The sequence below is a fragment of the Manis javanica genome, chromosome 14 (genome assembly GCF_040802235.1).
Source record: "Manis javanica isolate MJ-LG chromosome 14, MJ_LKY, whole genome shotgun sequence".
Taxonomy (NCBI): Eukaryota; Metazoa; Chordata; class Mammalia; order Pholidota; family Manidae; genus Manis; species Manis javanica.
This window is the reverse complement of record NC_133169.1, coordinates 5,202,071-5,274,159: the sequence shown is the minus strand read 5'-3', so window position 1 is coordinate 5,274,159 and position 72,089 is coordinate 5,202,071. Positions and strand designations below refer to the sequence as shown.

The 72,089-nt window shown below is 41.9% G+C and overlaps 1 protein-coding gene across 1 annotated transcript; it reads right to left on the bottom strand.

The window, feature by feature from the left end:
- Positions 1–21,506: 21,506 nt before the first annotated feature.
- On the bottom strand, positions 21,507–67,083 carry RGS5 (regulator of G protein signaling 5). The gene is made up of 5 exons (XM_017659587.3): positions 66,927–67,083; positions 44,045–44,155; positions 37,698–37,759; positions 30,193–30,359; positions 21,507–26,367 (listed from the first exon to the last, which is right to left on the bottom strand). Exons 1-5 carry the CDS (start codon positions 66,968–66,970, stop codon positions 26,206–26,208), a joined length of 546 nt encoding a protein of 181 aa, XP_017515076.1. The 5' UTR covers positions 66,971–67,083; the 3' UTR covers positions 21,507–26,205.
- Between the last annotated feature and the right edge of the window lie 5,006 nt (positions 67,084–72,089).

The window sequence follows — 72,089 nt, the reverse complement described above, 5'->3', positions numbered from 1 at the left end:
CACCAATCCATTGTTCTTACAACAGACCAGTCTTTAATGACTCAGTGAATATGAGGTCATGAAAAGTCAAAGGAAAGTAGAGGGAGAAACCTTGGAAAAAATTTAAAGAAGATGTTATGTCATCCTCTGGGTTCACAGCAAGTGGGCTGACACTTCGCAAGAAAACAGTTCTGACAAATATTTGTGGCATGGGAGGAACATGATTTATCAGCCACTCTGCTAACGTCAACAGACTCTCGGACCTGCGTCTCTAACATAGTCCAGGCTCAGGTGTCTCCTCGCCTTCCCTCTCCTGTGGGACCTTTCTGGGAAGCCGTTCTTTCACTCATGTAGTTCTTTCTATCTGGACTGAACATCCTTTTTTTTTTTTTGCCAGGAAAAGTACTTTTACTTTATTTTTTAAATAATCAAGATCCAGCTTCACTACCACCTTCTCTATGAAGCATCTTTTGATTGAGCCCAGGGCAGAGTTGGCACTTCTTCTCCCTGTTCTCATTGTGTTTCCTTCATATCCTTATTGAAACACCTGACAGCTTTCCCTGTCTCTCCCAGGAGGCTGTGAACTCCTCTGGACATTTGATGCCTCATTCTTACGCACGTCCTCGTCACGTAGTCTAGTGCTTGACAAAAATGTTTGTTGATGGGAGGAAGGGCAAAATGAAGGAGAAAAGGAGGGAAAGAAGAAGGGAGAAAAAAAAGATGGAAAGTTACTTATATCCTTTGTTACATGACTCTGAAACATCTTTTTGAAAGAGGAAAAATATATGAAACTTTGTAAGAGAATGCAAAACCCTTACAAAACAGTAAATGTTAGCGTGCATTTTGGTGATAATGACAAGCAAGGATTATTGTTGGAGACTTAGAAAATTCTAGATAGGGATCACATGTTCTATACGAAGTAACATTTGTTTTGGAAAATCTTAACATTCTTAATTCGCTCTGCCTGAATTTTTGCCAAATTCCCTAAGATGGAAATGACCAGCAGTTCTGCTTGTTTTCTTTAGGATAAGCAGGAGGTCTTTTCCTTGTCCTTGTTCAAATAAAACATTGATTGGAAGGATCTGGTTTTCCTGTGGAGAAAGGGAGCCCTGGTTTATCTCATCATTTGCTGTTCTGGCAAGTGTAATAGAAACAATTTCCAGTGAAGTGCAGTTTTCTATTTTCCAAGATGTTTTGTCTGCTCTGAGCTTTATTTCAACTGACCTAAGCCAAGAGTCTGAAAAGAGCCAGAATATCGCCAATAATAATACAGCTCACATTTAAATAGGCTTCTTTTGGAAGGTGAAAAGATCAGATAGCATTAGCCTGTCATTTTTTAAAAACAAAACAAACCTGGAAACAGGTTCAGAAAGGTTACTCAGTTCGTCTGATATATAGTACGATTCCACTCTGGGACAGCGCGCTCACACGTCTGTGAAGCATTCCTTTGCACCTAAATTTTTCATTGACTTTTAATTGTTAGTTTTGTAGTAATACATCCCTCATTTTAAACCTATATTATCATTAGGCAAAAAAACACATTTATTTATTTCTACATATCAGGCAGGGTTTAAGCTGGTAAGAGGGGAATGATGGTCACAGCCAGATTTTAAGAGATGGTTTGAGCGAAGGAAAAGGTTTGGTCAAAAGGCTCAAGTTTTTAAAAAAAGGAAATAATTCAACAGATGAGAAATTTTACAAGTGGGTGTTAATAATGTGGTAATTTAATAATATAAGACACATGACAGAAATTTCCTAGGAAGGAATGACTGAATCTTAAAAGGTTCCATATGGTGCCATTTACTGTGCCAAATTCAACATAATTTAAGGAGCTTAAACCCTATGTAATAGCTAGAAATCAATAAGATGATAGTATAAAACTAACACTTTATTTTCCCTTCCCCTTCTGGCTTGCTGCCATTCGTAGCCTAACATGGGTCAACCATTTCCCATAGCTTCGTCCTCTGCAAAGAGCTAACTGGAGAGGAAAACATCTTTCCCTTCAGAATATTTACAATTCCCACTAATGTAATTAATATATTATGATTTTTTTTTTAGGACAATCAGCCCTTTTTTGAGCCAAGGGTCATAAAAGCAGAGAAGTGGCATTCAGTAGGGAGCACAAGAGGTCGCGATTTATCGCTTTGTGTTGATAGTAATCCCCGGCAGAGAAAAATGCTACACGAAAGCTAAGAAAGAAATTGTTGGTGATTTAAGTCACTGAAATCCTTAAATGATAAGAGGAGCTGGGATGACTTTAAGCACTGCCTATGTCCCTACAGAAGTGCTAGGAGCTTTGGCAAGTATGGTATCATTTCACTATTGCTTTGTTAATGAGGCTGTTATTACCACCTCTGCTTTGCAGAAAAGCTACATATAGATTGATAATAATATCATTTCATGTGACAGTGAAGGAAAATAGGGCAGAGTAAGTGACTGGGAAGTGACGGTGGTGATCTTTTAGACGGAGCATCAAGATGAACTTGTCTGAGAAAGGTACAGTTGAATAAAAACTTAAGTCGACATGAGGATGGAATCGATGCAAATATCTGGCAGGAAAAAAAAATTTAGATAAAGGAAAAGCAAGCACAGAGATGTAGAAAAAAAGCATGTATGAAATGTTTGAGAAACAGCAAGACAGCAAAGAATGAATCGGAGAAGACTGGTGAGAAGGATCAGGAAAGTGAGCATTGATTGGGTCATGTGGGATCGTGAAAAAGATTTTGGATTTCATCCTAAGTGTGATGCGAAGTCATCAGAGAGTTCTGAGATGATATATGTTTTAAAAGATCACCCTGGGTAAAGTGTGGAGAATAGAATAAGACAGGTTCAGGAAGTGGAGCAAGAATAGGGGCCAATTACAAGGCTATTTCGGGAGCCGAGAAGAAGCCTCCGACAGCTTGGACACAGGATGATAACCGTGGAGGTCACGAAAGGCGGCCAGATTCCGTATATGTTTTGAAGGTGGCACAACAGGATTGTGGAGAAATGGATACAAGGTGTAGATAAAGGAGGAGTAAAAGATTAATCTAAGGTTTTAGTGTATAAATGGGTAAGTTGTAGCATCATTCCTTAAACGGGCAACACTGGAAGAGAGGGGGGCTTGGAAACAAAGTGTCTCACCCTGATTTTGTTTTACTCACTTTAAGACATCAATTTCATAGATGTAAAAGCAGCACACCCAAACAGTAAAAGAAAGTTGCCTATTAAATAATTGGTTTGGGGGTGAATGGACAGCCATTGGGCAAAAAATAAAGTCTATCTCGGACCAGGATAAAATCCAAATGAGTCAGAATGTTAATGGTAAAGAATGAAACCGTAGAAGTATGAGAAGAAATCGTTGGACAGTTAAATCATCATCTTAAATTAGAGAAAATCTTTCTAAATGTGACACATTTTGTTTCTAAATTCCTAACACTGCCACGATCTCTGCTTTGGCAGATGCATTCGTCTTGGCTTCTTGGCCTCTGCCCCAGGCATGAGTAGCATGAGAATCCATCAAGGGCATGGGAGAATTGCATCCAGGATTTTAGGTTCGTTTTTCTGAAGCTTCACTTCCCCCTTAGTAATATTGGCCCTTCAAGTCCTGGTTGCCTTTAATTTTTATTCCTCAGCCCAGTGATACTGTTAAAAGCTCTAGGCTACCACTCTCATTCCAGAATGTATGCTCCCGGCCAGGAATCAGCAAATTCTTTAAGGAGACGGAGGAACAAGCAATGGATGAAGGTAGGACTTACCTCCATACATTTTCCTTCACTCTAGGATTTTATTCAATTTCCGACTGCTTAGGGCGCTCTTGGGTTATTTCATGCAGCTCGATTTGTCGTTTCTCCTACATTTCATAGTTGTTCTCATCAGGAGGGCTAGTATCATACAAACTGCTGTCATGGCTGAACAGCCCTTCTCCAAGTAACTAACTGAGCACACATACAACAAATAAGGAAAGATTTATTTAAATAGCACAATTTAAACATTGGAGCACTTAGAAACTTTGAACATTAAAGCCACAAACTGGAGATGACACATTTTTTTTTCAAGCCATCTTGGAAAACACTCTGTGTGGCAATCATTTACATATCAATATATACATTTGCGTCTATAATATATATACACATGTCAGATCATCCCCTTGAACGCCTTAAACAGACACAATGTTATGTGTGAATTATTGGAAAAATAGTTGTATTCTTATCACAAAATAATAACTAATGATAATGTTAATAATATAATAAAGAGGGCCAGAGGAAACTTTGGGACATCATGGAAGGCATGGTGTACATTTATGTACAAACTCACCAATTTTTATTCACTCAATATGAACATTGTTTTGTATGTCAATCATCCCTCAATAAGTTTGCTTAAAAACACATGTGATTTAGTTAAGTTACTGGTCAAAAACATGAATGACTAGAAAAAATAAGTTTGGAATTTAAAAACACTTCTAAGCAATTCATTAGGCAAAAGCAAAATTATAATGGAAAGCAAAAATCTACTTAGAACTTAATAATTATTAAACTATTTTCATAATATTTCAAAATATTATTTTCATAATATAGCAGAACTTGTGTAATTGAGTTAAAGCAGTACTTAAATTTCTATTTTTTAAATGCTTGCAGTAAAAAGAAAGTCTAAAAAAGTAAGCTAAACACTGAACTTGAGACATTAGAAAAAGAACAGTAGGATAAACCACCAAAAAAAAAAGAAGGAAATTATAAAGAGCATAAACCAATGGAATAGAGAACAATTATGTATTAGAACGTACTGGAAAAGCTGAAAGTTTGATTTTTAAAAAGCTAATAAAATAAAGCAAACTCTTGTATGACTGATTACCAAAGAAAGCAAAAGCCATGTTCAGGAAAAAGTTTGTGTGTATGTGAGTGGGGAAACTACAGAAGGTAGATACTGAAAATAATGATAGATATTTTAAATTAGCACATAATGACATATTTGAAGACTTAAATGGAAAAATATAAACTCCTAAGAAGCATAAAACACAAAACAGACTGATTCATGAAGAACTCATAACTCAAGGAATCAAATAGCCACTTAAAAACGTTTTTCATCTCAGATGATTTTTAATGGTGAATTCTACCAAATATTCCAGGAACAGACAATCTCTATCACAGATCATTTCTTCTGGAAAACAGAGAAAAGGGGAACATTTCTCAACTTACTTTGTAAAGCTATCAAAATTTTGGTACCAATATTGGTCACAAAAATATACAATAATGGAAATTGAAGGCAAAATCCCTCATGCAAATAGGAATAAGAATTCCAAAGAAATAAATTTCACACCCACACAAAGGCTAATACATCAAGACCTATTTAGAGTAATTCCAGAAATTCAAAGAGATTTAACACTATAATATCAGCATAATTCACCACATTAAGATTAAAGATGTTAGATGATAGAGATAGATCAAGGTTAATTTCCAAAATGATATATAGTTAAGTACAAAAAAATGTACCAAGTAGCAAGTTATCATTTATATAAATGGGGAAGGAGAAATATAAGTACTTATTTATAGATGCATAATTATCCCTGGAAGGATATTGTTTAAACATGACGGCACTTAACCGTCCCTAGAGAGGGGGACTAAGGCTTCAGGATAGAAGGGGGAGAAAACTTTGCAGTTAGGAACCATATAAATCTGGTTCAACAAGTTCATGAGAGCAAAATAAAATGTTCATGTCTATAAGTAACTAAATTTTAAAAATATTTTAAAGCTTTCAATGCTTATTACATTATTAAGTGGAGATACTGAGAACTAAGTTGGATGTATGTATCTTGAATGGATCAGTGTTGGAGATAAAATTTGGAGTAGTTGTCCATATATGTGTTGTATTTAATGCCATATGAGTATACACAATCCCGTAGGTAACAGAAAGAAGAAGTCCAAGCACTGTGTCCTAAGACAGTCCTTAGTTTATAAGTCAGGAGGATCAAGATAAGGTCGCTGAGAAGATAGTTGAAAACAATAAATATGGCCTAGAAGCCAAGCAAACATAGTGACCAACTGTGGAATGTTGCTGACTTAGAGTAAGACAATATCCAGGCGTTTACTATTAGATCTGTCAATGCGGTAGGTAAGGGTCATGTTGCTAAGAAAGATTTCAGTGGCATTGTTAGCGTGAAAGCTTGACAGGGGCAGGTTCAAGAGAGAGTGGACATAAATTCATGGAGAACAGAAACCCTTTCAATATAGTAGGTTGTATCTGGAGAAGAATACAGGTTGAAGGAAGATGTTTTAGCTTTTGGTGGTTTTGTTTTGAAAAAAGGGAGATAGGGCATCATATTTGAATGCTGTTGCGCATGATCCAAGATAAACATTGATAATGCAAGAGAGTTGGGGCATCAAAACGTAACAGGGGATTTGCAGTTTACATTATTCTGCAGCAGCAGATATCAGACTTACTTCCCAGTCATAAGCAAATACCAAACTGGACAAAATGTACAAAGCAACTATTTTCAGATCCTGGACCCAAACAGTGATCATGTGATCCTGGAGTGAATGGAAACACATAAATCGAGCCCCACTTCTACCCCAGCTTTGTGCTGAAGGGCATTTTGTTAAGTGCAGTTGAGAAAAGCAGAATCAAGCAGCACACACTGACTTGACTAGACGGAAGATAGAGAGAAAATAGGCTTTGAGACAGCAACAGAGGGTGAGATTTGCTGACAGGACTCAAGAGGTGAGATGACGTTGCTCAAGGAATCTGCAAAGGAATCTCTCCGGATTTTTGGTCAGATTTTAAGTGCAGCATATGCAAGGGGAGACTCCACAGAACTGAAAGAGGAAAGCCACCAGGGAGGTGTGATCTGAGGCAGGACAGGTATTATGATCTCTGCAATATGTTAGGGTACTGGAGCTCTGGACACTTAACAAATCCTAGCTGTATAGCGAGGCCAGAGAAAGGCCATGACCTACAGATACACCTAGTCTAACTCAAAAGTAACAGGTATTTGTTCAGCCCTAACAAAGCCTTACACAAACCTCAACAAAAGAAAGTCAATCCGCCAGCAGATGACAGACCTGCCAGTACAATGTCAGCATGTTTAAAAAGAAGACAGAATAATTCAGACTATCACAAATGTAGCATTCACAATGATGAGTGAATGCCATGGGAAAGTAACTATAAACTAATGATAAAAAGAAAGAAAAGATGATTTGTGTATAGAGAACAAAGACAAGATTGACTGGTGGCTTCTTATAAGAAGCAATTCAAACCAAAAGACAAGGCCAAAAAAATCTCAGTCTCAAGTTCTTTTTCTGAGAAAATATCCATCAGAAATAAAAGCAAAACAAAGACAATTTAAGGCAGAAACTGAAGAGTTATTCTAGAAAATATTCACTAAGAAAATGTAGATATAAGTTCTGCAGATAGCTCATCTAAATAAAATAATGAAGACCACCAAAAATGAGAAATAATGTGTGCAAATATAGAGGTGAACAGAGGAAAAATTACAAAATCTAATCATAAGAAAACTGGAGTGGGTATGATACAAAGGATATTTCAAAAGAAAGAGTATTATTAGAAGTAAAGAAGGGCATTTCATAATAACGAAAGTGTCAATTTTTCAAGAAGACATTTAATGTATACCTAACAACAAAGATTCAAATACATGAAGCAAAGAATGACAGAACAAATGGTAGACAGATATAGTCTAATAGACATCACTCATTAATGAGAATAAGAAGATAAAACTCTGTAAAGATATACAAAATTTGGACAGCACCAAGTAACTTAACCTAATTAACCCTTAATGGAACACTTAACCTGAAGCCATTCCTTTCAAGTACACACAGAACACTCACTAAGATAAATCATATGCTGGGTGAGATTGAAAGTTACAATAAATTTCAAATGATTGATAAGTATAAAGTATGTTCTTTAATCACAGTGGAATTAATTTGGAAATCAGTAACAATAAGATATTTAGGAAATCTCCAAACATTGCAAATTAAGCCATGTGCTTCCAATTTTGATATGGATCAAAGAAGAAAACATAGTGAAATTGGAAAATATTCTGCTCTGGCTGTAAGGTGTCCACACTGTGTTATGCCACTACAGGGCTTAGAAAGAAAGCTATGGTTTAAAATACTTACAGAGGAAAAAAGGAAGACATCAGTTCAATGCTCCATCTTTCCACCCTGAAAAGCTAGGAAAAGAGGAACAAATAAAAACCTGATGTAGAAAAAAGAAAGGAATACAAATAAAAGTATAAATCAATGACATAGAAAACAGACTAACAATAGAGAAAATCAATGAAACAAGAAATTAGTTCTTCAAAAATATTTTTGAAAAATGATATACATCTTGCTATGCAAATCAAGAAAAAGAGAAAGAAAATGTAAATCATCAATATCAGATGTGAAAAAAGAAACATCACTATTTATCCTACAATACCAAATAAATTTTAAAAACAACTTTATGCCAGTAAAATCCACAATTTAGATGAAGTGGAGAAAGCCCTTGAAAATTAAAACTTAAAATTGACATAATATGAAATACAAAAGGTAAATAGCCCTGTATCTGTCAAAGAAAGCTTCAGATGCAGATGATTTCACTTCTATCAAACACTTAAGAAAGAAATAACACCAATCTTATGAAAACCTTTTCAGAAAATAGAGGACCATAAACTTTCCAAGCAATTTATGAGTCCAGAATAACCCTAATGCCAAAATCAGACAAGGGTATTGTGAGGAAAGAAAAGTATAGAATATCCTCAGGAAAATAGTTACAAAATCGTTAACAAAATATTAGCAATTCAAACGTAATGACATATTAAAAAGACAATACACCTGAATCAGATGTATTATACTTTGCCAGAAAAAGACTGATTGAGCATTTTCAACTGAATGTAACTCGTGACATCAACAAAAAAAGCAAAAAAGAAAAAAATCTGACCATCACAATTAATACAGAAAATGTATTTGAGAAAAGGACAAAAGTAAAAACCTCTTTATAGCAAAAACTCTGTAAATGAGGAATAGGAGGGGAAATTCTATTGGACGAGGTAAATCTATACAAATCCTATAGCTGACCTCACTCTTGAAAGATCCCTTTGGCTGGGAACAAGGCAAGGGCGGGTGTTCTCCGGGTTTTTATTCAAAAATGTCCTGTAGGGTTTAGCCAGTGGGATAAATCAAGGAAAGGGAAGAAATGTATAAACCTCAAAAAGGAAAAAGTTAAACTATCTTGATTTGTGATGGTGCCATTTTATGCACATAAGGAATCTCCCAAAACAAAAACAAATATGCAAACTTACAAGATACGAGATCAATGCACAAACCTGCCGTACTTCTAAGTACAGTTGACCCTGGAACAGCATAGGTTTGAACTATATGGACCCACTTACGTGTGGATTTTTTTAAATATATTGAAAATTTTGGGGAGATGTGTGACAACTTGCAAAAATATTTTCTTTACATTAGCTTACTATACTGTAGTAATCCAGCGTATAATACATATACAAAATAAGTGTTAATTGACTATTTTTGTTATCAATAAAGCCTCTACTCAACAGTAGGCTATTAGTAGTTCAGTTCTTGGGGAGTTGTAACTTATACATGGATTTTTGACTATCCAGGACTCAGAAATTTTTAAATTTTTAAACACTTAGGAATAAATGTAATTATATGCCTCCTCATTCTCAATACAAAAAATTACAAAACATTTCTGAGAGAAATTAAAGAATATCGGTATCAATGCTCATGAACTGGAATATTCCCTGTTATTAAGGTGTCATTTTTCTCCAATTGGATACACAGATCCAAAATAATCCCAGTTAAATTATCAGCAGTTTATAAAATAGAAATTGACATATTGATTCTAAAGTTTATATGGAAATTCAAGGGGCTAGTGGTTACCAAGGGGGAAGGGTTGAGGAGGGTGAGGGGGGAAAGGGAATAAAGGGGCACAATAATTCACAATCACACTGTAAATAGGTAAAGTGGGGGGACAGTAGTACAGCATGGAGTATACAGTTAATGATTCTGTAACATCTTACTATGTTGATAGATAGTGACCACACTGGAGGGGGTGAGGATTCAGTGACACGGGTAACTGTTGAACCACTGTGGTGTATAATTGAAACCAACCTTAAACTGTATATCAACGATACTTTAAAAAAATTGTATGGAAATTCAAAAGCCTACAACAGCTAAACCAAGTTAGAGGAATAAGAACAAAATTAGAGGACTTATTTTACCTTCTTTTGGGAATTATTCTTAAACTACAGTAATCCAGGTAGAGCGGTATATTAGCATAGTGACATATGAATTAATAAAATTAGAATCCACAAATATATGTATACATACTTCATTGGCTAATGATTTCTTTTACAAAGGCATCAAAGAAATTCAATGAGAAAAAAAGAGACTTTTCGACAAATGTTTTCGGCTGGCAAGTCCAGTAATAAACACTCATTGTCCTAACAAAGGGGTACATTAACCCTCTAGCCATATGTCATAACCCACCTTCAGGAAGACCTGCTAGACCTTCATGCCACAGGACATGGTGCTCATTCATTGCACGGATGATACTATGCCACCTGGACCTGGTACGCATCAGATCCTCTAGACTAGCGGTCAGCAAACCACGGCACACAGGCTGAATTTCTCCTTCTACACATTTACGTAAATGAAGTTCTATTGGAACAAGACCGGCTTCCCTTGTTTCTGTATTGTTGATAGCTGCTTTCCTGCTTCAACTGCAGAGTTGAGCACCTGTGCTGAAGTTACATGGTCTACAAAGCCTACTATTTAACCCTTTACAGGGAAAGTTTGCCAATTCCTATTTTAGACAAAGTAGTAGGACACTGTGCCCCAGAGGATGCAAAATAAATCCCACAAAAATTCAGGGACCTTCCACTTAGGTGAAATTTCCAGGAGTCCAGTGAACCAGGACATGTCAAGATACCTCTTTCAGGGTGAGGAGCTGTTGCATTCGGTCATCCTGTCCTTAAGAAAAAGGCATTCTGACAAATGAGCCTCTTTGGATTTTGGAGGTGACATATACTTCATTTGGGCATGTTACTTAAATCCTATCACCGAGTCACCACAAAATTTGCCAGCTTTGAATGGTGCCCCGAACAAGAGAAAATCCTGTTTCAGGTCTAGGCTGCTACGAATGCCAGGAGTGAAGGTTTGCAGTCATCCCATCTGGCTAAGAGCCATACCAGCTAAGGTGCTTGTTGTAGGCAAAGGAAATGTGGAGTGGGTAGTGGAAGAATATAGGTACAGATACCAGCTGTAAACATGTGACTAATACGGCTATCCTGGGCTCCTCTTGGATGCTATGACCACAAATATGATGGACTTGAAATGTCCGTGGTAGACACGGATACCCTTGGGGACTTGGTCGGGCCTTGTAGGTTAGTTACAGGAAGACCCTTAGGATTTTGATGCAGAGTCATGCCGTCCTTTCTGAATAACATTTTGGCTCGCTTCTAGGTCTTCTTAGAGAGTGACTGCTTGTTCATGGCCACTCAGCTGCCCATCCTAGGCGAGGAGTCATCTGACCCTCCACGTTTGATGTGCCCAGCAGTGCACGATTACCAGCGGTGCATCTTCTCCTCCTTCGTCCCCGCCCTCACTCTCTTATTGACCATAAGATGCACTAGCGGTAACTAACTTACACCTCAGAATTCGAGTTACAGGATATTAAAGGGGATACAAGAATCAGCTAGGGTAGGAATGAATATCTCTCAAGGACAGAAAGGATCATTGTGTCCTCCTCTAGGGAAAGGGTAGCATGTTTTTGGGTGACATAGGATGGTTGTATAGTTCAAGGCAGAAACATAATTTTGTTACGGTCTTTATTTAGAGGATAATTATGGTTTAAAGAAACGGACATGGGTGCCAAGTTGCCAAGGGGTGAAATGTAGGATTTTGTGATGTTATCTTACCTTGGTCAGGGTGAACTATCTTTCCCAGAATTCCCTTCCTGTACGTCTCTGGTTAGGGAGAGCTTCTGTGTGCAGGTGGATGTGAAGCAGCAGGTTGTCATTTATCTGCTGACCCCCTTCATTGGCCTTAGATGGGGGCGGGGCCTGCAGTTGGTGTCCCGGCCCCTCCATCCTCCTTCAGCTTCTCTCCTACTCCTGAGCCAGGCACGTATGTATATTTACGCTGTGATGAAAGGTCCTGGCTTCTACAAGACTCCCACGCCATCAACGTCAAAAGCAAGGGTTTTGGTCTTTCCCTGTGGACTTTACCTCATGCTGGGCAATCGGCTTGTTCTTGATTATCTCCATTTTACATGCAAGCCTAATTCCTCACAAACAAAGAAAAAAATTCCCAAACTCCATCCTTCACCATATATCTTATCTCATTACATTGAAAAAAAAAAACCTAACAGAATCGGCCAAATAAGGTGCTGATTTCAGGAAGTGATGGATAGAACCTTATTCCCAAATAAGAGGAACATTTATATTCTTTAGAGGAATGTTTTTTACAATGGAATTTGACTTACTCAGTGAAATTGCTTTGACTTTCAAGTACGACTGGGGAAAAATTTGAGATGAAATTAGTAAACAAGGAGAGAAATCCCTGAGCCAGTTGTGTTGGAGTAGCCAGTTGCCAGTTGTGACCTTTCAAAGCCCATGAAGAGGAATACAAATGTCGTCAACCCTTCCTTTAGGGTGACCTTGTGGCAAGAACCGAGAGGTCCGAAGGTATTTCGAGCAGATGCCAGGCAGCCTGTGCTAGAGAAATCCTTTTCACGGAGGGCTGTCCCTCGACAGCCCAGAATTGAGAGCAGCATGTGATTGCTGAATATTTTTCATTGATGAACGTAAAATGCTATGTTCTGGGGACAGGAGACCACAGATAATGAAATCCTGGAACTCAGCTTGATTTTTAGCCCTGACATGACTACGCGTAACTTCAGTCTGTATCTGGTCATGTGCCAGGAATCCGGGAGACACTCCCGCTTTGACAGGCCCCGGGCTGGTGTCCATAAGGAATCAAGATTTATGCATCTACTCCTTTCTGCCTGTGGGATTTGGGCAGATGACAAAATTTCTTCCTCAGCTGTAAAATAGGGATGATTTTATCTGCTTTTTGTCTCCCAAGTTTACTCAGAAGGTCGAGTAAGCATCACTTTTATCTGGCATGCATTTATACATTCATTCCACAAATACCTTTTAAGCACATAATTTATCACAGGCGTCGTCCTGTCTTACATGCTTGGGTTACACAACTGAACACATCTGATGAATATAAGAAACCCTGTGACCTTGTGCCCTTGTGCAAGTTACTAAGCCCCTTTTCTCACTTTCAAAATAGGAATGGTGACAGTTACCTCCTGTGTATATCTTGGGGTTATTGCGATAATGGGCAGAAAGTGCTTGACAAAATGCCTAGCGTACAGTACAAATAATTATTTTATTATGATGATGATGATTTTAAAGAGAGTACTAAACAAAAGGAGTCACTCTTACTTTGGAGGGAAAGTGGCCAGAATAACTCCATTCATAAGTGACCCTCCAGCTAAGTGTGAAAGAAGGCTCGGCTGAGAAAGGTTGGGGGAAAATCAGGCAGGCCAGGAGAAGGTATGGCAGCAGGGAGGGGGGTGGCAGCGGCTGCCTGCTGGGCAGCAGCTGTTGAGTCAAGTGGAAGAGAAAGGATAACACCCATGTAGTATGAACACCTGATCATATTTACCCCCGTGCTGCGCTGCACAAACTGGAGCTCCTTTTAGGATTCCACAGCCATGGTCTCTAGCCCGCCCCTTATCCCCTTCTTTTGGAAGCACGTTTATACAGACAGATCTAGATCCCAACTAGATCCCAAGCCTCTTGGAGAGCAGGGATGAGGTTTAATTCCCGTTTGTATTGCTGACTAGCACAGGGCCTGGCACACAGGAGACTCAGTACATACGTGTGCATTGAACAATTGTAGCGTGTGCTGTAATCAAGTTCAGGACAAGGAGTTCATGGGCGCAGAAGCAGGCAGCCACTGACTTTGCTTAAAGGGCTGCCAAAGGCTTTATAAGCAATATTTTCCAAGGATCAGAGCCAGATCTTTGTGTTTATCTTACTAGGCCACCATTTTCTAAGAGAAAATTTTGCAGGCAGTGTATGACTCGTACCAGCGATCCTTCAGGATCTAGAAAATTCAGTTGTTTGTCCTTGGGAGCTTAGGAATGAATGTTTCCTTAGCTGCTGATTTATTGACATTACTAAGGTTATACAAACCTGGTCTGTCTGGGCGAACCACAGCTTAGTTGGAGTACATGTATTTTCTGAATCCAAAACCAGAACATAAAGTCTGACAAGTGTTCTTTTGGAAACAACAGAACAGGGTGTTTGAAATGGCAACTGCCTTGGAAAAACTGTAACCTCTGGTTATTATTAGTATAGCTTATTATGTCCCTGTGCTTGAGGAATAGGTGAATTCCTCCCTGGGTGGTGGTCTGTGGTTGGTGAGAGAGAACTGGAGGTGGGTAAGCGTCAGTGGGATTCCACGGAGGTGCAGGATATCAGTACAAACTGGATGTGCTGTCGGAAGCAGAAATGGAAGGGCCACTCTGCACATGGGATTGCATGCCTCTGAGAAGTACAGCAAAATCCAGGCTTTTTGGGGGGTCAAATAACCTGGTCTGAAGTTAAAAGAGGGGAAAGGAAATTTAGGAAGGGAAGGAGAAGGAAAACCCTGAGCTCAGTGAACTGATAGTTACTATGAATCCCAACCTGGCCCCTTGCTCGGTACATGACTTTGAACTCATCACTGACTCTCTCGGAGCGTTAGTTTCGCATAAGAAAAAATGGAGTAACAGTTCTTATAACATAAAACCATGTGTGTAGCTACAAGGACATAAGCAAATTAAATTTGGAGTAAGAAGGAAGCTGTATTTTAGAAATTAAAAGAAGCTGTAGAAAGGAGACACAGGAGAGAGAAAAAGAGGAAGTTCAGAAAGAAACAAGAAATAATCCCAAGAATAAAGGGTATGATTCTACCCCCAAAACAGGATCGAGCACCCCCCACGGGCAGAGTAGCTGCAAAACCTCTGAGGCAAGGGAAACGGAGAGTGAGAAGAAACCAGTGCAATCACAGATGCAGAAAGGATCTGAAAATTGAAAGGAACATACAGATGTAAAAAGTCATTAAATACGAAAGCACTATAACCACGTGCAAAATGAGTCAATGCCAGGCGTTCAAAATAGGACATAAAAGTATAACCTCAGATGTCTGTCAAGAGTTCCAGATCTGGAGAAGCGTGCCAGATGGCCCAGCCTGGGATCTGAGATCAAACACTTTTTAAAGCAATGGATCAACCAGGCAGAGGCTTTGTACATTAGCCTGACCCTAGACTAAAGGAAAATCTTCATGTATGCCCTCCGGCATCCTTCTCTTTTCCTTACTCACTTAAATAAACTTAAATATGAGTGTTCACCTCCAAAGGAAAGGATTTAAAAATAAAAATCGTATTTTTCTACCTACTCTTACGCACACATGCATCCATAAATCTTCCATAACAAGCATGCAGACATTATTCAAGGTCATTCACTCTACTATCAACCCTGAAAAAAAATGCTTCAATGCCGCCTTTGTTGGTTTCACACTAAAAAGTCTGGTACAAGGAGCTCCAGAGCTAAAGCCAGAAGATTCATATTCTAGGCTCAACTCTGCTGACATTCACTGTGTGACCTTGTCAAATCCTTTAGATTTTATGAACCTCAGATTTTCCATGTGTAAAGTGAGCATTTGAATCCTATCTACTTTAACCACTTCATAGAGTTATGGTTTTGATCAAGTGAAATAAGGCAGTGAAGAGTGATACAAACAGCAGTTACCAGCAGGTCATCGAGCAGACGGAGGTACTGAAGAGGTCAAAATATCCCAAGCAGATACCTGGTAGACCAGTTAACTGATTGCGATTCTGTGTCAGTTCTGCACTAAATTGTATTCTAGACTCTCAGGACACAATGACACCAAGGAGTGAGTTATGGACCCAGTCTTTATCCAGATCACCGTTTAGGAGCTGGCTTGGGGAAGGGGGCATTGGGTTGGAAATAGGGCATATTGTTGCTCTCTCTAATGTGCCTAGTTTCTCTGATCATGCCTCTGATGATTCTGATGAGTAAGATATCACAGAGAACAAACTGACCTGGCTGAGGACTCAAGAAAAATACCTTATTTCACAGGTTACATAATCTTTTCATACACATTATTCCATTTAGTCCTCATCACCTCTCTGTGGTATAGAATATTCTAGATGGCCCCATCTTTGCTGATAAGCAAGCAGAGGCTCAGGAAGTTACTTACGCTCCCCGAGACAGTATAGAGGAAAAAACTAGCCTACAACTCAGATTTTGTGACTCTGAGTCACATCCACTGAGCCAACTAGACAGAAATGATGGTTTTAACCAGAAAAACCATTTTTTCTAACCCTTAAGCCTTCTATTATCTATACATGATTTTCTGAGGTCTGCACTTAAAAGTTCAAAGAGATACTGATTTTGTTTTTACCAAACTATGGCATCTGTATGTTTGAAAGCTCTCCTAAGTCTGTTGCCTGTCTGGAGGAGCTAGGGTAGGAATAAATACTTTCATTTGGATTTCAAATGCCTTTATCCTCATGATGCAGCATCTTTATAGACAGACAGCTGATAAATAAAATAAAAGATCCTTCACACAAGCTAAAAATATGCACTCTTTTGCTTCTACTTATTCTTAGTCATTCTGAAAGGACTCAGCTGGAAAGATTTGTCAAGATAAGAAGCATGCAATCCCCCAAATGCCATTAAGCATTTTTAGTGGAATAAAGTGCAGTTCAAAGGGGTAAGATTAGCCCCCTGCCCCCGCTCACCTCCTAACATGCAGCAGAAATGGTATTAGAATGAAAAGTCACAATAGTTACCCACCATAAAATAATCAGGAATATTTCACTTTTTCTATTTTTTTTTTTTTAATGGTTAGCAAATTATCTGGGGATGTGCAGGGATAAAGAACCTGAGAGATGTCTGACCTACTGATACAGAAAAGGAGCAAAACCACAGAGCCAAGGAAAGCTGCACAGCTACCTTGACGGGGATGGAGTAAATTCTGGAAGGGCAGAGGTGACGGAGGGAGGTCCAGCCAGACTCCTGTCTGTCTTGATGTCAGCCTTGTCTTCTTGTCTAACTTGGTATTTATCCCATTGGGTAAATAAAAGTGGTGGGATGTGAGAGGGGCGTTGTTTCCCGAGGGCATGATTAAAAGCCACAGTTATTTAGATTTCCTTTCGTGGCCCTTGGGAGGAGAGGTGTATCTGGAAGACTTTACGTCCAGACTTTTTCAGAAGTTCAAATACCAGACCTTGCTTTCCCCTTTCCCAACACTCTTCAAGGAAGAGAATTATTCCCTAAATGTTGCCCACAATTGTCCTATCCAATTGGTAGGAACGTGTCTTTAGTGGAAACATCACAGACTGGAGGAAGGTCACCACTTTAGTGAGGTGGGGTCTGGTGGGTATGGAGGAAGTCTCCCTGAGGGACATGGTGCCTGTGCTCCCATCTTTAAAGGTGGGTAAGGGTTCACTAAGCAAGACTGAGGGGATACAGTGAAACAGACTGCCCGGTGCAGGCGGACAGCAGGGAAGGCGTGGTGCATCTGGGGCCCTACTGGGTGTCTCCTAAGGCTGGCTGCTTTAGAGAAGAACTCTGTTTCAGGCTGAGGATTCAGGATGCTATTCTGTAGGGGGGTGGCAATCAAAATTCTAGAGCAAAAACAGACTGTTAAGATGAAGGGTCATTTTTGAAGGCATCCATCCAGATAAGAGTAGCTGGGATATCATTATACACCAATTTAAAATGCTTGAAATGACAAGCTGATAGAAAGTCAGGAATGTTATCAGGCAAATTCGTATTTTGCTTTTAAAACTTGAGTATTCAAAACCATACATGGACAGGTGAGGTGTTATTTGATTGAATGGGTGGTGAAGGGTGCACAAGGTTCATAAAATCTGTAGAACTTCTTCTCCCTGGGTCAGGAGCCAAAGGAAGGCTAAAGGGCAGGGAAATCCACCGATAGGTTTTAAACAGAGGAACCCCACGATCAGACAAGTCACGAGAGGAGTAACACGATCAGATAAACGCTCAAGCTGTTTTCTCCCGTGTCACTAGAGCTGTTGAAGATTGTGTATGTTCCTCCTTTGAGGAGAATTTTCATTGAAGGGCGGATTTGCGCTTAAATGACGGACAAGACTTCACAACACGGAATCAGTTACAAATGGTAGTTTGCAATTGGTAATCGAGAAATTTAGCCCAAGAACTCTGCGGTTCTTCCCATCCCAGTAAAAAGTAAAGTAATACATATTACTTTCTGTGTACAATACTCTTCTGTGTCCATACATCTCTACTTACTACCTGGTGCTGTCAGGGAATGGGGCCATGTATAACATATATGGATGACCAGTTTAAGAAAAATAAGATTACAACAAACAGACTTCTTTCTCCCTCACTCAAAGCTGTCTTCCTTTCAATCAAAACACCCTTTCTCTCTGTCTTTAGGAAGGTTTTGAGGAACAAGCAATGTGTATCACCCTAATGGATTAATTCATACTAAAGTGAGAATAGCTGAGAACTTTCTAAGAGGATATTTCTCTTCTAGAGGAATAGTTCACTAACCTGAAAGAGTATCTAGCTGGAAAAATTATTGTAGAGCTAGAGGACATGTGTGTATGTTTAAGAAGCACAGTTTTTCTGGGCCAACTCTACATTTCTCTAGTTTCTTATAATTACAAGATATTAACTTTAAGAGAACCTACTATTATAAATATGTACATGAGGCATTACACGGATTTTGTTCCAAAGAAAAAATATCCTAGGCTGGGAAGCAGCTCACCCACAGCAATGTGCTGTTGTCCCGATGTAGAACTTTGGACAAATCATTTTGCCCTTATGGACCTCAGTTTCCTCATCTTTAAAATGAAGAGTAGGGGGAATGATTTTTTAGGAAGGCAGAGTGGTATTTGGTGTGTGACCGCTATTATGGGACTGACCCAGGACATACAGCCAGTCTAACTTGGCCAGGTGAGTGGATGCCACCTTTCAATCAGGACTTCAGGTCTTCTTGGCCCCAGCAGCTGGCATCTCAGCTGAAGAGCATCTTTGCAGAGAGACGAGGATTGGACTTCTGTCCTGGGCACACTGGGGCACGTGCAATGTCAATGCCAGCTCTGACATTTTCAGAATCTGAAATTTTTCCTTTATCACCTCTCTGCTCATTGTCAGTAGACTTGTTAGAGAAACCCAAGTAGATATGTAAGTTATGGCTTTAGTTGTTAACTTCAAGAGCAGTCAAAATAAATCTTCAGTTAAAAGAAATAAGGGAACATCAATCACCATTTTTGTTTATTAAAGCCTCTGGGCTCTGATTTTCTCTTTAAGCGTCTTATATGTTCTCCAAGAATTCTGCTTAGAAGCGAAGAGGCTTCAGGCATTAGCAGCCCTCCGTCTGAGGCAGGCGTCCATCTCTTCCCTGTCACGGTCCCTTCCAGCAGCAGTCCCAAGGTTCCACTTCTTCCAGACACAACTAAACCTTCCAAAGTCACCAGCCAGGAAGCATATCCACCCCTGGCTGCCTGCCACCAAACGCCGCATTGTCCTGAGGTGGGAGGAATTTGTAAACGTGACGTCATTAACAGAGGCCTGGCTGCTAAAGACGGAGCAAAGACTGCCTCCTCATAATCTTGTTTTCTAAGAAAATGTTCATCCACATTTCCTATTGTTTTAACAACTTAAAACACTGAGAAAGTTGCATTTGACTGAAAAGTAGAAAAGCATAGAATTGGGCCAGGAATTAGGCAGATGAGGCCAATTCCAGTGCAGAATGCATGCAGGCATTGGGAAGCCATCGGGAGAGTTAGGATGTTTAGAAAGCGGTGTGTGAGCAAAACCATTTTCAAGATACCGCTGCGTGAGAATGTGCAAAATCAGCAAAATGTTCTCTGGCGGTGACACAGCCCGGAGACCTTGGCCGACATTACTGACAGGATGGAATGGACCCCCACTTGGGCCGTAGTTGATCTTGCTTGTTTTACTCAAACTGGAACATTAGTTTTAATGTTTCTGGGAGATCACCCGTGGTCCCTTTGGTCCGGCGGACCACACAGAAGTGCGAGAGGCAGCACTGTGGCCTCTAAGTTCTGTTCTGCCACTGGTTCTAATAGTGACCTTGGGCATCACTTCTTCTCTGTGGGAGACACAAACGTGTCCATGATCGCTGCTCTGATAATACCTCTTAGTGGGAACTCTCAGAAGTCATCCAAGATGACGCGCATGAAGAGGACAGCTAGTGTGGAAGTGACTGACGCCCGTGGCCTCTACATGAAATACGAAGGCTTCGTGGGGGCTCAGAATGAGACTGAAGAACCTGTCAGAGACCAAGACACACACCCCTTCAGTCTCTCGGGCTCTCTTTCTCCATGGGGTTCTCATCACCGTTTCTCCCTGTAAATCTGCTCCTGTACCAGACAGAACAGCTTGGTCTCTCTGCCTCTGCACCGCAGGTGTCTCCTTTGCCACTTGGACCTTTGGGCCAAAAGAAAGAAGATGGAGAGGGTCTCCTGCTCAGCCCTGCAGCCCTGCACGTCGGCTTGTTAATCGTCAAAAGGAATTGTGTTCATCGTCTGAGATTTCTGCAAATAGCCCCTTATCTGAAGCTTGCCTCCCCTGAGGAGATAGGGGAAAGTGTACGAAAACAATGATAGCCTGTCAAAGATTCACAGGAACACCGTGACCAGACCTGGGTCAGTGGGAGTCAGCTGATTGAGGGCATGGAGTCTCTCGCCTCTCTTCTTTAGACTGTCACAGGCTCCCAGGCGTCTACAGCCTTTGGTCACCCCCTAACCTGCTTCCCCCTCTCTGCCTCCCCTTTCCCTGGCATGAGGAGGCTTGAAATTAACCCTGTTAGGATAGGGCTAATTTAGGGCATCAGTCTGCCATCCTCTTGGTCTGCTGGCTTTCCAAATGAAGTTACTTTCCGTGCCCCAGTACCTTGTCCCCCCATTTCCTGACATGTCTCGCAATGAGTGGCACGAGCTTGGACTCAGCAACACCCTGATTATGCTTATTTCTGCTCCCACCCAGTCCCGGCTCCACTAGTTGCATGGTCTTAGCTCATTCCCTAAAATATCTGAGCACCCAAAGGTCATTGAATCGAGCTGCTTGCAGTGGCACCTGGACCTCAGCTCTTTCACCAAGGCAAGAGAAAGGAGTGGCTAAACTCTCTGAGTCCTGCAGGATCCAGAAAATGGCCTCAGGCAAGTCAAACAGGGAACAACTGGCTCTGTAAGTTGTTGCCACCTGAATCCAGAGGAAAGTAGTCCCTAGAGTGTATGAACCTGGGGCCCATTTTTCCTCCCCTTCTGAGCTTTGTGTGTCTGGCTGTATCACACTTGGTCCTTATCAGGGTAGGGATCATCCCAGCTGATCAAGGGCTCACCTGGAACGTGGAGTATTGAGGACAAGCAAGCCTGCCTCAAGGAAGAGTTTCGGGTCAGGAGTGTTCAGAAGTCAAGAAGGACCCAGAAGAGGCTGCTATGTAGGTATATATTTATTATGATATATGTGATCGTGGTTACAGATACATATTTGGTGCTCTATCAAGAAGTGTGAGTCACATAGTACATGATGAATTGGATACAAAATCAGATGATAAACATAATTGTTCCTAAATGAAAAAAAAAACTTACGGGATAAATGCTGACAAATGCACTTCTAAACCTTTCATTTCTACTCCTCTCTCTGGGCTCTGTCTCCTGAAGCTGAGCTGAAGTTGTAATGTGTTAACAACATTTAGTTCCCACCAATCCCGACACTATATGACATAAAAAGAACTCTTGGCAGACATTATCCTGACTATGTCTCGCCTTTGGAGAATTTCTCAGCATGTCCCATTGTTGTGTCTATGCCTTTAGCCTCAACACTTTCCTAGATAAGAAGTGACATGCTTTTAATGTATTTATTATTACATAATTGGTGGTCAGTCTCAACTATTTTAAATGTTTCCTCTTGCAGGGGTAGAAGAGGAGGGGAGGTATGGGTGTGAGCTGGGGAGGGAAAATACCTCAGATGAGAAAACAAGTAACTTGCAATAAACTGATAGGAATGTTAGGAGTTTGATTTGAAGCTTCTCTACTGGAAAATAAGATTATTAATAAACTGTGAGGTGAGGCTAATAGTCTACAGGCTTTTCCCCTTCCTTCTCTGCTGTGAGTTTGCATTCAAAGCCACAAATAGCTTCTCAGTTGGAAGTTATCTTTTCAGCTAAGTTGATCCTAGGGGAAGCCTTTTTTTGGGTATCTGTTGCTCTGATCTGCCCCCAACCTATTTGGGTGAAAGTTGGTTCACCGCAAGTAGCCGTTGTTAAATTGCTAACTGAAGAATCTTATCCCAAACAAGTGGTCAATACAAATGTGTCTAGAAGGATGGAGAGACTAGAAAACCAGAGAGGTGTAATGACCACTCCGTCAGGCTGTACTGAGATGCGTCAAGACATCACGTCGGGAACCTCCACGGAGCTGTCTGACCCTTGGATCTGGACGCTGGATGGTAGACAGTGATTCTCCGCACTCTGCTTTCTGGCGCATGCAAGTCAAGTGGGGAAAGTAGATCCTCCACAGTTGTCCTTTTCTCTAGTCAAAACTCCCTAGGATTTTAAAATAAAGTCTCTCATCTAGCTGATTGAGAGTCATGACATGCCTTCCTGCAAACCTTGATGAGGACACCAAGCAGCAGTCCGATTTTCCACTAAGCAGAACTGCCCTGAAACGTTTCAGACCGAATGGATTTGCTCATGGGTCTGGGCGCTTCTTTACCACTTACCTTTTCCCAACTTCCTCCCCTTTCTTTCTCATGACCCTTTATTTTCCAAACTTGCTAAATTCTCAGGCTACAGGGAAAATGACCTGCTGGAGGGAATGATTTCAATTTCCCTGAAATACAAGTAGCTTTTTTAATGATTCTCATTATCAAATCTGTGATGGAATTGATAATTTGACAAAGCCCTGGCAGGAAATGCATATTAGTTTATCAATTGAGTTGCTAATGGTCAAGTTTTTATTGAAAATACTGAAGAGCTATAATTATTTGGGAGACTACTAAGAACTCCATCCTCTTGAAATACAGTGTCCACAGGGGACACATCAACCAAGCAAAATCCATTGCTTTTCAGAGAATAAAAAGACAATTCCTCGCACCAAGTTCTTCTCATTATGCACTAAAAACTGAATTACTTAAAGCATAATTTATACCGGACAGAACTGGAGTACATGGGGTACTGGGAGCAGGGCACAAAATGTTGCCATATATTTGATGTTGGCAAAGCAAAGTTACTGAAATGCTTTGGTAAGTTCTGCATTTCAGAGTGTGTCTATCTGGGAGAAGTGTGTGTGTGTGTGTGTGTGTGTGTACGTACACGTGCGTGTGCAGGATAGTGGGTTACTCACTGCTTTCATAGACAAACACGGAACTCAGCCTCCTAGCGTCAATGGTCTGTCTCTTTATTCGGGTCCAGTTTAGTTCCTAATCTGATGCCAACTCCAGCCTGTATCAAACGCAGGCAGAAAAACAGAGGTCATGGGCCATCACCTGGCCCAATGTTAGGTTCCTCTCAAGAATGAGAAGCGTTCGCTCCTGTTCCCACTGACCACAATCTGGTCCCACCAGCTCTGTACATCTCAGATCCACTTACAATGGCAGCTACATTTCACAAGGGTGGAAAATGAGAACCCCACAGGGCTCTTGCTTTAAGTTTCAGTTTCCCAAATTTCCAAGCAATTTACTTAAGGGAAAGTGGAGAGGGAGCGATAAACAGATGCAACACATTTTTTTCCTGGAAAGATCATCTCAGTTTTTTCTAATTTCCCAGAAAGAAAGGAATGTATTTTCTTTGGGTTACCATGGAAACCTCTACTGACAAAGTTTCTTTTTCTTTTGTTTCCCCTCGGTTTAAAAACAGTTTCAAAAGATTTCAAAGAACTTTTCTAGGGCAATGTTGATAATATTGCTTCCTCACTTGGGGCTGTGATATTTGTATTCCTTTTAATGTTATTATTCCATGTTAGAATAGCTTTCAATGTGTGTGTGGACTACTTTAAGTTTAAAATTGTGGAAATCTACCTGCATCTGCCTCCTGGGTTCAGTTTACACATACACGGGGGTATGCAGTCAATTTATGAATACACTTGATCTGAGACTTTGTAATATCATCCATCTGAGTGAGCTCCGTAATATCTGCTTAATTCTCTGGGTCTCTTCAAACATTTGGCTATTTCAAATATTGTGAATAAAATATTTGAATTCCTAATTCAGGTTTTCCTTAAAAACGTTTGGTATTCAAGTACAAACATCGCCATTGTTGGGTTCTTAGCATTTCTAGCTGCATTAGAAAGTTAAGGGGTGAGGGTTTTATACTGATTTGGGGCCAGTGTAGACAGATGCTGAGGAAGGTGGTACCAGGAATTTTTATCTCAGTTGCTTATCACTCCTACATTCATGCACATGGCGAGGACTTCTCTTTCAGGCTAAGTGTCCACCTGGCCTAGCTGTCGACAGCATGGCGATGGAATTTCTTTGAAGTGAGCAATATTGACAGATAGGAGCGAACTCATCCCACACTAGCAAGTGTTGGCAGTGAACCCAGTCACTCCAACCCATTTTCAGAATATGAAGTAAGTATTCAAGAAGGGCATCATTGCCCTTTGAAATAACAATAGGGAAACCCCAACTAATACAGCGTTTGCCAGAGGAACCCACCAATACAGTTGCTTCACTTTCAATATTCTTAGGGAATAACTGAATCGATGGGTGACAGACATGTGAAACCAGGAGTGTGTGGATAAAAAGGGAAAAAAAGAAGGAAATATGAGACTAAACAATGTCATCTTCTACTTACAGAATTTTCAGAATTTTATTAATCCTTCAAAAAATACTTTCTTTTTTTGATTAACTCAGTATCCTCATCTTCAGTACCCTCATACATAGTTTAGTTCCTTATTTCTACTAAATTATGTAAATCACTACTTAATTAAATCTACTAAAGATAAAAAAGTTCTAGCAAGACTTATAATGATGAAATACAGAATTAAAAGTTTTAAACCTACTAAGCAATGCCATGGCCTAGCAGTCAGCTGTGCGTGAGGCACGTTAGTGGTATAAATGTGCACTTTGATGAAATTCGCTAACAGGGAGCAAAATAGGAAGGAAAGACAGGATTGCTCAAACATCACTGGATTTTGCAAAACGCAGGGGATGTTAAAACTCTCTCTTACTTAGAAAGCCTGTACGTGTCGCCAAATTAATTTTTCCAAAGATAATCTGATGTTTTGAAGATAATTACCATTTACTAAATAAAAAAATGGCATTACAGCAAAATTAATCATTTTAAGCCTGACAAAATTATCTCATTTTAGTGCACAGCCCTGTTAATGTGGAGGTGAGAGGCCACTGTTATGCACAGCAATGGTACCATTTTACACAATTGGAGTCGTATTTCAGAATTTTAACATTCACCTGGATTTAAATACTTTCAAAATTGAAACTTTGGGCCTATGAACTAAAGGCAGAGATACACTTACAAAATAGTCCATTGTCAATCTTAGTCATTGATTTAACACAGAATTTGGTAACTTCATGGGGGGTGGTCATGTGGGAGGTATAAGGGAAGAATATGGATTGTGTTTGGCTTAAATTTGTATAAACCAGCATATTCATGGTGGCATGTCTTGTTTATAATATTTAGTTGACAGGAAGATATTCTAAGGGAAAGATCAATATTTTAAATAATGTATTGGCTCAACATATTTAAAAAGTCGGAATTAACAGACAAGATCAATTACTCTCATGTGAAGTTGGTCTTTCCGCATTCATATTCTTTCTCAAATTTAGGTGGTGATCCATTACCGAAACCCAATGGACCCACGTTCAATGGGATCATATCCTTGTCTTCTATTTCCTTGCCTTAGGCAGAACTTTTCTGTAATTCTAATTGGGTTTAACAACCACACACTAAATAGACCTTAATAAAGAATATGCAGGAAGAAGGAATTGGGAGAGGAAGGCATGCAGACGTCTAAAATAATGCTAGCAAAAAGGGTAAGCCCCACTCCACAAAGTTGTCGCTGTTTGAGTATTTGAGCAAAGCTGCTATGGGAAGCTATGTAGGTTGCTGGAAAATGCTGGGTGATTATGGAGCAAATGACTCACAGGATGATTCTTACAGCCCAACTAAATTGCTACTTGATCAATTCCTCATAAAACTCCGAACGCACAAAGCGAGGCAGTGAATCCTTTTCCATCAGGGCACGGATTCTTTTCTGGGCCACATCAAAGCTGCTCAGAGAAGGTTCCACCAGATTTTTCATTGTGATGTCCTTTGTGAAGTGATCAATATTCACCTGTGGGCCAGGAAAGAAGATCACGAGTCAGCCCAGGTTGCAGGATTTGATGAGGGTGTGAAAAGAAGTGGAATTTCTCACCAATAAAACATATAGAAGAGAGTTATAAGTGAGAAATAGCATTTCTATTTTATAGGAAATGGGGTAAGGTAACGATATTCCAGTAAATGCATGACTCAAATTACGATCCAACCAGTGTTGGGCACTTGCAATGTATCAGACCCTCCACCAGCAGCTAACACATGCATACTTCACTTTATAAATAAAAAGAGAGTGTGTGTGTGTGTGTGTGTGTGTGTGTGTGTGTGTGTGTGTGTATGTAAAGTGGCTTCCTCAAGGTCACAGTATGTGTATTTGAATCAGACTCAGAATTTGAATCCAGCTGTCTTAATGCTAATCTTAGTCTTCCTTCCATACTGTCCCGTTTCATGCCTAGTGGAGGGAGAAAAGAGGGAGAAAGAAATTGTGATCCGGGATCCAAGCCCTTTGCATGGCTCCACAGGAGAGGGGAAATGTGGTACTTCCAGGAAACTGGTTCGGACAGAATAATAATAAAAATAGCAGCTAATTATTTTCTAAGCACTTAGTCTGTGCAGGCACTGTGCTGATGAACCCATTTAATCTTCCTTTAATCTACGAGGCAGATACTGACACCCACATTTTACAATTTACCCTGAGAAACAGAAACGTTAAATGATTTTCCCAAGGTCATAAGCGGTGGAGAGGATTCCCAAGCCCAGCAATGCGGCTTTTAACCAGCAGAACGCAGTGTTGCGGGCCCCGTGGCTCCCAGGTCCTGGGGACACCGTTCGTGGCAGGGGCCCCGTGAATGGACCGCAGCGGAGGGGAAGCCTACGGCCTCCCGGGAGGCCTGAGTTGTGCTTTGAGAGCAATCAGCCGCAGGCTTTAAGGACTCCTGAGTGATCTGAGTGTGAAAGAGAAACAGACTCAACCAGTGGATCTGAATTTGAATACTGGGAAGTGCTTCGGGTCTCCCCCGGGGCTGCTGGTGGTCCCCGGTACCGAGAGAAGCTCTTGGGGTTCGGGGAATTACAGAGTGGCTGTCGGTGCGGGTCAGGGACGGAAGCATGATGCGGAGCAGCGGACAGCAGCTGTGATGGAAGGCCCGGGAAGAAGGGGGTCGGGACTGGTACGATTTTTCACAGCTGGGAGGGGCCGGTGAGCTTTAGCAGGCAAAGCGGAGGACAGCGGGTGTCAGAACCAGAGCAGCCTCTGGGGTGATGTGGCCCAATGCCTGCCTGTCCAGGCCAGGCTCCGAGGCCCGGGGAGGTCACGGCACATGCCCACACCCCGCCGGTGAAGGACCGAGGAGAGGCCATAGGAAAGTTTCTCTATTCTCAGTCTAGTCTTCCCGACACACTAAAGCAATGTTTCCTCCCCCTGCATTAAATATCCACTGAGCTGGGTAGAAAGCTGTCCTCAAAACGGTAGAATTTCTAAAAAGATAAAACTATCTCCTAACCTTATTTTTTTAAAGATGTGATGCATTTAAAACTCTCTAACACATTATATTCAGCAGCTCATAGCAGCTATTAATCTTAATTTTATATATATGCATAGACCTCCTCTAATGAATCACTCTGATACATATTTATCTGAGAGGAAAATATTATTTCATTACTTTTAAATGTGGACAAATGACAATTTGCAATGTGCAAATTATCTATTTATTGAACTGCATGTGGCCATTTCTCTTTCTTAAATCTTAATTCCAGTTCTTACCACTGTCTCTCTCCCTCAGTTCCTGGTACTAAAGAGCTGAGGTGAATATTCAGAGAAAGAAATTTAGACTACTATTTGCTCAGTAAATGTATTATATAGGTCAGTCTGCTACTCAGTAAAATGAAGTAGTAAGCTTTTAGGTCAAAATACAAAATTTGGGGAATTTTTTAAGTTTTAAAAGCCACAATTTATTAAGCATACCGTAGGTAAACATACATGTATGTGAGATGTTTACAGTTAAGGGTCTCTGGGATTAGAAAGTTTTAGTTGCAGACTTGCTGGTAGTCACACATCTAAGAAGGTCTGGAGTTGGGATATCTGCATACATTCATTTCACAAATATTTACTGAATGCTTATTATGGGCTGGGAGCAGCATTCGCATTGTCTTCAATGCCCAGCTCAGGGAATGGAAGTGGAGGCTATTTTAATTCAAGCCCACAAATCCTTTTAAGTGGGGGGGGGGGCACCCTTTGTTTGTTCTAGCAACTCAGCTAGGGTTTGATTTGTTTTGAAACTCCATTGTTAATGTCTCATGTTTTCATGATAACCACCAAGGTTTTAATAAGGAACCTTGAGAACAGTGTTTCCCTAGAGCTCAGAGTATCAAGCAATAAATAGTCTGGACCTGGAATGGTCCCCCCCACAACAACCACAATCCCCTCCTTTGAAGGCACTGCAACAGGTCCTGGAATTCTGTGAAGGGGAAGAAGTTGGTAGGAAGGTAGGTTGGAAAACGTGAAGTTAGGAAGTGAGTGTTGAATTTCACACTCAATCTCCTTAATCACATCACAGATAGAGATTCCATGCTGACTGAAGAAAGAATGGCTCAGCACAATGACACGGGAAGAAGGAGAGAGCTAACCTACGTGCCTAGCGTGAGAGACTGGGGTGTAAAAGGAGAGATGTGGAGAAGATTCCAAAGTCAATTTCCAGACTAAGATTAAGTCCAGTTCCCTCCTAGAACCCTAACTTTCCCCACCTTTAACTCATGGTATTTACACTCTCATGCTGCCGACCCCCACATCCTATGTCTTGGAGAAAGCTCCTCCACTGGTGTGACGGCATATAATTTGTCCACCCACTCAAACATATACACCCTTTAAATGGATCAGTGACGAGTAATTCACAGCCAAAGGAATAAATATCAAATGTTGGAACTCCAAGTCTAAAGCACCTGTGAGAGAAAAGGGATAGTGAGGGTTTTTCCTCTTGAATCACCTTCAGTAGATTACTGCCTACCTGCAAGGTTTGCTCAGGTCCCCTCTGTGCTTGACCTCAAATCTTAATGAAACTTTTAATTGGATTAATACGGAGTTTGAGTGACCTAACCGAAACACCATGAACAGGTCTTGCTGAGACCACCCTCGGTTCTACAAAAGGCCTTTCAATGCAGTTTCATAAATAGTAAAGAGCACATAAATTACCCCAAACATCTCGGAAATCCAACACATCTTGTCTTCAGCATCTAATTAATAGTATATATTTTTTCAACATCTATAGCACTGTTATCTCCCGATACTTTGATTTTTGTAAGTAGACACCCTGTTGTCCCAAAAGAGTATAAATGATAAAGGGCTGAGGGACACAAAGGGCTGGAGGTGAGTAGAGAAAAAAGAGAGTTTTCAAGAAAAAGAAAGGGAGGGGAAGGAAGAGGAAGGCATGGAAGATAAGGGGTAAGAGTACTTATTAGGCATCAGTTAATTCAGACACACAGATGCAGGTTTCCACTGCCGCCGCTTCATTTCATCCTCACGGCGCCCCTGCAAAGCAGTCTTCGAGATGCTCACTTTCACAAAGAAACGAAGTTCAGAGAGACTCACTAGCTCATCCAGGTCACACAAGCAGCATTCTTCCCGCTTGAGATCACATGCTGCTGGGGTGAGACCCACACTGTTTTTAGGAAGTGGTGTCCACAGGATTCAAGTTCTCGTCTGCTTGAGCCTCGTGCTGTCTTTGCACTGTCTTCCCTTCCCTCCCCTTGGCGCTTTGCACGGACTGCATGGCAGATGGGAGCCCTTGCAGCAGAGTGGTTGGGCTGACCCTCGCCGACCATGCTCACCCAGCTACCCATCAGGACCAACCTCTTTAGGAGCCTCCGTTTGGATGAATTCTTCATAAATTTTCTTTGCCATCTCAGCCATCTTGGCAGGGGACTTGACCCTCTTGTACTCCTCACAGGCAATCCAGAACTCAAGGTTTTCCTCGCTAAATTCAGACTTCAGGAAACTTTTGAAGCTGGCAAGTCCATCTAGCAAGGAAAAAGGTTGGTTGGAGAAACAGATCTGTCTATCGATCACCTGTTTATCAGTATATCCCAGTGGACCACTTACATAAGAAGCTTACAAATGTTAACATATTTACTCTTCATTTCAAACCTAAGAGGCAGGCCCTATTAACGTCCTGTTTCACAAGAAGTCACAGAAGTTAAGTAACCTGCCCTTAAGTAGCCAGCTAGTGAATGGCAGTGCCAGGATTCAAATCTAGGCAGTCTGTAGTTGGGTGGTGAAGGTTTACCTATAAATAGTATCAAGGAATACTGGCAACACTATTGCCGATCTGGACACTTACCAATTACCAAAAAGGAAAACATGCATAAGTAGTATTAGTGTTAGTTATTGTGCCTAAACTACTTACAATCCAGTTTTTCTTTCTGCAGATGAATTTTGAGCAAATAAAATGTTCCAGGCATGATGAGCGTTCACTATGATGAGTAAAATAGACGTGGATGCTGCCTAGTGGAGCTTAGGTATTCAGGAGGTAGACAGACAATGAAGAAACACAAAACACAGACCTTACAAAACAGGAAACCGGATGAAAGGAACAGAGTCACCTAGCGTCGCGAGAGGTGTAGGGAAGGCCTCGGCCAGGAAGTGGCAGTCAGCTGAGCGGGAAGGGGCCTGATGAGGTTCCTGCGTGCAGTCGTTACTAGGCCCAATAATTACACATAAGTTTTTAAAACATTATTACATCTGCGAAAACTGTAACTACTGTGATTCTGTTTTCAGTGTACTGTTGTTCACGTAGAATAGACTTTAGCTTATAATTTAAATATATTATGGATATACTTTAACATGTAATATGTGGACAGTATAATATATGTATATATTTGTATAATATGTATATTAAAATAATATAATTCTTATACAAAAATACAGCTATACACAAATATATGCATGAGAGATTCCTGGACCTGATCTTACTTTTTTCTTTCCTACCCTTCCAGCTCCAACCTCCAAAATGGTCAGTGGAAGGTAAGGTGAGGATCTAGAAAGGCACTGGAGAGGAATGAAGGAAAAGTCAATCTTTACCTTTAATTTTCCTCCTTTTTAAAGCTAACTATATATATATATTTTTTAAACCAAAATTCTAGCAAATTCTTTTCTATAGAGAGAGAATCCATATCCATATATTATCCTAGGAAACTGGATTTCTAGAGGGAGGGGAGGAAAGAATTCCAGTTTTCCGCAGACTCTATCACAACCACAGGCTGATTCTCAGCTGCATGCCTGGCGTGTTACTTGCCCCCTAGGGCAGAAGGCAGGACTGACTGTCGTCAGGACATTAGGGTCCAGTTTTCCTCTAACTTGGCCGCCATCAAGACGCACTTACGCAATCCATTAGTTCTGCTTAGAGAACATATTCATGTGTTGAATTCATGTCCTTTGACCTACTTTCAATCTATTTGTCTTTCTCTTGAGTATTTCTCCCTACTCGTTTTTTACAGACTGTTTTCATTGATGCATCATTGTCTAAAACATTGATTTCATCCAACATGTATGAAATGCACATGATTACGCCAGGATACATGGTTGCCTTTTCTTAGTTTTTCTTCCACACATTTTTATTGTCGTGACCATCATGTCCCCTGCAGCCACATTCTATTCTAAAGAAACAGAATGGGTGGGTGATAATTAACTTGGATAGGGTCACCAGCGATTTCTGGCTCCAACAAAATACTTTGCATCTTAATCTTTTCTACCTATACTAAGCTAAAAACATTTTTCATTGATCAACACCTAAAAATACATCTAGGAGCCATGGTAGGTATGATACACAATTTTCTCTAGAAACCTTGCTAGTATTACTTTGAAATCATTTGAAAATGTGCACCTTAATAAAGTCAGGTATATTTTCCCTCTCTTCCCGCTTGTATTTCCTACGATATTTCTAACATTATTTGTTATAATTTTAGTGATGCTGGAGTCAGCATATATGCTGGAAGAAGAAAGGAGGCCTTTTTCTCTCTGTCATGGTTCAAGTTTTCACTGTTTCTCAAACAAAAGGTGTCAGGTAGTCTCTGTTGAAACGGAAAACTCCCAGGCACTTTGGAGCTGCCAGGAAATGACAGCGGGAATAAAGTCTTACGAGCTGCCACACAACCTGACGGGTGCCTGTGGAGGAGGCAAGCACTTCACAGAGCAAGTCTGGGCCCGATTTGATCTCATTAGCCCGAGTTCCCACCACCTCTCAGGCGCTCTGAATCACCCATGTCCCAAACACCGTTATTTATGACCTGAGGACGCATACCAGGATTCCACAAGGTTAACGTTTACCACGTATCCAGGGAATGAGCTTGGAAAACAACTTTTCGGTACAGTAAGTCCACTTCCTGGGTACTGGCTTCACCATTCTCGAATTCCCCCCTATTATTTCAAGGCTTTTTGTCAACAGACACACCTTAAACCAAGATGCATAAAGCAGTTTTATGTTCTACTGGTCTGGGAGATGTTTAAAGCTCTTCTTCTCTCATCTGGCTTTTGAGAAGTCTCTGGAGGGTCCCTTACGAGGACCTTCTGGGGTCACTTCCCAGACACTTTCTCTTACGTGGCGTCTGGTTTTCTTATTGTTCCCCTCCTCCGCCATCGCCCCTGAGGAAGTCCTCTTGGGCCAGTCAAATGAACCCCAGGTGAATGTCTCTATTCTTTGCCTCACATCATTCCCCTGACCACCCCATACCCGGGAGAGCCCCCAGCACAAACCCCTAACAAATCCCACCCTTCTCCCCGCGGAGCCCGTTCAGAGCCTTGGGGCACTTCTGATGTTCATCGGTGCCTCTGGTCCTGCCGAAACACTCTGGGTTCGGACCCACATTATAATCCCAGAGCCAGCCTCAAGGGGTGCTGCCGCCTTGGACATCTACACAAAACAGAGCAGCAGCCCCACCAAAGGGTGAGTGAAGCCACCCGGAAACCCACTTTGAAAATACAAGGAGTGTTAGGCAGATCCTAGTTAGTTTGCTGCAGAGGAAAACTGGTGAGAAGTTGCTGATAGTTGGAGTGCCATCCCTTAGCTTCCTGGTTCAAAGCACAGGCTCCAGGGCCGGGACCGTGACGCTGGCACACTCCATTACGCCAGTAGCTCTCTGAGCCTCAGTTGCCTCATCTGTTAAATGGGGATAATACTGGAACCTACCTGGGAGGGTTTGGGGTAAGGATTAAGTAATTCACGTAAGCTCTTATATGGGGTTCAACATAATGGTAGCTCAATACATACTGGTTTTCATCATCATTAGTCATACCCGATTAATCGTCACTCAAACTCCAAATCAAATGCTGCTTTATATTGTGAGATAAACTACCCTCCGCTCTTAAAGATGTTTATAATTGTGAGAGAAGAGCTCACTTCCTAATCTTTCACCGTGAGCGTTTGCTTGTAAGTCTGTCATTTCCAGGAGGTTGTTAATTCTTTGAGTTCAGGTCTGACTTTGGCTTACCTTTGAGACTCTTGCAGCCCACCTCCTGTCTAAATCTGTGCACCTAACATTTAACAGAGGTTTGGATTTTAATTAAATAAGGCCCTCACAGAAAGCACTTCCTCCCAAATCAGAGAACCAAAGAACACAGACTTTAAAGAGAAATACATTTACTGCTTTATATTGCTGTAGTATTTCATCTCATGGGCTGGTTACCTCAGTGCTCTGTGCCTCAGTTTCTTTTTCTAGAACATAGAGATTGCTATCGTACCAAAGTCCTAAAATTATTGCAATCATTAAATAAATTAATATATGCAATGCGATGAGGACAGTGCCTTGTGCATGTGAATAATAAATGCAAGCTATTGCTTTTCTTATTATAATTACCACTTTGCAGGAGCTGGTGCAGCCAGCTAGTAAGATGAGGATAAAGGTGAGCCGGAAAACGGAAGAAGATTGGAAACCAAAGAGACAGAAGCAGAAAGAGGATGCAAAGGTGGGGGGCAGGGGAGGAACTTGGGTTCATGCTTTTCCACTCCCCAAGGGACAGTCCAAATCTCAAGGGTGTCTCAGGGAAATGTTCTGACCCCTTGGAGCTGCTGGGGGGAAAGAATCCACATACAGACTTGGCTGCTACGGGGTTGTGTTTCATTCTTTCCCTGCTCCTAGAGACGATCTGGTGGAGGAATTTGATGTCACTCTCGTATTTGAACTCCCATGTGCAGATGTGTTTCTGCGTTTAAAGAACAATACACTGTCATATGCCCCATGGGCCTACTGAGTGAAGACAGACGGTGTCATCCACAGAACCGAAGGGAGAGCATCTAAGAAACTGACATTCTTTCAAAACAGACTCAAATATGCTGGGTGATTAAAAATGGTTTTTAAAATGAAGAAAGGTCAGAGAAATCTTGCAAGCCAGAAAAGACTGAACAGCAGCTCAATTGTCTTAATGTTTTAGAGGTTAGGTACCAACTGATTTCATTTCCACTCAAGGAAAATGTGGATTTAAAGAATGCCTGGGAACTGTATCACTTGTGAGAGTCAATATCCTACATTAGCAGAAGGGAGTGCCAAACGTTCCTAATAAATTAACAAAGATGCCACCTCCTCCCAAAGTCTAAATGGTTTAGGTTATCAGATCAAACATGCAAGAAGGGAGTGTCAAGTTTGAAATGTGTATATTTCTCAATGTATCTTTCTTCACTACCTATTTTATATCAAGTTGTCTTAGTTACTAAAGCTAAGGTTAGATATTTCTGATTACAGACCGTTCATTTCAGCAGATTCAAGTAAGAACATCTCATAAGAACTGACTTGCCAAAGTTTGGTTTGAAGTCATTTATGATACACAATAGCTGGTGTTTGGGGGAATGAAGTCAAGTATTGCTACTTGAGGTTGACAGAGCCAGGGGAGAATGATTTGGGCATGCCTGTCACGCTGCTAGTCCCTTCTCTAGGAGTGGCCACAAAGAGAGAAGCAGGGACACAGAGGTCGAGATGGAAATATTAAGAGGAAGAGAGAGACAGTAAGAACAGAGAAATAGAGACAGAGCGAGGGAGAGACTGTCTTATTTTCTAATGGCCTCAGCTCCTAGAGGGCATGGCTGTCCTCTAATTCTGTGAGATCTCTATATCCGTACCAAAACCCCTCTTTTTCACTCAAACTAGTTTGGACAGATACCCTTTCAAGAAAGGAATTTTGATTAGAATAGTTATCGAATGCTTTTCCACTTATTACTTGGGAACGTTAATTGCCCAGTCTTAGAAATGTTAATTACTTAAGAAGATAGTTTTGTGGAGTTTAAGATTATATATTACATATGCACACACATTATATACACAGAGACACTGTTTACACACATACATATCCATATATAAATTAAATATATAATTGAATGAAATATTGTGAATATATAATACATATGTATTTACACAAATACATATGTGCATATATTTTTTCCCCTCTAAGTAGAAAGCATTACTGTGGGAACCTGGGGCCTCAAGCTCACACCATAGTCTTCATCTACTGGCGAGCTGAAAGGCTTTAGTACCTCAATGAATTATAAAGTGCTAATGACTGCCTCTGGCTTCACTTCTGTCCCTCTCTGTCTTAATCCCGATAGCTCTCTGTCTCCTAAAAGCCTAAAACCTGGGTATGTGGCCCTGAGGATTAGTATGATTAAAAAGGATTGTATGTGGGAGTAAAAATATATGTCCTTCTCCTTAAAGGGTTTGAAAACAGGGGAATAGTTCTGCTAATTCTCAGGTTCCTTGACAACAGCAATAAATACCTGTACCCAGGATGCTTAGCATTCAGTATGTATCAATATGTCATCTGTCGAGTTGCAATTGTCCTTAGACTTGTGGTGGAAGCCAATAAATAGGTCAATGATGAACATAAATATTTCCCTCTTAATGGACCTCTGGGTCCATTAAATGAACTTCTGGATCCAAGAAGCAAAGTGAATTAATTTGTTCACCCACTGGGTCAATAAACATTTACTGAACACTTTATACGTGTCAGGGCAGCACTCTCTGATTAGCACAAGAAATAAAATGAGAATCAAAAATGGACACGATCGAGAAAGTTCCAAATTACGGGTTCTGGTGTTCTGCCTCTAAATATCAATATTGTTTATATCAGAGGTAAGCAGGAGCTTACTTCACCAAAAACAAGACGTAAAAAAATGCTCATATACAATTCAGCCTATGGGGTGTGTCATCTCCTCTGTACCCATTAATCATGATGGTCCTTTGAGAAATATTTTTTAAATCTTCATTTTTGCAAAGCACCTAACCAAGTTCATATTCCATTTGTGTGGTAAGGATGGAGAAATACGGATTGGATACCGTAAACCAAATCATATTTGTAAAGTGAACTCTTCAACCAATACTTCTTTTCTCCATGCTGGGCACATCCTGTTGTGAAATTATCCAGATAAAAATGACTATGTCCTGGCTGTCAATATATCATAAGAGGGAGACAACTAGGAAGAAGGTACATGGCAGCCAGTCTTAAGTGGCATAAAACAGGTGCAGACAAACGGCTCTGGAAGCTCAGAGGATAAATCCTTCTGAATGGTTAAGACTAAGCATTTAGCATTAGATTAGCTTTCATAGAAGAGGGGGAATTTTATGAATACAAAGCACCCCGGGGAAGGGTCACAGGTGGAAATCCTATATGGAGGGGAGAACACTTCATATGCTGCAGACCAGCCGTATAGTTATGGAAAACCTTAAACATTGGAAATTTGAACGGGATACTACAGGACCTGGGAACCAGCAAGGCTTTTAGATTGAGGGAAAAGCATGCCAGCTCAGGTGTATTGTTTGGTATCAGCTGGGCGGGCAGCTCCTGTGCCATGTCTTGAATGAAGACATAAAAGGCATACGGCCAACAGAGGAAAGCAAGGATGGGGGACATAAAAACCCACGTCAGGTCACGGAAGCAATTAATAGGAGTTTGAACCAGGACATGCTGCCCAATCCACGCCTCATAGTTCAGGGGCCTTTACAGTGACAGAGCCAATCCTCATCAAGCCACGGCGAGACCAAGCTGGAAAAGGTGGCATCTCCATTTTGCTGATGAAAATAGGAAGCAGCCCACAGGTCAAGCCCCTTGCTCCGGCTCACATAGTAAGCAAGACAGATAGCAGCGCAGTGTGCGATCAAGAGAGCTCAGGACACTCCGTTTTCATGTTCGCCCACAGCTCAGAAGACCTGTCTCTTCATGCGAGCTGGATGACCACATGCCCTTGGCACCCTGCCCTTCTGGAGGCCACTTTGATACTGAAGAAATGTCCAGATTGGGGAAGAAGGACACGAGCAATACAAAGGTGCCTTTTGGCTCCATCCCTCCCCTGACCCTCACAAAACGTAATTCAGACTTACAGTTGTTCTGCAGAAGCTTGTCCAGGGAATCACGCCACTGCAGGACCTCATCGGGGCTGGGCCTAAATCAAGAATTGAGGAAGAAAAAGGTGACGACCGTGAGAGGGGAGTTTCCCATACACACCAACAAGGACTTAGACCTGTTTTTCTTAGAAATGATCAACCGATGACCATCCTGAACACAAGTGTGTGGGAGTGGTTTTTTTTCTAACAATGAGCTTTATGAGCTGGGTTTGCTCTCACATATATGGCAGATTTTCATCTCTTTTTGGTCAATTTGGTTAGGACTGTCCCTTTTTTAGGAGTCTGTCTTGATATTCTTATATATCCCTTGACAGAACCTCCAACTGTGGTTGTTTCTTCCAAATGTAACTGAATGAAATCCAATTGTCCCTTTACAGAGATGGAACTCAGGTTCTCTACTTCCTCAATGCTGCACTTTAACCACTGGACTTCACCAGCCAAGGGCATTCGCTTCTACGTCCACATCCCTTCCCAGCAAGGCCGTGAAGAGGGACTGTGTCATGCTGCTTCCTGTTGGGTGTGTGATCAGAGCAAGTCCACAGTTTAAAAAATCTGATTTTTCCTTCCCAGTTAGGAAAGGATCATGATTTTTGAAAGAATTACTTGTCTGAGAAGATGGTTCTACATCGTGACTAGGAATGCTGTGCACAAATACTCTCGATGCTGATTGAAAAGGGAAGGTAATAGCCAATATATAATTTCCTCTTAATCTGTTTTTGCTCTAATACTTGTATATGCATGAACCCTGCAGCTATTTCATTTTAACCACCAAGTTTTGTCTCACAGCAGGACTGGGTCAAGTCAGGCTGGAGCTGGCTGGGAAGGGGGCTCCCTGTGCTCTGGAGGGGTTCCCACACTCAGACTCTTGCATTAAGATGTGAGTTCTTCACTGTCAAGTCAAAACAGGCTAACGAGGCATTTATTAGAATATTAAAGCCGATGAAGGTGTTTCTCCTAGATTGGAATTTCCTTCTCTTTTAACCAGCCTACCTACTCTTTAGACATTTCGGGAAAATTGCTGTTTCTGGTTTTTAAAAAATAATGTCTTTAAAAAAATATCTTAATTATTCAAACTAGCAGCTGAGGTTGATAAGACAACTGCTAATTCCACTTCTCATTTTGCTCTCCAGCCTTGGATACACTTCACTTTATTTATGTAAGAGTCTGAGATAGCAGTAGATATTTTGGCTAAAGTATTGCGAATAATTCCTTTACCTCTGAATTCCTCACTGTAAAACATGTATAGATATTGAATCTTAATTATATGATTTTTCCATAAAGTTTTATGTTTTTACTATCTCAAAGTTAAACATGCCAAAAATGAGAGTACCAAACCTGGTGACATAATGTTGAAAGGTTTCTTTTTTCCTGGCTAAACACCTAGGTGTCATCAATTAAAAACTCAATACTGACTTCTTGAAAAGTTATTTTTAATAAGTGAACTACCTTCCCTCCCTCCATTTTCTTCTGGTTAAAGGTCCACAGGAAGGAGAGAGGACATGAAGAATGGATTACAAATATGTCCCTGTATTTTTCTGCCCCATTTTATTTCTAACTAAAAAAGGATTTGTTTTCCAGAGATCAATAACTCCATTTGGCCCTCATGTATTACCTCATACTGAGAACTTTTCCTATGTATATATTATTTTGTACCTACACTTTTAGCATCAGACCTTACATATCTTAATGTTTTCACTACAGTGGGTTCAATGTTTTGCTTGAAATAGATACCCATCAAGTCTTTCTTGATTGTGGATGGAAAGAGCAGGACATTGCAGGATATTAAATAATTAGAGAGAAGAAATAGCAAGGGGAAGGCCCTGCTCACTCGCTGAATCTCTTCCTGATCTGATAAAGATTCTCATAAAATGAAATGGCCTTCCCTCCGGTCAGTGTAGGGGGGCACAGGAAGAAGAAATGACTCAAGCAGGTGCACCGGACTTATGCATGTTACCAGGTCCAATTTGTCCCCAGTAGTCACGTTAGCACCAGACTAATAGTCAGCCTCAGCAGCTCATCACAGCCACGATTAAGTTCCTGAAAAGGATGTGTGCAGAACCTGCCTGGGGCTTGTAGTCAGCCAAACGGATTCAAGGACACAGTCAAGCGGATCGCGTGCCCTACAGCACAAAGCCCAGCCTTCTGATTACCAGCCGAAGAGGTAACAGGTTCATCCTGTCCTGATTCTCAGACTGTGCCAGCTCCCACTAAGCCTGACTTCTTTGGAAATCAAACACATGTGATCCAAATGACTAATAAGTCTAGGGACCACAGAGCTGACCACAGAGTCTCTGGGCGTGGGTGTGGGGGCAGGCGAGGAAGCCAGCTCCAGTGGAAGGCCAAATAGACACTTAGGGAGGTGATTAACTGCGTGTTTTATAACGCCCAGTGTAAATGCCGCCTGGTCCAGGAAGTGCGCATCTGGGCTGGAAGAGCCGTCTCCCTTTCCACACTCCAACCACACGTACCTGCTGAACGCCTTACATGGCAACACTGTACTCCTGCCCAGACGCACAGCTGGTCAGCCATGGACAGTTTTCCGCATTCCACCCTGTCTACTGGCACATCCGCTGTAACTATAATCTACCCTATTATAAATGCATGTCAAGTTAATGCATAAATTAACAATGGTTCAATTGCCATAGTCTAGTTGACAAGAGCCACAGATAACCCAAAACTTGGATTTCATAAACTGCAGCCCCGTGAACCATTCCTTCAGCTACTGACAAGTCTGACACTTACTAGCTGTAATCATGTGGAAGTATTTTAACTTCTCTAAACACCAGTGGTTTTCTTCCCTGCACTGCTTTTAATTTTAATCTACCCAGTCCCTGGCACATATTTAAACCCTTCTGGTAATGTTCTCACATGCTCTTGCTTTTGACACGGAAAATGAAATTATTTATTGGCCCTTCTAAGTGCCTGCTCTGCTCTCCCTTCCAGCAGTGCAACCTGCTCCTGCCTAGTGTCAAGTCCATGAACATTTATTGAGCCCTTACCCCATGGCCCACAGGAACCTGGGCAGCATGGATGGGGATGCAGATAAAAACACCTGCCACTTTTTAATGTCTATCTGTTGGCCAAACATTGTACACACATCTTCAGTCCTCACTCTGTCGTTTGCCAGATCAGAGATTGCCTACCAGAACCCTTTGTAAGAGTTCTCTCTGTGCACAGGCTAGCATCTCTTTATATGTGGAGGTCATCCTAGAGCTCTAAAGTGGTAAAACAGCAACAAAAATATAGTTAAAAATTAGTGACATTGGCAGGGAGAAGGAACATCTCTAATAAGAGTATCTATGTCAGCTGCTGCACATGTTGCAATTGATTATAAACCATGACAAGACTTACTGGAAACTAAGTTTATGTGGCTTAGCTTATTGTTTATTATGAGGACCTCCACCCAAGCCTTAAGAAATGCTCACATAAAGAGGGTGGGCAAATGCGGGAGCCATCAGGGTGAGACGACGGGGACGATGGGAGGAATTCAGGGTTCGAAGTTACGGAAGGGAGTTTTATGGAGCCCAGCTCATAAGCAGCATCAAATGCTGCCTACACATCACAGGGTGAGGTTCACATCTGGTAAGAAGCTACAGAAGATACTAGAAGCAATGACCTTCTTCTAGAATTATCCAGTGAAAGGAAGAGAAAGGGACAAGAGTTGGGAGAATGTTTTCCGAGTGGAACATGGGTACAGATTTCTTCCCAGTGGAAGAGGGTCCAGAGGGAAAAAGCACAAGTAATACTGAAATGGTAATGAAAGCTGGTTGTCGGGGGGTGGGGATATAGGCAACTATTTTCTTCTTTTTCTCAATGGCTCCATTTTTTTTTCCTAACTAGAAGAATAAAAAATATATTTTAAAAATAGAAAATGCTTAGAAAAAAGATTTTTTTTCTAAAAGATGAGAGTTGTTAAAAATACCTTCGGTCCAGAGATTTATTTTGTTCTCTGAGGTTGATTTTCTTCTCTGTGAGGGGAACATGGGTACAAAACAAAATACAGGGAGATTTTGAGAGGGAAAAGGGAGACCAATCGAGTTCATGCAAACACAAATCTTTTCCTGTTTGTGAAAAGACATGGAAATTCACCGAACAGGGGGTGGAGGAATGAGGTTTAGGGGTTTGGAAGATGGTGGGAAAGCTTTGTCAGGGTCACTGTTAAAACTGCAGTAGAGACGCGCAAATAGTCCCTCGGGATATAAAGGATATTTTTCCATAACAATTCAAACTGCTGGAAGGAAAAAGGGGATGGAAGACAAGAGAAGAAAATAATCCAATAAATGTCAGCCCCACTTCCGAAACTGCTTCTCTCTGAATCCCTGTTAAGCCACCTAGTTCAGGTGTCTGTGTGGTGTATTAAGGCGGAGAATCAAAACAGGGAATGGAGTGCTATATTTTTTTAAAGCTAATTCCAGCAGATCAATAACCACCCCACTGTTTATCTCCAAATAGGCTTTTTGATCTGTTGCTGCTCTGAAATGTGGTTCTTACTCTGCATTACCGTCTGGCTCCTGCCACTCCACACGGAAGAAGCTTCTCCTTTCTAAACGCAGAAAACTCAATTACGCCTCGCTTCCGGTCTGGGATCCCTTTGAAGTCACAAAAGGAGAGTGGAAATAGCCACTTAGGTTGTGGGAAAGGATTAAAAAAGAATAACCCATCTCTGTGTCTCCCAACTAGTGCAGCTCTATCAAGTGGAGGGTATTTGGATGAAGAAAAGATAGGCCAATTTATCCAAATGTTAAGTTTTTAAAAGAAATGGATGCAAAAGGGATTCCTGTATTTTTACCACACTTCAGTGGTCTCCTCAAAGCTTTTAGGTCGTCGAGTAAAGGAGTTTGAGTATATGTGGCTCTTCTTCCCGTTTTCCTTTGATTTTCATGGTTACCTCTGATGTAAAGGGAAGTGTACTTGTTTGGGGCAGTGATGGGCGTGAGGCTTGTGGAACAATAGTAAACAACGTGAGAATGGTGAGTAGTGGTAAGTAATGGTAGAGCCAATGCAGATCATGAGCTGGGTTCACTGCCGTAACATCTGGAATTTTCAAAATTATTGTTCCCATCCATGCCTAAATTATCAGAAGGTCAGGGGGGAAGAGAGGTGGGGAAAAGGGAAGGGGGTATATAGAGTCCAGTCGGGAACACTAATGAATGGACTGGGGGAAATGCTTGCTGTGAGAATTAAACAGCTGGCCAAGGATTCATTCTTCCATCAAGGAAGCTTCTTCTGTTCCTCTGCTGGACCTCAAAGGGAGGTAACTGCACAGGTGGCCCCCTTTTGATGAAGCCCCTGAGACTTAAAGAGAAGCCCAGGTGCCTCAACTCTGACCCAGAGTGTGAGAACTAAACTGCATAATTAGAGATTAAAGAAAATGTGAGACTGTAAACCAAGGTAAAGCAAACTAAACAAAGGACTCTTAGCTCCCCTCAAAGCCATAGATAAACTCTTGACTCATGTATCCTTTCAGTCATTTGCAGGAATTTAGATCCCCACCAGCTGGGCCACCTCCTGATAACAAGCACGTAGACCGCAGACTAGCTGGAGCCAGAAGACTGGACGCTAAGACTCCTGAAACAGCTCCCCCTCCATAACCTCACCACAGACCAGTCAGAAGAAGGGGGACCAGCTGCCCACACACCCAGCAACCCTTTCCCATCATTTTGCCTTGGCCAAGGCACCCCCACGGGGAGTGAGTTCAGGACCTTGCTCATTGGCCACCATTCTCCCTGCTTGACGCCAGCAGTGAATAAACGCCCACTTTCTCTCACTGCACCCCGAGAGCGTGCTTTTGCTGGGCGTCAGGCAAGCAGACCCAGGTTCGTTTGGTTTGGTAACAGGGACGATATCTTGGAGAAGAAACTATTAGGCTTGATCTTAGCCTCTTCATGTGGGAATGTTTCCACCTTACCTTCCTGCTGAGGAGCAGCCTGGGCTGGTTCGCTAGCAGGTGGGCATCATGACCACAATTAATTGGCAGGAATGGTTACCTGCCCCCAGGGCTGCAAGCAAGCAGGTCATTTTTCCCACACATCAGCGTGGCAACTTAATGACGTGGTGGATGCCTTTTGATAAGGTTTGGTCTCCAACAAGGTCCAAGGCAGAGGCTTACCTTTACTTCTTAAGCATCTTGCCAGGATGTGACGTTATTCTCCAGACAGGAGAGTCGAGAAAGAATTGTTTATCTATAAACCAGCTCTCTGAGGGATCTTAGGATCCTCAGTGAGTAATTGCAGGGGGATGTTCTACAGATGAGAGATGGAGCTATCACTTGAAAAGTAGCCATCCTCTCGGGAAAAGGAATGGAATGTATATTCATGACTCACTTCTGGGTCTTGGCGGGTTTCTCTGGCTTCTCGGTATATGGAATGACAAGGTCAACAGTCGAGTCTGGCTTCTGGAGGAGAATTCCCAACTTGATTTTAATCTCCTTGGCCCTGAAAGAAGAGGTATCAGGGGGACAGGAACACCACGTGAGCATGCAGATCCGAAAACAAGATTCCTGGGGCAGAGAAACAAACCTGAACAAAACCCCATTTCCCTGTTGTGGCAGAAAGAATACTAATGTAGAAATTGGGACACATGGGTTCTAATAATTAACATTCTTGAAGCTCTTATTAGGTCCCTGGCTAATCTGCATTGTCTTTTTCCACATGGCAGACGATGAAGCATTATTCGCATTTGACAAACGAAGAAATCGAATGACAGAGAGTTTTAAATAATTTATAATCCAGCCAGAATGTGGCAGAGAGGTAACTGGGCCCAAGCTATCTGACACTAGAGTTTGTAGGTGGAACGAGTCACGGCATTTTCCACCTGACTTCCATGAGCTCTGGTCCCAGCTCTGCCATTGGTTAGTTGCATGACGTTTGAAAAAAATTATCATTTTTTACTGCAGACCTCAGTTCCCTCTTCTGTAAAATGACAGACTTAACCTAGGTATGCCCTTCAGCCATTTTCCACCTGTTTGAAGAGTTACTTCTCTATAAAGTGTCTCACACGCCGTAAGCCTTACACAGATAAGTACTAATTGCCAGTGGACCGACTACAGCAACGTTACACATTTCTTTTCCAGCTTCAGCATTTTAATGAGCAGATGTGCTCAGAATTCTGGGCACTACCCAGCACAGGATGCCACCATTTTCCAGCCCAGTTTCAAAACTAACCTTTTAAGTTACCCATGATTTTATCACGACTCTGAACTCAGAAAGACCCAGCAAATCTTAAACATGGCTTGATAAGACAGTGTGGCATACTGGGTGATCCACAGAGCAGTCATGCCACTCTCACCTTGACCCTTTACATGTACTTGGAAGATAGAGTTTATCATCATGTGTATCATTATCAATTTACGTGTCTGCTTTCCAAGCTGGATATGAGACCTGCTTGAAGGGGGACATGGAGACTTAACCCCTTTTAGCTCCTGTGTAATCATCACAATGCTAGAATGCAAGGCCACATAGTCAACATTCAAAAACATTTGCCAAATAGGACTACAACATGTGGATTCTCTTCCTCACAAATCTGCTAACATTTAGCTCCTGGGCAATGCTGATCATAAAGTCTTAAAGAGCTGTGACGGGATTCATGTTGCGACTGGATCACGTTTTGCTCCTATAAACACACTTCCCTCATCCATTCACATGGAGACAGTGATGAGAAAACTGAAGTAAACAAAATGCATAGGATGAGCAATTATGTCTCTCAGGGAGAGGAAGTTAAGGAAATCTGTGTAACTTAACCTCTGCAAATGTCGAATCACATCATGTTTTCTTTTAGTGTCGTAAATACGATTTTGAAGTTATGTTTTCGAATTAGTCGTGTCTAGAGTGTCTTTTCATTTCTTTCTTTCTGTTTCCATTCTCTCCCTAAGATTCTCTCTCTGGCTGAAGTCAGCTCTGGCTGTTGGAATATCTCACACTACAGCAGACTTAGCTCAGTGGAGCACAGCATTATGGTTGAAACTGGGAATGTTCCGTTGAGGGAACTTATATGAAATATGAGAGTAATAGTAGGTAAGTGTCACTTTGACTGCAGGCTCTGCAAGTTGCTTAAAGTATCTGGGGTTTCATTTTCTTGCCTAGAAATTGGGACTGATAAAATAGCACATCCGCATAGAATTTTCTGTGATGATGAAATACACTAACACATGTGAATCACTTAGCTCAGCATTGGGCCTATAATACTGTCTCTTTGAAATTAGTTCTAAGTGCATAATTGTTGCTCTGGCCACCTCAATCCATGTTCCTTAGCTTCGAGTACCAAATTAAAAGGTCCAAAAAGTTTCCCACATGTTGCTAAGAATTACTACACCCACCACCTCCTACATTCTACCTCTGGAAGCAAGAATCACCAATTTTATATTTATCTGAAATATGAAGAAAACCTTATTTGGGAGAGGGAGGAATGCATGCAATATTTGTGGCTACCCTCTGCTGGCCCGGTGTAGTACTCTAGCTGCAAAACGCAGGTCTGTTTTTCTATCTCACCCAGCTCTGAAGAGCTTCACGCACACTCCCTCCCCTCCCGTCTCCAGGAGCCAGAGGGGTCCTGCAGCAACTGTTTGCAGTGTTTTTATACTTCCTTTATTCATTACTGATTTCCTCCTCGACCACGTCTCCCATGTCAGCAGTACACAGTAAACAGGCAAACCGCTCCCCGGCTTAGGCCTTACCTTCAAGGTGCTTTAGCCTGCAGGGGCTTCACACTTGTGAACAATCACAAGCAGGTGTTCAAGGAGGGGATGTGCAGAGAGCAGCAGAGCTCTGGGGGAGGACACCACGTCCACAGGCCGAGTCAGGGGCTTCTCAGTGGAGCAGGGCTGGAGCAGCACTTAGCCAGGTGGGTAAGAAAAGGACAGGCTGTCTGGGCAGAAAGAGGGGGCTGAAGCCCATAGCCCCGAGCAAGTTCACTATGGATTCAATGAGACCAAAAAAATGACAGTGGAATGTTCTTGGGTGAAAGGGTTTATAACCAACTTTATTCCCACGGTGACAGGTCGATTGCTAGAATCCCATCCGCCTCAGAGCCAGTCTGCGTGCAGCAGGCCGGTCTCTGCCTCTGGGCCCCTCTGCCCGCAGCCGTCTCAGCCTCTGTCCCCGGCGCTGCCACCGCTCCAGCCTCTGCTCTCCTGCAGCCGTGCAGCCCAGAGCACTGGGCGGAGCTACTTATATAGAGTCAATAACAACGTATTACCCACACGTGCGTAGTGAGCCAGCTGACCAGGGCCAGGTGAGAATCCTGGCCACAGGAACCTTCCCTTGCTCCGCACTGTGCAAAGCTTTTGAAGGGATACAAAAGTAGTTCTGTACTGCTTGAGTGTAAGTGTGATCAGCGAGAACAGAGGAATCCAGCTCCTTCCTCACAACGGGACGCATCTTGACAGAGGAACCCTCGAACAGTACCCAGCCCACAGCAAATTCACTATTGAGAACCAGAAAGAGCTAAAACTATTGAAAGGTGCCGTTGACAACTGTCCCCACTTCAGGAGGTGACATCCTATCTTGCAAACTCAGTATGTTTCAAAATTTTCTTTGGCTAATTCTTTCAGGAAGTATTTTTTCATTAAACCCAGTGTCCATAAGTGGTGGTTCCACACCAGCCTTTGAAAACCAGAATGAATCAGAACCCGACCACAGTTTTATCTTAAATAGGTTTCTCTGTGGGGTGATCTAGAAATCCACTGCCATTTATCACACTGCCTCTAGAAAATCCTATTCCTGCTTCCTCAGAGAAGACAAGCACAGCCGAGCATCCGATCACGCTTTTCCTCACATTTCCCCCCGGGAACGCAAGGGAGAAAGGAAACCTAGTCTTTGGAAAATACTTCTTCCTCTGGTTTCATCACCTGGCTCAGCATAGGTTCGTATATCAGACCTTAGAAAGTTAGAGTTATAAATTGGGAAATGCATCCAGCTTACCTAGGAAATTTGAGAGAACACGGAGAATGGTAATATCACTGAATCCCTTATAAAACAGCAGTTTGAGGCTGAAGAGTTGAGGGAGGCCAAGCTGAAACCACCTGAAACATCTCAGTCTTCTAGAGAATGAACAGTGTTATTACCTTTGTTTTTCTCCTCAAGAGTTCCCGGAACACCACTTCATTCCCCAGTCTTTCGCCTCAGCCACACAGTCGGAACAAACCACATGGAAAATCAAACAAAACAAAAAGCTCAAGCCTACCATTTTATTTTCCCCTTTAAAAATAAACTTGAATGTATCTGACATTCATCTAATGCCAAAAGTGACTCAGTCCAGAGAAGGAAACAGTCTCATGTATTGATGATTTCAAGTCAGCCTCTGGCTGTATTTCACCACACACGAGGCATTTCTTTTCTGGCTACGTTACATCAATGCCTGTTAACAGGCAAGAATTTTCATCTACTTTCCTCTCACCACCAATCCCACCCCCTTGTTATCCTTTTGTTTTACAAAGAAAAACTTGTTTTGCAACAAGTCGATTGGAAATGCCTGGGTGAAATTTTAATTAAAGGCTCAGAGGAAGATGATTCTTTCTCCCGATGACTCGTATGAGTGATTTCAAACGGAAAAAGGTTTGAATCATTTGTAGGGCTGTGCAGTTTTAAATCTGTACCTGGGGTGGGTATGCTGGCCAGGAAACCAAATTTCAAAAGGCCCTGGACTATCTTGATCCTTCCTTACAAGCAATCAGTAAAAACCAGAACTATTGCTATAAAAATACAGTTATATTCAAGTAAACTTCATCCATCATCAACTATATATAAAGTCCCGTGAATGGTACTTCTAGGGTTACAAAGATGTGCCTTGCACAGACACACTTGGGAAATTGAGAGTAGGGCACATATGTGTAAACCATATGCTAGATATTTTCCTAGTCACTCAAAGGGTATATGGGATATACTAACTAAAGAACCTAGACCCCAACAGTGAGGAGCTCAAATGTCTAACTAATGTGATGACAGGAAGACAGAGCCGTGGGAGATGCTCTAAGAGCACTGTATTCTCAACCCATTGTGTTCTCAGAGCCGTCTGGATTTTTCCTTCACAGCCGTATCAATTTGCATTTTTATCTCTGAATAATCTGAGTCCAGTCTATCCCTCCCATTATAATGTCAGGTCCCCAAGCACAGGGTCAGTATCTGTTTTGTTCACCATCCCAGTCTCAGCACTTAACCCAGGGCCGGGCATTTAATAGGCACTCAATATAAAGATTTGTTCTATGAATTGATGAATCAATAAATGGATGAATGCAAATTGAATCACTAGGTTATAGTGAAACTGCATTTTGGGGTGGGGTGGGTGAAATACTGGGGTGTGGTACAGAATGAATCACCGAGGACGAGGGGGTCCCTAGCCTGGTTAACTGGAAGGGGGGCAAAGCCGCTGGACGGCTACAGGGCCTCCAGGGCGGACGCGGAGGGCTCAGACCGAGCGTGCTCACCCGTTCCTCTGCTGACAGCCTGTGATGAGGCCGAGAGGATCATCACGACCACCAACAAACAATCTCATCAGAACCCATTATCCAGCCATAATTTATCAGGACTTCAAACACCAGAAGGATCCCTGAGGCGTGGACCAGCCCTGCGGCCAGAAGGCTTTGGGCGGCCACAAGCAGGTGTCATTCTCAACTCCAGACATGTTTTGGGAACAGTCAAGAAGGACGCTGGAGCAAGTTTGGGAAGTAGAGGACAGGGATTTTTCCAACACACTTCCAAAAGAAATGTCCCACACGTCCCACGTCAAGGACAATCCAATTTAAATCTGCGTGGCACATGCCCCCTGCTGGCCGTGGGGAGGGCTGCACACCCACGAGGCAACTAGAGCGCAGATGTGCCGCAGGCTGCCTGCCGCCTTCCGCAAAACGCCGCCCAGCTCTTTTCCACGTCAGTGCAAAGGACATGCCCTTTCTCGACTCCTAAAAATGTAGTGAATACCAGGATAACACAAATAAAAATTTCTGAAACACTTGTTAGCAGCCGGTCTCCGTGGCTGGACAGGACTGCATAAACCCCCGTCAGCTGCATCTGAAATGCAAACGCAGACCCGAGGTCCGCTGAGTTCTTGTGGCTGGGATGGGAACCACAGGGACAGACCCCAGGCGGACCCCATCCAGGCCGACCCTCCAGTGCAGGGAGAGGGCAGGGCCAGGCCATTCTGGTGGAATAAGAACATGTGCTGTCTACATCTTCCGGAATTAATCTATTTCAATTTGAACGGACTATTCTGCCCTTCCGACTCCATCTTCCAACCTCTCCCTTCAGTAAGTTCTCTTAGTAACTATTTCCATTCTTGCATTCAAAGCTCTTACCTCAACTGTCCCACATTAACCTGCTGTCACCAGGTCCCCTCCCAGACAACCTATAGTAAAAGACTAGGGAGTCCACAAGGGCACTTTAATAAACTGGCTTTATTTCATAGGGTTGCAATAGGGACAGAAAAAACTGTTCTTCTTTAGCACACTTATTCACTCAACAAATTAAAAATACATTTCTGAAATGCTTGTCATGGACCTTACACCATTATAGATTCTGAAGTCCCCAGGAAAGCAAAAGACAAGGTCCTCTCATGGCGTTTGCATGTTAGTTGGATAAGACAAGCAGAAAATAAGGAATCAGAACAACGAAACGAAAAGTTTAGCTGGTTGTTACTGCGACAGAGTTATACGTGGCCTGGTATATGAACAGAGTGAGCTTCAGCCACTCGCCCTGCTCGGGAATTCACATCGCGTGGGTGGCCAGCGAGCCCTTCAGAAGGACCACATTCCAGAAGTGGCTGCTGTCGGTACCTCAGGCGTCCTTACGGAGATCAATGTCAGATATGCCTTGATAATTCGCAGACTGTTCGAAGTGAGTTTTTATGGGTAGGTTTGCCTATTAGATAATGGGCTCCCTCCAGAACAATACCGGTATCCACGTCATTACTGGGCTGCCAACACTTTTGTGGAAACCCCCACCCATGCCATAGAAGGGTGGTAGGAATGTAATTAGCTCTTCCCCCTTGACGGCACCTGTGGCTTCATCCTTAGGTAACCGAGGGTGGGAGACCATGTGAGGTCACTGGACTTGCATTGGAGGCACGTGACCCCTGACTCGAGGTACAAGGACTGCAGCCGTGATCAAGAGGCCACACCTCCAGCAAACAGGCAGAAAACAGGTGCTCTTAGAGACATACTAATACCTTACATAAAATATTAAGTCATTGACATGTTAATTCATGTTTCCCTTCATATACAGTTTTCCTCTTACTTTCAAGAGGGTAACTAGGCCTGTGTGCTTTCTAACCTCTGAGGGAATTGTGCTAAAGGCTAAAAGCAGGTGTTAATTAGAGGTAGGTCTGGCCTTTGTTTTCCAAGACCCTAAGCCCTCTGGGGGGGATACGCTGGCTTCTCCCCAAAGAGGACTGCTTTGGATGAGTCAGGAACAAGCAGAAAAATTAAGAGGGGAAAGAGGAAATCTCTGAGACAATGTCAGGGGACAGTGTCTAGTGCTCTGGAACTGACCAGCCCTCCCCCTCCTCCAGCACACACACCTTCCAGGACTCCGGGGAGGTGGCAGGACCGCAGATGGGGCAGATATATGGCACCCACAGGAGACTTGAACCGTACCCCTAGAGCCCCCACCAGAGGCTTCAGGATGATCGCCAGACCCAGGCAAGGGGCCCTGAAGTGGTTTCAAGGCATTGTGGAGCTTCAAACAAGAAACAACAATGATGCCTCCATTTAAAAATTATTCAAAGCCAGTCACCTGCAAGTGTAAACCCCACGCCACCCCCCCTTCATGCACACCCAAAAAAGACGGCTTAAATTAAAACAGGAATATTCAAGAGAACTCACTAACCATCTGGTGGTGAAACCATGGAAATAGTGAGGGAAATGTGGGCAAGTTTCCACTGCTGAAGGAAAGTCATCAAGAAAGACAAGCAACCAGCTGCTCTGGGTAACTGGGTCGTACGGCCCCCTGCCGCTGCCCAGAGGATCTCATAAGACACTTCCCAGGTCTCGAGTCTGTTATTATGGTGACGAGTAACATGCTGAATGGTGTTAAATCTCTTCCGTCACTTGGCAAAGAAAATGTCTAACTCCCAACTGTGGCAAAAACCCTGTCTCAGGTTGCATAAGTGGGAGAGTTTGTAAACAGCTGGGCCGTTCTCGGAGGGAGAGTTGGGTGTTGAGCTCTTACCCACACAAGCTAATTAATACCCAGGCTCAGCTGTTTCTCCTAAAAGTCAAGCGACAGATGAGCACAGTGGTTAACGACAGGGACGCAGGGGCCCAGATCCATCTCACCACGCCCACAGCTTCTGACAAGTTTCCAAACCTTACCTTGCCTCAGTTTTCTCTTCTGTAAAATGGAGAGAGCAATGGTTCTTATCTCATAAGGTTCTTAGATGATAAAATGAGTCACTATATGTGAAGCCTGTATATCGATGTCCGGCACATTTACCGTGTGCTCCCTGAGTGGCAGGAGTGATCATGATGTATTCTTATTTCTTACTTACAGAGAATCTTGTGCCAACGAGGGAGAATGTCTAGCTTAGTCACAGAAAAAATGACAACTCTCCACACAGGATGTGACAATTGGAAGGAACAGCAAAGAAACAGTGTAATGGGGTAACATTTGCTCTTGACTGAGCACAGTTTTCAACTTAGTTGCTAGATCGCTGGGTGATCTTGAGTTGAGTTCTCTTGTCTTCAGTGTAAAACGGAAGGAAGGAGGGAGAGAACAAGTTTAGAAAACCTTTAATTTTATTCTGTAATATTTCAAGATGGTCAAATTCACCATCTTTAGCAAGTAAATGAGAAGTGGAGGACCTGAGATGTCATATGACTTGTGAATGACACTGTATATCCTTTTTTATTGACCTCCTTCCCAAAAGCCCGTTGTTGTCTGTGACTAGGGTACTTTGCTTATTCTCTTAAGTCTGACTCACATTAAACCATTCGCCTTTGTTCCCAAAAGCTCCTCTGTCACAAATGTTCTTTCTTTGGAGAAAATTATTTGAAAGGCACCCTTTCTCCTCCTGATCTAAACCTGCCCCTTCCTCAGGCCTGAGTTGCTAGGACATCTCATCTTACAGTCGCCCTTCCTACTTGGAAACATTCTGTACTCACTGTGAGACTAGCTTTTCAGATACAACTTCCTACCTGCTTGCCATGCTTTTCTACTATCACAATGCTTCTCAGACCTAATGTTGCACCCCAGCTGCCTGGAGATCTGGCTGAAAAACAGATTGCTGGGCCCTGTCCGAGAGTTTCTCACTCAAGAACTGTGAGGTGGGCCTGGAGACTATACCACAGGTCCAGGGCAGCCCTGACTTACTGTACCAGTTCAAACAGCACACTCTCTGGCTTCTGATGTCCCCTGCTTCTAACCTTATTTTCCAGGCACACCGGCCCCCTCTCCCTCTCCCCACAGCAATTAAAATTCCTCTGACCCTCTAGGCCCAGAACAGGGCTTACTCTTGTCCTGAAATCTCTGTAACTACTCCAGTCCAGGCTACTTTTTCTCTTCTCTAGTATAAAATCGCAAAACAGAGGCATATTTAAGAGACCTGACAAGCTTTTAGCTTGTCCTCCCCTTACTTTAAAAGTAGAAAAACTGCAGTTTATGAAAATTAAAAGATTTTTCCAAGATCTCTAAAAAGTTACAGAGCAAGGGATAGAATGTGTGGCTTCCTCTAAAGTTCTGGATGGTACATTTCACTTAATTACTCAAGTTTCTCAGGAATGTACATCTAGGAGTTCCATATGCCACGTACATGCAGTGCCCGATTGATTGCACGTTCCCTGGGGTAGATGCCATATCTTACTTCCGTGGTGCCCCTGAGCATCTTGAAAATAAATAAGCACTTTATAAAGTTGCTTTGACTCCTAAAAGCACAGGTTGAAACTGCTTGGGCTTATATACCAACTTTTACTGGTAACTTAAATTCTAAACCCTCCATCTTTCTATGCAAAATGGCGATAAATAGGGTTCCTACTTCATACATATATTAAGAGGCCAAATAAATCAATGCATTAAAGTGTTGAGAATAGCACCTGGCATACAGTACATATTCTACAAATGTTACCTATTCTTGTTACTGTTCAATTATATTTGTCCTATTATCACAGCATCGTGCACATGGGTGTTGGTTAATCAATGGTTATGGAATGGATGAATGTACAGAATAGAATGGAATGCGTTTAACAAAGTTCTGCTTGAATGACACGTGGTAAGCTCCTTTCAGAGGCAGCCACGTGGGAATAATGCAGCTAATTCTGAAAGCACAGAGAAGAAACATCACTGGAGAACACTCCTGTGGAAATAGTTGTCAATGAAAGAACTTACTGAAGGAAGAGGTTAGAAGATACCCAGAGCTGGAAGGTCAGAATAGATGCACAAACCTGCTGTGGACACATTTGACACAACTGACATTGTCAATTCCATTGTTTCAGCCGTCTCATAGTTGAACACAACTTGTACAAATCAATCACTAATATGAGCAAAAGCCTGAAGCCCCACCTGGGACCGATTCAGCTGTGTTTGGAAACAGAGCTCTCATTTCTGGAGTTACATCACCGTACATTAATGATCATAGTAACACATGTCCTTGAACATCTTCATCTTCCTATCATTTGGACCACTGAGGACTATTTTGTAGTAACTAACCATGGAGGCACTTTCCATAATGTGTCATATATTAATATACAAACTAGCTAATAAATAAACATATACCTTAAAATGTGATATCACATCGCACTAGTTGACGGGTTTCATTTTCTGCTAAAACACAAGTAATGAGTGGAGTTTCTTTAGTTCAAATTGGAAAAGGTTAATTCAAGAAAGTGGCAGGGGCCAGTGACACCTTCTTATTCCATCAAAATGGCCCAGCCCTGTCTTCTCCCTGCACTTGAGGGTCAGTTTGGAGGCCTCTGCTGCTGTCTAGGGCAGCTCAAAGTTACACTGTATTATCAACCCCCTTGTGCTGCTATTTAGAAATGAAAAGAAGAAAAAAGAGTATTGGTTTTTCCCAAGGACTGACTACCCCCTACCCAAGGATTCCCGTGGAAATTGAACTATTTCCCATGCTTTTATGGCCTGTCTCTGACATACTCATCACTCAGAGTAGCTTGTTGGGGGCAATGAAAGAGCCAGCGGAGGGACACTACAGACAGGACAACACAGTTTATTTCCCTTGACCTTCAATTCCCTGTCTTATTCAAAATATTGTTGGCCAGATGTCTGGACTTTGGGTAATTCCGTTTGGAAGTAAGATAATGAATAGTGGGAAAATGGTCCTCCGTTGAGGAAGAGAGAAATTTATGGTTTATTTTGAGTTCCGAAGATGGAGGGGTCAGAAGGCATTCCCACGAGAGCTTCGTGCACATTGGTGTGACCCGTAGCTTCTGAGCATCTCCGTGTCACTCTGCTTTAAATGATAAAAGAGGACATTATAGGCTGAGAGTCTTTAGTTATACATGGCCCTACTTTATTTCACTTGTTTTGTATATTACAAAAGAAATAGAAGTGGTGATAGAGGCTACTGGAGAAGGAGAAATGGGAAGAGAAGCAAAGATTTGCTGAGACCTTAGTCAACATTAACATTAAGCATTACATCACTTAATAAAACTACTGTTCCGAGAGCTTAATGGGTCATCTCACAACGAATTTATGTACGAAACACACATCATTTGTACAAATAATCAGAACAGTTGGTCAACGTTTGTCTTTGCCAAATTATTAAAAGGGTTTGTTGAGCAAAATAAGGTCATAACTGTGAGGAAAAAGAGCATTTTTTCTTGTCTGAAGGATAGAGTCAGAGTTCAAAATATTCCAGTCTCACCCGCAACATGTGGGAACAATATCTTATTGTTCTCCAGATTGCTATTTTCAAGAACTATCTGTTTATTGATTCATACATTCAGGCTGTAGTCATTCACTTATTAGACTCCACAGAGTAATAACCACTGTCTGTCGGGTACCCGGCTAGATAGCATGGGAGGGTTTTACAAAATGACAGAATTAATAAGAGAATGTTCCAAGCAGCTTCCATTGTATAAAGGAGATATGACTGCATAGCTTCATTGAGATGCAACTAGGATACGATGGAATAAGCCCCCAATTTAAAATTAGTAGCCAGAACTCAAGCATGTGCAGTGTATTTTCTGAACTTGGGCCAGCCATTTAAATTATCTGTGTTTCTTCATTTGTAAAATAGTGAGGTTGGTAATACCTGCCATGCAGCATTAGATAAGAATTAGATGAGATAATACCAACTACCCAACCAAAGTCAAATCTGAGGACAGGAGGGGAAGAAGTGATACAAACTGCAAGACGAGAATCCTCTGCAGGAGTTCAAAGGCTGGAGGGTCAGCTTCTCCCTGAGAGGGAAATAGGGAAGCTTCCCAGAAGGGCTGATATTGGGGGTGTACGATTTGGTGGAGTCCTACGTGATAGGGCAGGAGAGGGTATTGGTCTGGATCCCAAAACAGGTGCTCTCTTCTCGTCTCCCTGCTCCCAGGGGACCCTCGCAGAGTTTACTATGGCCATCCACATCTTCCCAGTACAGTTTCTAAACCTTCTATAGAAGCTTTCAAGGTCCCTGCCTCTGTTTGCAGGGTCGTAATCCTGCAAAGCTCTCTCCAGCATCCTCAGAGCTTTCCCTCATTTTCCTCCCAGGGAGCAACGCAGTCTGCCTTGTGGCACTCGCACACGATGAGCTGAAGAATGGGGACCTCCCAAATTGTGTGGCTGTGGGGACAGCGGTCATTAGGTTAGAGAGCTGGGTCCAGTCTGGGAAGCAGGCAGCTGGTCACCCGGGCGCCATCGGAAGGCAAAGCAGGAGTCGCCAGGCCGAGTCTCCTGCTGTAGGCGGAAGCCGTGAGGGATCTTAGACTGATGCAAATGCCATTTCGTGCATTGCACATGCAAGTCACAGCTGGTAAGTAACCATTACATGTTAAGCAACAAGGGAAAACAGACCTGAGAGCTTGGGAAGGAAGGTCAGAGAGGGTGTCGGGGATATTCCACAGAAGAACAAGGGAAGAACAGTGTTTTGTAAATGGAAAACTGTCTAGATAAACCCTTGAGATACGGCCTGCCCTTGAGAAATTTTCACTTAACATAACAGAAGAACTGTCTGCGAGGCGTAGAAGAGGCACAGGAGAGCGGGAACAGGGGGTGGGGAGGGGAGATGCCCCTTAGACGGGGACGCTTTCCAGCTCCCTGTTCTAGCCTCATTCTGAGACTTGGCAACAAGCATGTCCCAGTGTGAAAAGATGACAGAAAAATCACGCACTCAGAAAAATCACATGCTAAGAGAAAGCACACATTTCCTAGTTCACTAAATGGTTTATTCAACACATAGAATGCATGACCTTATTTAGTACTCATAACAGTCCTATGAGGGGGGCTAAATGCTATCCCCATTTTACAGGTGAGAAAAGTGAGTTGCAGTGAAGTTAATTTGCCTAAAATCACCCAGCAAATAACTGTGGTAAGAGTCCAACCCAATCTCATCTCAGCCCCTGGGCTCTTAAATACTTTGCAGTACATCCTGTCTCATGCTGTTCAGATGTTCTCATTGGCAGTGAGATGCGGTAAAATGAAAAAAAAATCAAACTGTACTTTCAATAAAAATTTTTGAAAGATGGTGTCTGTGGAAGAATAAATATTTTAAAAGTAAGTGCACATATAATCCATAGATTCAAGTTGATCAGATAAAATAAAATGAAGATGATATGTAAATCCACAGACCTTGAATTAGGTCCAACTTTAACTAGCTATATATCTTGGTCACCAAAACAGTTTGGACCTGTTTTCTCATCAAGAAAAGAAGGAATTGGTCTGCGACCCCGATCTTTTTTTCAGTCTATGATTCTAAGCTGTTCATATTAGAGGAGAAAGAACATCACATTCCACCTCGAGGAGCAGATCGGTTCATGTCATTAGATTTTTATTACCTATGAGTGATCAAGATTCTGCTAGGTGCTCACTTCCAGACTGTCTGTTCCTTCGTCAGATGTCTTTGCTATTCTTGTCTTTTTCATGCTGTTATGCCAGGATTCACTAATAAAAATGTGTTCCACACGTGACCCTTGGACATTACATATCCCTTCCCTTAGCTGCAATCCCGCCTTACATCTCAGCATAATCACAAACTCCAGCCCTCTCTTGGCTGGGAAGGGAGATAAGGGTAAGCTATTTTTAGTGGATCTGAAAGATAAAGATCAGAGGGCAATTAAAAATAAATGTTTTTAAGACTTTTTAAACCCTTAGATGAGAATTTCAAGAAAATCCCAACTTACAGTTTTTTCCCCTCAGGATTGCCAGCTAAAGGAGAAAGTGTGAAACTATGGACTATGAAGGTAGGAGACACATACTTGCCTAAGAAGGAAAAAATCCCTTTAATCTACATTCATCTTTGTGAAAGAAAAATTGCTTCCTCCTAGCAGGGTCAGCTTCACTTTCGATTTGTCTGCAGGGATGTCTGACTTCAACAATCTATCTTTCTTCTAAGTCATAAAAAATGTCAGGGCTGTATGTGTGTTCAGATGCATGCACATGTGTGTTCAAGGTGTGTTTATTTTCTTGGTCTCCAGAAGCAAAGTCTCAGATTCCGTGAGCTTGTCATCCAGAAAGCACCGGCACCAGAGCCTTGCTAACAGTGGGAAAGTTTTCAGGGTGACCTGCATTATTGACCTTGTCTCCAAGGGCACAGGTCATCAGTCCCATGCTCTCACTGACCCAGGTATCTCTTCTAAGCTATCACTTAAAAAAAGTTGCCAAAATACAGCCAACTATTTTGTTAATGGAACATTTTGATTCTTTCTAAACTTTTTGAATCCCCACAGACTCATCAAGAAACAGATGTTCTGTACAAGAAATTATCAAAAAGTAGTAGTTTGGCCAAAGCACTTCACACACCTCACTGCCAATCGTCAGCACTTAGAGAGTAGAACACGTCACATTGTTTGGTTTTCCTTCATGCCGCACCTCTTCGTCTGACTCTAATATGATAGTTCTATCAATTTTCTAGAATGTAGTGTTGTACTGATCTGAGTGGGATTCTGTCCAGGTGGGCCAGGCGTCTTTCTGAGGAGTGTCTGGGGAAGCAGTTGGAAAGCAGAAAGGAAAGCACGTCAAACACAGAACAATGGTCTTCGCCTCCTTTGCTACCCAAGAGGCTAATGTGATTATCGGGTACCTACTGTCCAAAGTATTCAAAGACGGCTTGGCTGAAGCCTTTCCACATTGAAACATTTCCTTTTTGAAGGAGAAGAAAACATCAGGCCAAGTTACTTTTTCTCAAGATGGCTTTGCAAAGAAATGAACAGAATGCTTTGCAAAGAAATACGCTGTCTGAACTTTCCAGGAGCCGTATCGTCAGGGGAGTAAGCCCAGAGCCACATGCACACAGGCTGTGTTGATGATGCAGGCATTGTCTAACTATGTTGGCTGCATCGACAGATTTTTGCAGGAAAGACCCAATTGCTAATGCCTGGTCTAGAGGCAAGCTCTGTGTCCTCATTCTAGGTGGAAATTGCAGTTGATGTACATAAATATGTCTGACAGGGATTCACGTGTCAGAAGAGGGCTTCATGTCACCCCCAGAACGGTCAGTGCTTCAGGACCGAACCTGGTAGATGAAAACTTGTTAATTTTGGAAAGGCCTAGAACCCTGGCTCACCCTCCTCATTCCAGCCCCAAAGGATGGATATTCTTTCACTGTTAACGCAAAAGGTGAGTCTATCTCAGGCAGCATTCAGAAGGGCATGAGTGGGCCACCCTTTCCATGGAGATAAGACACAGCTGAATTAATTGCAAGCAAAGCATGAGAATCCTAGGCTGTTAAAATCCATGATCCCTGATCCCATCTAATTCGCCCTCCAATTTTATGAGAAACTGAGATCACCTTTTCTTTTCATCAAATTCCCCCAAAAGAAAAGCAGAGTCACTTTCCACTGTGTATATTTTTCACAAACGGGGAGTTTATTCTGAATTAGTCATGTGTTTTTTTCCAGAACAACACAGTTCATAATGGAGTCCATTGAGATCCAAAGTGACTGGAAGAAAACTGCACATTTTTCATGGGTTTTGAGCTACTTCCAAAAGTCCGTTTCCTTGCCTGCCTGTAGGACTTGGGATGAGATGCAAAATTAGAGTTAAAATGCATCTTTCCTCAAAATACATGGCATCCAAATTAAAACCAATCAAGCAGTGGAGCTGGAGAGAGGAGAGGACCCTGCAGTGATTCATTACTTTTACAAATGCAATAATGAGGCCTGGAGAGGGCAGCTGATGCCTGGCTGGCCCTCTGCCCCTTAGCAGCAGCCAGGGCTAGAGCTCAGGACACCTGTATTCCCCACCCAGTACCTTTTCCATGTGTGTAGAGACTTTTATACTTGTATCTAAAAATTCAGTGTCCTACAAATAAGTTGCAAGAAGAAAAAAAAAGAAAGAAAAGACAGGAAGCCTATTAATTAGGAGAGTTCAGGAGACTCAAACAATCTCAATGTGTGACCCTGGGTTTGTGTGGGATCCCTGCCTGGGTGGAGATTTGCGGATTCCCCGTCAGCCTTGGGGGTAGGGTGACTGCATGCAAACCAGTTCGGGAGGACCTCAGGGAATGGGCCTTAGTTCCCTCAGTGTCAAGAAATAAAAGCCCAGAAGGATCTGTGGCCCAGGCAGCTTCCAGCTCCTGGCATGGCATGCTGCACACAGTAGGAGCTTAGTGAACATGGTTTGAGGTAGAGAAGCCAATGAGAGGCACATGAGGGGCCTTTTGTAGTCAGTAGAGGGACTTGAAAGGTGGATGAAAGGGTACCAGGGACAGGGTACAATCCTCTTGGGTCAGTGTTGCTGGGAATGCGGACCCCTCCCCACCCCCGGCTCTATCAGACCCTCTGAACAGAGATTGCTCATGTTTCCCAACCAGGCAAAACCCTGGTGTCGGTCTGTAGGGGCCCTTAAGTGCTTTTACATAACCGGAGCCCAATTAATTGTAGAAAAAACCACTAGATCAGTGGCTGGTGTTTGTCAATATAATAATAATAAAATTTGATAACTCTTTGACAAGTTCATCTTTCTTATTTGAAAAAGATGAGCTTATAAAAAGGAAGGATGAAAAGAAATAAATGTTATCAAAGGGGTTGGCACATAATTGAGACTTAAATGAGGTTTTCCTGACTACCTTCTCAGAGGAGAAGAGGGATGGAAGGAAATTAATTTCTTAATAAGAGCCCACCTGCTAAAAATGAGTCACCTTCTGTTCGTTATCTCATTTATTTCTCATAGCATCTCTGCCCAAGGCAAATGTCCTCATTTACAAACGAGGAAATGATGCTCAGAATGGTTTAGTGACTCTCCCAAGTTCAACCAGGAGGGGATGGGCCCTTCCTTACTCGGGGTTTTCTTTAGCGTTTCTAAAATGTGTAGTCTTGGGGTTACTTTCTCAAACACTCAAAAACCATCAGGCTTTCCCTGTATCCTCTGGGTGAAGCAGCCTTTCAGATACACTGCAGGTCCGATGTTATCCGAGGACAGATTGGAACTTTAAAGGAAGACAGAGATAGGAACCTGTCATCTTCCAGCCTCCAGCCACATTCTGGTTTCTGTTACTGATTAATCCTGACTGTACTAATTAAAATTTAGTGCCTTTGCGTTCTGGCCAGCAGGAAGCATAAAAGCCACTGACCCTGGCCTCAGAAACAGAAACTCCTTCCCTACATACCATCTATCCCGCATGTAGTCTTTGCTAAGGCAGGAAGAAAAGATTGGATAACTTTCAGGGATCCTTCCAAACTTAAGATTCCGGGGCCTACAAGTGTTTAGAATTGATATCTGGCATTTCAACATAACCCAGGCTTAATGACAGAAGGAATCGAAAGAGGCAGCTGGTTAGAATTCAGGATGTACTGACCATGTTGTCACAGTATTTGCAAGAGACACAGCCCAAGAGATCCAGCTCCATGGGGTTCACCACCCAAGAAGACGCACCCCATTAGCAGGGTCTTCCCGATGAGGACCTCGAGGCTCTCCTCCCTGCCTTCCTCCCCTGATCCCGCCCCCAGCGCCCCCAACAGGAATCCCCTCTTATTTGGCAACATACAGTTGGACCCTTGCACAACGCGGGTTTGAACGGCACAGGTCGACTTATTCATTTTTTTCCAATAAATATATTAGAAAAAAATTAGGAGATTTGCAACGTTTTGAACAAACATTCCTATTCTCTAGGTTACTTTATTGTAAGAAGAACATGGTATATAATACATACTACATACAAAATGTGTGCTGACTGTTTATGATGTTATAGGTAAGGCTCTTGGTTAACAGTAGGCTATGGGTATTAAGTCTTGGGGGAGTTTAAAGTCATCTTTGGATTTTTTACTCCACAGGGGTTTGGCGCCCCCAACCCCTGCATTGTTCAAGGGCCAACCGTACACTGGCCCGTTGGGTCCTAGAGTAGCTCTGCTAGGGCTCTTCCCCAAGCCTTTGGAAGCAACGAAAGCACCAGATGACCTGGACACAGGCCTGTCTCCTCTTGCTGTAAGTACATCCTTTCAACAAAATATTTAATAAGTGCCTACTATGTGCCATTTACAGATTGTCTTTTCAGTAATTATTTGGAAGGGGGTAAACATCTTTCCCCTGAGGAAATCTCCTAAGTCGTCACAGATGGGAGTGGGTGGGAACTTGGGAAGTTCCAAGAAACAGGCCGAGTGCGCTGTGCAGGAGGGTAACTGTGATGAGAAACTGCGAGTTCCCTCCTTGCTCACCTCGGAGAGATGATGCTGATTCCTTGAAGACGCTGTAGCTGTGCTGGGCCTCACCCCCATGTGCACACGCAGGCCTGCTCCATCGGCCTTCAATGCCTTCCCTCCCTCCTCTCTTCCTGTCTAGACCTGGCTACACCCTGCCCTTCCAGGCTTAGTTCATAAGCTTAGTTAAGCATCATCTCCTGCGACATCTTGCAAAGTTTTCCCTGACTACAGAAGCTCTCCGCGTCCCCACCCATGCCTGCAACCTTTGTGTTTCTTTGCACTCTGTGCATTTATTCCTTCACAGTAGATCTCAACACTGTGGGCTAATTTCTTGTCATTTCTATCCCTAACTGGGCTGAAATTTCCTTGAGGGCAACACCTGGGTCTTTCATTCTTACACTTAAGGTTTGAAAATCAATCCAGAGAAATAATCAGTATTGCTTCATTAATAAGAATCAAAACAAAGTTTCTCTTAGTGACTCTCCCACTTGAATTTTATTAATTAGTTCCTTCACTTTCTAATATTACAGAGTTTCACTGAAACATCTGTGATTATATCACAAGATGCTCTTATCAGCTATCAGCTTTAGCAAACCTCAAATTCACCCTTATTCCAGGATGTTCCTAAACCAACTACAGGCTCTGCCACTGTCTCCATAAGCTCCTCTGAGGAGCCTGTATTCATTCTGAGTCACCACTGGTTCCAGTTAATTGCCACAGTCTAATTCTTTCCATGCTTATCTTTTCCCTCCAGTTGGCCCAAGGATGTGTTCATGCCTCTGAAAAAAACAAGATTTACTTAACCTTGGCCCGTTCTGTATGGTGCTTCCACGTGGGTTAACAATCTTAAAAGATGAGTTGATTAGTGGCTGTGCTTATGAGGTGATTTTTTTCCCCCTAAATAGCCCATATTTAGACCCCCATAAATCAGAGAAGATGTGGGAAAATGGAATGTTTAGTAAAATAATAATAAATACAAAAACTGAAATATCCCCTTTCCCATTGGCTTTCTATAGCTCTTGAAATTCCCAGCACTTCCACACACTCAAGATGGCCAGGAGCCCATGAGTGAGCTGTGGATTAGACACAGTTCACCACCAGCAGCCTTTATCATCCTAACAGAAACCAGATCTACACCAGACCCCTTCAGAGGTAAAGAGTTTGTGACACTTCATTAATATTGCAGGGAAAAATGCTTTGTCAGAAGCTAACTCCTTGTTATCCTTTATCCCCCTTTTTAGTCTAGTAGAGACGGTGAACTTGGTAACAGGACTAGTCAATATCAATGGACAAAAATAATTATCACACCGGTTGTTTTATATTACGGTAACAACTTTTTGAGAGTGATAATGCTAATACTTCTTATTTCAGAATTGTTCCATCTTTTCCCAAAGAACAATGTTTACTTTAAAAATTTAATGCATTCAGAGAAACTCAGGAGGCTCTGAAAATAAAATGAATTTTCAAAAGAAGCCTAAAATTCAAAGTTGAAAATTTCTGGTAAAAACAAGACCTTCAATTGACTCAACTCATCCCTTTTCCATTGACTGTAAGATTTCCACCCATGCACATAGGTAAAAATAGTGGGGTGGTGGCCATTTATTTCTCAGATGCTTGGATTACTGTTCTCTTTAAATACATAAAAGTACTGAGATCAATGCTTAGTTTTAATAGGCAATATTCTTTAAAAATCTAAAGAAAGAAATGTTACTACAAGTACATTAACGTTGACTGGCTTGCTTCCCTAAACATTGAGAAAGGGATATTTTCTAGGATTAAATCTCCCTGTACAAGAAGCACAAGATTTTGTTTTCTTGTAAATCAGTATTAGAATCACTTAGTAGGTTGTTTCTTCCATAGCCATGATTTCAGCACAAGATTTCTTGATGATTTTTCATTAATCCACCCTTTCTGCTCCCAACTTTAAGATAGAAATTAACTAGGGCAAATTTCCTTCAGCTCTCTCTCTTGATAGTCACTGAATTAAACTATGCTTTAAATATATTTAACTCAGTTACACTGGAAGGGATGTTAGAGAACAACTAACCCAACTTTCATTTATAAGAAGAGTCCTAGGAAAGTGGAATAACCTGCTCATGGAGGCAAATTTAGACAATGGCAACAGTGAGTCCGCTCACTGCCCCTTAACCAGGGCTGCTTCCATTATGATAAATCACACACTAATCAGATTTTTGTAAACTGAATTCTATTTCCAGTGCAACAGGAAAGTTCAGTTTAATCCTTCAGCAGAGCTTTCCATTATGAACAGCTTTCCTTCATGGTGCTTTTTATTTTATATGGATTTTTAAATATCTTTAATCAGTGAGGCATACCCATGTTTCTCTTATAGGTTGGAGAGGAGAAATGAAGAGGTGAAGAATTTGTGGGAAGAGGGAGTAAGAGACAAAGAGTACAGCCAGGGAAGGCGGACTGGGAAGCATTTATTTGAGTATCATTTTTCCCTTGGAATAAACAGTCTTAGATGCTTTCCATGAGTGGGTGTTAGCAGCTTCACAGCCTCACATTCCATTTCCCCAAGGCAGCATTGTAATAGGAAATATGATTCTATCTGAAATGGTAACAGATTACGGAAAAAAAATAAAATAGGACACGATAATTGCAGGATGCTAACCACATGCCAGTAAATTAAAAAGTTCAGGCGATCTATACAAAAAAAGCTTGTTCCTCGGCCACTCTATAATACCCTCCATGAACATTAGTTATACCCCGGAGCATAACAATTTACTGTGCAGTGTTAATGTTTGATAATGAGTCAGATATAAAACAGGAATAGGGATCAATGAAAGAAATGTTTCATCCATGTATTTCAATATACATTATGGATATTTACGGCAACATACAGGGAGAAGTTAGCAACAATGCCAAATTTTCAACACTCATCGATTATTCACTAAATGCCAGGCAGTGTGTCACAGGATCCTAAAATGCCTGACAGACTGATGCCACCATCATTCTTGAGTCAACTGCTCTCCAATTAATAAAATAAGATTTACCTGTCACATGAAAATACTTAACAATTCGGAACAGCAAGTGTGCTAAAGACACCTGTTAAGGTTGTAAAAGGCAAACTGCAATTCTCAAGAGTTACAAACATGGAAGAAGAAATAATTTTGCATCATCTCACATTCAAGGGAATTAGGATGTCTTCTATCTCCCTGCATTCTCTCTGCTTTTGAGGCTTTCCATGAAAAGAGGGACAGGCTGACCATAAAACACAGCATCCAAAACTAAAACTTGGCCTCCTCCACACGTGGCTCAATGGCCAATATCATCTCTCCAGTTACAACCTAACTACTATTACCGAACCACTAGTAGTTTCTTTTGTGTGTCTCTTAAAAATAACCCGTGCTATTGACAAGGATAAGAGTAGGTTTTATTTTCGGTCATTGGCAGTATTAACGGACACACATTCCTTTGCTGCAATGTTATCTCTTTATAATAGTCATTTTGAGGTCATTCTGAGGTAAAAGTCATCAAAAAGAAGAACTGAGCTTGTAAGTGGCAGAAGTCACAGATGACCTCTTAGGGAAACGGTGCCCACACCTGCACCTTTAGGGATGGAGTTAGGTTGTACAAAGCTCACCGTTTTTTCCTTAAATAATAAAGATTCGAACAAACTTTAATCAAATCCATTCTTAAGCAATGAGCAGAGGAGAAACATCCCTACTTTTCTGCGTCATTGAGGATTGCTGGGTTCCCCTTTCTAAGAAGGCAGGTGTTCTACTTAATTAGCTTAGATACTTAGGATTCCTTCCAGAAAACTGTCCAGCTTAAGGATAGCCAGGGGGCCTCAGAGTTATTTCTCCATTTACCTAGAAAAGAATGCTAGCTAATAAATAATGTCTGTATCCTAAGGGCTTTCTTTTTTCCAGCAATCCAGCTACTTCTATCTAACAGGATCAAGATACAAAGAACAATGAGAAATCCCCTCTGCCTCACTGCAAACCTGTCTTGTCTCCCAGCCCATGAGCACACACACACAGGTTAACAGTAATTCATTCACTCCTCAAAACCAGCCTATGAGGTAGATGTTCTTAGTTTCTCCGTTTTACAGATAAGGAAACTGAGATACAGAAAGATTAGATCAATCGCCCAACACCACACAAATTGTAGGTAGCGGAGCCAGGACTCAAAACCCAGGCAGTCGGATGCTGGAATCCGGGCTCTTGGCCGCACACTTCTGACACTGGGCGGGCACCTGCACAGGAGAGGCGCCTCCTTGCAGGAGAGGATGTTCCCGACCTTAAATGATGCATGAAACACCCCACGCTGGATCTCACGTAATGAAGCTCGGATCTCTCAAAACCCCTGCGATGTTAACAGAGAGGAGACCTTCTCCGGTCTATAATCAAGCACCTGTTTCACCACCAGCTACAGTGGCCGTCTGTTGCCTCTGGGCATCCTCCCCTGAGCCAAGATGCTCCGTATCTCCACCTCTTAAGCCAAAATAACTGGGTTCTCACCTTTCCAGGCATGAATGGGGCAAAGCTGCAAGTCCTTTGCACATTTTGGCAAGTGGCTTTGCTCCTCAGTTTCGAGCAAAAATTCGTAACAGCAGAGCGACTCTGAAAACTTGAGAACTGTCCTGGTCGGCCTCCGCCTCGGAGGCGTATATAGCGGCTCCGGCCCAGCCCCGTCTCCCTCCGGACCAATCCCGAGCCTCGGAGGCCCCGGCGGGCGGGGAGCGGGGGGCCCTTCCCTGCAGCTGCAGCCCGGCGACCCCAGCGGCTCCCAGCCCGCCGCTCCCGTCCCGCCGGCGCCCCTGGCCGCGCAGGGCGCCCCGTGTGCACCCCGCAGCCTCTGGCCGGCCGCGGTGCAGGCACGGAAGCCCGGTGCCCGGGGACGGCTCCCGGCCCGGCCCAGGCATAGGGTGTCAGGGCTGCGAGGGCCCCTGGGGGGCACTTTGCCCACCTTGCTTCTCAGTGCGGGGGACTGAGGTTAGCGAAGTCCAGGGGATGGGCGCCAGTACCTCCCACCCGCCAGGCACGCAGCTGCGCGCCCGGAATTCAGAGAAAGCCACCCTCCCCCCCACCTCAGGACCCCAAACATCGATTCAGTACCGTGTAAGTGTGCTAGAAGCAAGCCACCGAGGGGTGCCAGGATGCTGTGAGCTTTCAGGGCCGCCAGAGAAGGTTTGGGGGAGGAAGTAACCCCTGAACTGAGTGATGGGAGACACAAAACACCTCACACAATTCTAACCACTAGTTTTACGGCCCCACCGGCAACCCAACAAGTTCCCCTAATTCTCTAAATGCCTTCTGACTGTTCTTTACTAGGTTAGGCAATTCTTTGCCCTCCTCCCAGCTCCCCCCACAACCCACCCAACCCCACTCCAACCCTTGCGGCCCACCCCCATCCTGGACAGGCTTGTCTTCCCTTCCCCTTCAAACTTTTCCTGCCTCCTATCACCCAAGGATTATTTCCACCATAAATACACCCGATCTGTGTTTCATCCTATGGGGACCCGAGGGGCTGGTCATTAATATGTAAATGAAAATGCCTAAGGGGTTGTCAGGAGTCCAGGCTAAAAATACGCCACATTGAATAATCTGGGACAAAAAGCTCTAAATTTGTAATTAAAGATGATTCTCATAATGTTCCCTGTTACCTGTAATCATTTGTTTTAAAATGTTGATGGGGGCCTGTTATTGGCTTATAAAGTCAATATAGTGTATTAAGACCTGATGTTCTGAATTAAATAAATAGGATATAATAGACAAATACCCAAGGCCCTGCATGAAAGAATTAGGGATTGTTTTCTGTAATTTTTGCTTTACTTACCAATATGTATGTGTGTCATTAGATAAATTGTATTTCTTACTCAAAGTCTTAATAGAAAAACATGGAAGCCGCAGCTCTGTGCCACACATTTGTCACCAAAGAGCCCCGTCATATCCACCTTTGTACCCTGATGCTGTTCTTCACCCCAGCAAACCAATGAATCTGAGTGATGGAAGCCTTAGCGTCCATAGAGACGAGAACGCTGCTGTTCTCATAGTGGGAATATAAAACTGGCAGAGAAGACTCCTCGGGCAAGACCCTAATTTACTGATTGGTACCCACGAGGCCTAGAAGAGAGAGTAACAGAGATCAAGCCCACGTTAACGTAGAGCCGTGCAGGGTGATGGGGTGATGCGTCTCGGCCAGGGCTGAGTTCAAAGCAGGTGTCTGACCGTCCCAGAGAGTTCATGTGATGGGTACTCTTCAGGAATCAAAATGATCTCACCATACTAAGAGATGGACTAGCAAAAGAGTGCAAAGTGCAGTCAGTGCAAAGGAATATTAACCCAGCACAGATGTTTTCAAAAGTTTTGTAAAGATGGGAAAGCCAGAGAGCATGTAAAAGAGCTCATTGTATTAGAGTTCTCCGGAGAAACAAAACACACTTATGACTGCATATATGTATATTTATGCATATATATACTTATATTTATATATGCATGTATATTTATATGTATATATATAAATCAAAACACATAATTACTCTATACCTGTTATGAATCCAATGTATGTGAAGATATTTAAAATGATCTGGCCTCTGATCTTTTATATATATATATATATATATATATATATATATATATATATATTTATTTATTTATTTATTTATTTATTTATTTATACATAAACATAAATATATATGTATATAAAATAATATACATATATAAAATATATATATGGAAGATTTAACACTCTTAATAAAAACTTAGGACATTTGATATATCCTTAACAAGAATGTGTGTGTGTGTGTGTGTGTGCATGTATGTATCCAACATGCACATATACACATATACATTACATTTCATTTCAACTTTGTGTATACTATATATGTATATATGCAAAGAAAAAATATATATACACATGTATATATGTAATATACACATGTATGTATATATTATACACACACACACACACACAAAGGAAATAACAGATCTAGTTTTAAAATCAGTGTCTTACTCAATAAGAAACACTAGAAAATTTCCACTAAAATCAGGAATAAGGCCAAAGACTGGTCTTCCCAATATTGTACTAGGGGTATTAGTGATGTAACTACAGGCATAAGAATTGGTAAAGAAAAAGAAAAACCACCTCCGTTTGTGGAAGACATGACAGCAGTGCCTCAAATACCCTAGAAAATCATGATAAAACTAACCCAAATGATTTAAAAAATCATTAAGGTATCATAATATATAATGAACAGTACATCAACTAGAGAACATAATGATAGAGAAAATCCCATTTACAACAGAAGGAAAGGAAAATTAAATAGGGACAAACTTAACAAGGAATGTATAAAACCCATACAAGAAAAATTTTCAAACACTGCTGGCAGACACCAAAGTTGACTCAAATAAATGGAAAGACATGCTTCTCCTTGGATAATACGACTCAGCATTTAAAAGATGTCAGTTCTCCTTAAATTAATTTATAAATTCAACACAACCCTCCTAAAAATTCCAGCAAGCTTTTTTTATGGAATTAGACAACTTGATATTAAAGTTCAATTTGCAAAGAATAAACATGCATGAATACCAGGACATTAAACACACTATGGCATTTGCACAATTAAAGCCATGTAGTGCTGGTATATGAATAGACAAATATACTGGAAAAACAGAATAGCTCAGAGATAGACCCAAGGACACATGAACATTTAGTGGATGATAAAGATATCTCAAAACACTGAGATCACAAAAGACATAATAAATGGTGCTGGGACAACTGGTCTGCCATTTTGAAGATGAAATTAGATGCACACCTCATATTCAAGAGGACGCTTCAAGTGAATTGAAGACCTAAACATACAAAATGAAACCCTACAGTACTAGGAGAAACATGTCTGGATTCCTCTCTAACCTCAGTGTAAGGGAAAGGCTTGCCAAACATGACTCAAAATCTGAAGACAATAAAGGAAAAGATGGGTACATTTGACTGCATGAAAAAAGAAGTCATGACAAGAATCCCGAAACAGAGTCAAAAGAAAACTGGGAGAAAACTAGGAGCACGTATCACAAAGGGCTAATATTATCCCCAATATGTAATGAATTTTTAATAATTGAGGGGCAAAAGGGCAAAGGCCAATAGAAAAATATAAGGAAAATATTGGTCGTTGCTTTTCAGAAGTATCAGCCATGAGAAGCAAAGGAAAGTGAGATGCCCTCATAGACTGGAGGAGCCGAAGAGGCGCAGGGCCCCGTGGGATCCTGGCCTGGATCTAGGATTCGGGAAAGGACATCAGCAGGACAACTGGTACAATTCAAAGAAGGTCTGTAAGTTAGTTAATGGCATTTTATCCATGTTAAATTCCTGATTTGAATCACTGTGCTTGGTCATGTAAGTATTTAACATTAAAAGGAAGTTGGGTGATGAGTATACAGGAAGTCCAGAATTTTGTGACTTTTTCATGAACCCAAAGTAATTTAAAAATTAGAAATTAAAAAAATAAGTGCTTATATTTTCTCATATTAATCCAGTGCTTTGCAAACATATCCTCTTATGTTGTAGCTTATTATTTTACCTTGTTGGTATATTTTGGTCTAGTCAAATTTACCTAGCTATTCCTTTATGATATGAAGTTTTTGCTTGTACATAAAAAAGTTTACACTACAACAAACTCATAAAGATATTCTCCCATATTTTTGCTTAATAATTTGATTTTTGTCTTTTACAATTAAAGCAATTCAGTTCCCTTGAAACCAATTTTTGTTTATAGAATAAGATGGAGAAGTGTTAGTCTATTTTTGCTATATGGAGAATTATTTTCCCAACCTTATTTATTTTAGAATATCTTCACAATTGACCTGTGGTACCACCTTTACTATAAATCATGTTTCCACATATACTTAGTCTGTTCTCTTCTATCGCACCGCTTTAGTTGCTCCTATCCCTATACCAATGCCACACAGTTTTGTTTATTATATATTTGTAATATATTGAAAACTGGTAGGGTCACCAAATTTTTTTTTTACCGTTTTCAAGATTGTTCAAACTGCCCACATACATAATCATTTGTTCACATAAATTTTAGGATCAGAAGTTCTTCTAAAAATCTTGTTGAGATTTTGATTCCAGGCACATTGATTTAGATTACTTTGTAGAGGATTGACATCAGTAAGTCAGTTTATATCAATTTCCACACTGATGAGTCCTACCTGTAAAGTTGAAATAACTCCCTTTTATTTCAATCTTCTTTATGCCCTTCGGTAAAGCTTAATAAATTCTTAATACATACTTCAGGTAGTTTTGTCCCTTGATACAACATGTTTTTAAAATTGTAATTTTAACTAGATCGGAGAAAAAAGCCTTTATGAAAATAAGAAAACATTTTGAAAGAATATAAAGGAGTATCTGCCTTTTTCCTTGTTTCTATTTCATAGAATAGTTTGTGTAAAAAAAAGACTATCTGTTCAGTAAATTTTAGTAAGTAACTTGAAAAATTAATTGGATCTGATGGTTTTTAAAAGAGCATGTTTTAGATTACCACTTTAATTTCACTAACAGCTATTATTTAATTTAATTTTATATTTTTTCTTGGGTCAGTTTTGGCAATTTGCATTTTCTGGAAAATTGTCTACGTCAATGAGGTGTCCAGGTTTCTACTTACATCTCCAGATTTTTTAAAAAAT

Excerpts from the sequence above, each read along its gene's own strand:
- RGS5 (XM_017659587.3), bottom strand. The coding sequence starts at position 66,970 with ATGTGCAAAGGACTTGCAGCTTTGCCCCATTCATGCCTGGAAAG. Across the intron at positions 37,760-44,044 it reads AAACCCGCCAAGACCCAGAA|GCCCAGCCCCGATGAGGTCC; the intron begins GTGAGTCATGAA and ends TTCTTGATTTAG. Across the intron at positions 30,360-37,697 it reads CAAGCTTCTGCAGAACAACT|ATGGACTTGCCAGCTTCAAA; the intron begins GTAAGTCTGAAT and ends TTTCCTTGCTAG.